The sequence below is a fragment of the Danio aesculapii genome, chromosome 20 (genome assembly GCF_903798145.1).
Source record: "Danio aesculapii chromosome 20, fDanAes4.1, whole genome shotgun sequence".
Taxonomy (NCBI): domain Eukaryota; kingdom Metazoa; phylum Chordata; class Actinopteri; order Cypriniformes; family Danionidae; genus Danio; species Danio aesculapii.
The window spans coordinates 43,202,999-43,275,087 of record NC_079454.1 but is presented as its reverse complement, the minus strand read 5'-3'; the positions used below and the strand labels follow the sequence as shown (position 1 = coordinate 43,275,087).

At 34.7% G+C, this 72,089-nt stretch overlaps 2 protein-coding genes across 2 annotated transcripts in view; one reads left to right on the top strand and one right to left on the bottom strand.

The window, feature by feature from the left end:
• The window catches only part of tdrd15 (tudor domain containing 15), a 14,961-nt gene extending 7,170 nt beyond the window's left edge, over positions 1–7,791 (bottom strand). The window contains exon 1 of the mRNA XM_056480627.1: positions 7,756–7,791. Coding sequence (XP_056336602.1) covers positions 7,756–7,791 — 36 coding nt within the window. The remainder of the gene's footprint in view (positions 1–7,755) is intronic.
• Positions 7,792–15,602: 7,811 nt separating this feature from the next.
• On the top strand, positions 15,603–46,543 carry rfx6 (regulatory factor X, 6). The gene is made up of 19 exons (XM_056481667.1): positions 15,603–15,843; positions 16,013–16,166; positions 16,246–16,369; positions 20,256–20,317; positions 20,430–20,507; positions 20,685–20,712; positions 23,709–23,816; positions 23,913–23,990; positions 24,076–24,189; positions 27,782–27,831; positions 27,936–28,095; positions 29,542–29,680; positions 29,752–29,861; positions 30,812–30,929; positions 34,081–34,203; positions 35,999–36,205; positions 38,702–39,190; positions 42,039–42,248; positions 46,164–46,543. The coding sequence occupies exons 1-19, from the start codon at positions 15,666–15,668 to the stop codon at positions 46,340–46,342; spliced, it is 2,709 nt and encodes a 902-aa protein (XP_056337642.1). The 5' UTR covers positions 15,603–15,665; the 3' UTR covers positions 46,343–46,543.
• Positions 46,544–72,089: the final 25,546 nt, after the last annotated feature.

The window sequence follows — 72,089 nt, the reverse complement described above, 5'->3', positions numbered from 1 at the left end:
TTTCATTAACATTCTTAGTCTACATTTTAATAAAAATCAAAGGCCATAATTGATAAAAACGTAGGCTAATATGATTATAATTTTGATGGATCAAGCAAGAACAAGTGAAATGCATTTTAAAACTAGGTTTACAAATAAATGAAAAATAAAAATATTGTCTGTAGTCTAGACTGATGTAATGAGCCTGTTTCTAAAATTAGGCATTTTGATGGGTTTAGAACAAACGAAAAACATAAAATTGTTGTAGTTTTCAACTAAACCACACATTTAACAATTCACTTGAATTAATCTAAGCAGTATTGTATTTAAATTTAATCTAGCTTATAATATATACTGTAAAAAATAAATAAAATAAAGGCATTTAAATTACCATATTTACCATAAAATAACGGACATTAAATTACAGATATTTCCTTGAATTTAAATTTCTGGTAAATTTTTGTAATTTACCGTCTGTTATTTTACTTTTTTCCGGCACCCCAGCTGCCGAAATAACACATACATATATATGTATGCTCAATAAAAAGTGTATGTATACAATTATACTTTTGACACATTATCTAAAATATGTGGCTAAGAAATAGCTATTAACTTCTTTTTTGGTGGAGCCAGTGAAAATTTTGGCAGGGCAAGTAAAAATCTGAACCAGAATAAATCCTTAGCGTTGAACCCTGAACACACTTGCTTAATTTTTTCAAGTGTGGACAGACTGTGAGTGCTTTTCAATTTTTGTTTATACATACTTGTTTCCTCTCCTCACTTCTTGAATTTTAACTCCACCCCTTCAGGATTCAAGGAAAGGACACAAGGAAAAGATGATGACAGGGGAATTGAATGTAGTGAAATGATATAATCTCACTCCCTCTAACGCAGGGATGTCAAACTCAATTTCCGGAGGGCCGGAGCCCTGCACAGTTTAGTTCCAGCCCTGCTTCAACACACTTACCTGTAGGTTTCAAACAGGACTGAAAGACTTAAATGGTTTGATCAGCTGTGTTTAATTAGGGTTGGAACTACTCTGTGCAGGGCTGCAGCCCTCCAGGAATTGAGTTTGACATCCCTGCTCTTACGTCACTTCAAAGCATCATCATCTTATGAATACTGTACGTCACTGATTTTGCTTGCACGTCCAGATTCTTAAATATTACAGATAATCATTTACATTGTAATAGTTTAAACCTACAGTGGCCGGGAAGTGCAAAACGATATTACAAAGTGTGAAACACTTTTACAAAGCTAGAGACAAATTTACAATTTGAAAAACATTTTTACCTGTCATAACACACAATTACATAGGAAAAACTATTTTACCAAGGACAAAACAAATTTACATTTCAGAAAAGAATTAACAAAACACTTTTACAAGTTCCGAAAATTTACAATTACAGATTCCTTACGGAAAAGGAAATGTACCACACACCGGAAGTGACGTAGTATGTACCACACACCGGAAAATATCATCTCGTGTGTGACTTTGTAGACACAGCTTAACACGTCTAGAACTATAAAAATCATGGTTTTATCAACTGCGATAAAATATCGCTTGTCATTTAGAGCTATTCTGAGAAAATATCAGCGTGAGAGTACGTAAAAACATGTAAACAAAAGAATATAGAAAAACAAAGCATGACATATGTTGACTGATAGATATCGAAACCAACCTCAACATATAGACCTGAATAGCTCAGTTAGATAGGTCGGTTGATACTAGCGCTGAAACGTTTGACGTGGGTTTGAATCCCGTTGATGACATGTCAATTATAATTATTTATTTACATTAATTTTGGTTATATACTGTTCTGCTACACAAATATTAAAATCAATAATGTTTACACGGACACCCAGGATTAAGAATCTTTATTTGGTATGGGCATGTTTTGTTGCTGTGAAAAAGTGACGAATCTGCCAATCTACAAACGTGAATAGTTTACATCTGGAAAGGGGCACTAGTTAACACGGACACCAGTTAAACCGTAACACCAGCTTCATTCAGTTTACTTTTAAGAGTCCTCAAGCAGATGTTTACACCATGTAGATTTGACATCACGTCCACGATTACAGCATACTAGTGGCCCTCATTAAAATATTGAACACATTGATGCAGTATGTCTGGTGATTCCGTCTGGTCCGCGTCCTTTAGAAACTCCAAACACCGACCACACGTAAAGCAAAACCGCGTTAAGCTGCTCATGTGTTTGCCACAAAACGGGCAAAATAACCCTCTACCGCAGTCCACGTTCTGTCACCATAAACTTTATTTACACCATGTTTTCCACAGCACGAATTAACAGTGCTCACCAACAACACTTTTCCCCGCGTCACTCCCGGTGTGTGGTACATTCCACGTCACTTCCGGTGTGTGGTACATTCCCTTTCCTTAAGGAATCTGTAATTGTAAATTTGTTTCGAGACTTGTAAAAGCGTTTTGTTAATTCTTTTCTGAAATGTAAATTTGTTTCGTCCTTGGTAAAATTGTTTTTCCTTTGTAATTGTGTCTTATGACAGGTAAAAACATTCACCAAAACGTAAATTTGTCTCGAGCTTTGTAAAAGCGTTTCACACTTTGTAATATCGTTTTGAACTTCCCGGCCACCGTATAAACCTACTCAAAAAAACAAAAAACATTTGTCTGCATTTTTTACATATGATTAACAATATACCCTGGTTTTTATTTGTGCTGAAACATTGGCTGTTACATGAAAATTAAAGGAACTGTAAAAACAAACAACATTTAAACTGAATGTATGCTTAATATCCACATTCATGCGTTTAGTTTTTCAACCGTATTTAGCGATACCGAATTTGGATATTTCAACTGTATTTGGCGCATATGTGAAATGGGGGGAGAATATAAACATGCATCAGGTTTAGTCAATAAAACACTTCCACAAAGAATCCACCCGTGTATCCTCACTAGTGTTGTCTAGTGTAGTATCGACTTTGGTAGCAATCGGTACTGAAATTGAATAAAAACATCCCTTTCCCGCTAATATTTGAGTATGCTTAACTGAAATGACTGTGATTGGCCGTAAAGGTCATCGGTTCACCACTCTTCACTGTTGAGTGATGAATTGGAAGCACAAATACAGAGACATTAAGCATTTCAAAGCAGTGTAGATCAGTCAATCCAGTGTCAATTCCTACCACTATATTAGGGGGGTGCCCCACCATCCCAACGACTTTCCCTGCCCCCTTTGAAGTCAAGTTAATTGTTTTTTTTATATAGCGCCAGATTTTTTAAATAAACAAACTAAATAGCCGCATGTACTATCTTATTTACACAATGGCATGTAATTTTAGTCTCTAGACCATCTTAATCCAATATTTTGTCTTCATATTGTTTTATTTACTTAGCTTAGCAACATAGACACCTCTACATGGTGTTGAAAGAGTTACAGACTGTATTTATAAGGTATAATTCACCCCAAAATGTCATTTCGGTCTTCATGTAATGATGTATTCGCAGCCACGAAATCACACCTGATGTGAGCTGACCGTGAGCTGTTACCACAGAGAAGGTGGGCACGCGCGCATGTGAATGAAGTCTACTTAAGTGAACAGAACCTGCATAGACTGTGGATAATAGGTACTAAAGTTGTAAATAATATTCAGTTTGTGGCAGAGTGACTGTTTGGGAGCCGTGCGGAAAGTGTGAACCACACTTGGCAGTGAAAATAAAACCAGAAGCATGCATGCCATTTAAATGATCATACCACATTTTAGAGTAATGATTACAACAAGCATTTAATATGTTTTTCTTTCATGGCAAACACAAATTGTTGTGCATGAAAAAAAATGTTTAACAGTGTCAGTATAACTATTCTAGCCTATGTAATGTTGAATATGATGCAAGCGAGAATCTGAATCCCTTTTCAAAATGGGAGGGATTTGGATCCTATTGTCAGGAAATTTAAAAGAGACTTTTTGTCTATCACCCCAATATGACTGTGGACACACATTCCTACACACAGTTCTGTCCAGACAGCTTACAATAGTTGATTTTCATCTTAGGTACCCTTTAAAATAAGTTAAAAATAAGAATTTATGGGGAAAAAAAAAGTCTCCTTTTTTATTGTGTTTATGTGACTGCCCCACTAAAACTAAAGAGGTTGAATGTGCATCAGCCTTGTAATATTAAATATTAAAACTGTACAATTATTATATCTTCTATGCAACAAAAACTACCAGCACTGTGCATCACCGAGCATCGGGACTCATCTTTTGCACTTAATTCATTATTAATGTGTTGTATTAAAGGGCACCTATGGTGAAAAATCTATTTTTCAAGCTGTTTGCACAGACATGTGTGTAGATATAGTGTATAGACCGTCATATTGGGGTGATATAAACTCACCCAGTCCTTTTTTTTTTTAAATTTAACAACATAAAAACGCTGGACCAATTGGAGCGGTTTTCAGACCGACCACAACTTTACGTAGGAGTGCGGTCACCCCACCAACCGAATTGATTGACAGCGGTGCGCATTAACATGTCCCGGTAGTCACGTGTATAATCATATCAACAAGACCAGATGTGCGCAAAGCAACCGGGAATAAAAGGTCTGTTCAGTTCGCTAGGATCATCATCAAATGTGATCAAGAGTGAGTTTCACATGTTTAAAATGTTTTTAAAACAGTGCACGTGTGTAATGAAGTACAGCGATTTAGCTTAGCTTTACTTCATCAGCACAGCCGCTGCACAAAAAATACAATCTCCAACCACAGCTATGCTGATGACACTCAGATCTACCTAGCCTTACTGCCAATTGACACAGCCCCATTGACACCCTCTGCCAATGCAGTGATGAAATTAACAAGTGGATGTGCCAAAACTTTCTTCAGTTAAACAAAGAGAAAACTGAAGTGATTGCATTTGGGAACAGAGATGAGGTTCTCAAGGTAAATGCGTACCTTGGCACTAAAGGTCAAACAACAAAAAATAATGTCAAGAATCTTGGTGTGACTCTGTCAGATCTGAGTTTCAATAGTCATATCAAAGCAGTTATTAAATCAGCATATTATCATCTCAAAAGTATTGCAAGAATTAGATCCTTTGTTTCCAGTGAAGACTTAGAGAAACTTGTTCATGCTTTTATCAGCAGCAGGGTGGATTACTGTAACGGCCTCCTCACTGGCCTTCACAAAAAGACAGTCAGACAGTTGCAGCTCATCCAGAACGCTGCGGCCAGAATTCTGACCAGAACCAGGAAATCAGAGCACATCACACCTGTCCTCAGGTCTTTACCCTGGCTCCCAGTTACATTCAGAATAGATTTTAAAGTATTATTACTGGTCTAGAAATCACTAAATGGCCTAGGACCTCAATACATTACAGATATGCTCACTAAATACAAACCTAACAGATCACTCAGATCTTTAGGATCATATAAACTAGAAATTCCAAGGGTTCAGTCAAAGCAGGGTGAATCGGCTTTCAGCTACTACGCCCCTCACTGCTAGAATCAGCTTCCAGAATGATCAGATGTGCTGCAACATTAGGCACATTCAAATCAAGACTGAAAACACATCTGTTTAGCTGTGCCTTTACTGAATGAGCACTGTGCTACGCCCGACAGATCGCACTATTATGTTTTTCTCTTCTTTTTCATTCTTTTATAACACATTTTATCTGTTTTTATGCTTATTTATTTTATTTTTTTAACCATTTTTATTATTTGTTTTTATTTTTCTTATACTTGTTTCTTTTATTCCTGTTTATTTAAAGCACTTTGAATTGCCACTGTGTATGAAATGTGCTATATAAATAAACTTGCCTTGCCTTACTTGTGAGAAAGCTTAAATGCATAGGCTACTTCATTCTTAAATGTGGTAGATATGCCCATTTAATTTGGGCGTTTATCTACTTGGTTATATGCATATATCTGTTAATATGGTACAACATTTTGTCTTAATATACTGTAATCTGAATCCATTATGCACATTATTCATTTAATGGCAGGAATTGGATTAAAACCTTGGTTTCATGCATGATTGAACATACAAACGAGCTTTATTTTTAATTCTTTCCCCATGAATAATGAGTTTTTACAGCAATAATTTTTTTTTAGGTATAATGCAGTAGGTGAAGTTGAAGTGAGCTGCAGGACGTCTGGGTCTCCTGAGAGCGAAATATAAGCCAATCAAAATAAGTTAAAATAAGTTATGAAGGCTTCTCACAATGAAACGATCCACCCCCTGTCGATCTGCATGAGGTTACACACACACACAAAGTTTGCTCGCACATGGACACACACTCACACAAACATGTGTTTTTATGTGTGAATTATATAACGTAGACTAACTATGTTCCGTATATTTTCCGCTCTTCTGCACCCTCAAACGACCACTCTTCCGTCATTGAAAGCCAGAGAAGCATATTTGTGTGTTCATACTATGGGTGAATACCTACTGCATAATCCAAACTTTGATTGATGTCTTTTGGACTAATGGTTTTTTAGAAAAGATGGGAAGTACTGCCTCCGCATGTGTACAGAAGATGATAGGTATTAACGGTGTTACAAACACGATTAAAATAGTGTTCCGTACAGAGCGCATAACTACAATTCACCACCAGAAATGGTCATTGTTTGAAGTCTTATTAAAAACTTAGCTCAGAATATACTATTGTTGTGTTTAACTTTAAGTTAATGTGATATTTAATATCTTTTTATGAAAGTTTGCGATGAAAGAACCTTACAATTATTTAAGTTTTAGATCATGCTTATTTCATTACAGCGTGACAATTAGGGATGCTCAAAATAATCGATTAACCGTTAACCGAAAGGGTGCGTTTGTAACCGATTAATGCTATCAGTTAAACGATTAAAATCATTATTTTATATATTTTTAGTTTGGCTGCATAAGGGGCCGATTGAATGCGCCTTTGCGTTAAGAGGGGCATCTTTTGCACGAGGCTCATCCCAGAGCAGCAGTTTGTGTTTTCAAGACAACTACAGAGAACTTTTAAAGAGCATGGTTTCCGCTACATTCATTCTTCCATTGCAGGGACCAAAATGATTCTCGCCACGGCTACATTACCCATTCAAAACATTCAGTTATTGTTGTTGTTTTTAATAGCGGATTATAATCGCACCAAAACGTATTAAAAGGTAAGTGAATTATAACAGCGCAAACTTTTCTGTAACCGTATAGTGCTGTGCGCTATCTGTTTAATTTTTTGGCGTTACGTGCTGACTGACTGACTGACGGACAGGTGCGCGATGCATGAGGCCAGCAAACACAACGAAGCGTTTAGTTTAGATGAACACAGTTTCTATAGTTATACTTTATTTATAGATAAAGTATGAGTCTGCATATAATCACTCTATCTTGCTGGAGTTTATAGCTGTTTCGCTTTACTCCAGGACGCATTAACACCGCTCTGGAGGTCTAATCGCTGTTTTAAGTTATCCAGAGCTGTATGAATTTACAAATCTTGAATATCACAATAGTATTAAATATTACAACTGTAACAACACAGACAGCAACACTTATGCACAATCGATACCCAGCTGATTCAGTCGTTGCATAAGAGGACCGCGCTTCTTCTCTTCTTTTTTCCTTGTCAACATATAAAGGCAGGTGCGCCTCGCGTTTTTGGAATGAAAAAAGCTTGTTAGCTGTGTCGGCCACTTGTTCAACTGCAAGACATACTTAACTAGCGGGACGATAACTTATAACCCGTGGCTACAGACACATTTGCCAAAGAAGCAAAATGGAAGAAGAATATTGCTGTTTGAAACAGACGTGTTGATACCAAACCAGCGCTGATGTTGACCTGGATCTGCGTCATAAACGCAACAAATAGGCTTTACCTTTTATTTTACAGCTTATAAAGCATGTATGCACATTAATGCAATATCATATTTAAACAACAAAACTGTTTACAAAAAGTCAACATATGCGCGCGTTGTTGTCTTTTCATCACGCAGCGCGCGCACTTGAACCGCGAGGGAGAGAGAGGAAACCAAGACATAATCTTTAAAATAATGATTTCTATTAAAAATGTAAAAAGGTTTTGTGATTATAATAATAACAGCGGGGCATTAAATAAATGCATATTTTCCATGGAGCGAGCGATTTGAGGAAGTCTGCTATTTTTATTTGACGGAAGACAAAAATATGATTGGAAAAAACAGCCTATGCCGGTTATTAAAAATAATCAGTCAGTGTTTTCGATTTGTAATATAAATTAATTATTTAAGTGGAAAATAATTTAGGGCAGTCCTATTTATTTTATTCATTTTATTTAGTTTATTCTGCTCTTCTGTGCTAAACACTGCAGGTGCGTGAAAATGCTCTGTTGTCTTGTTCTATTATTAATATGCTAGCATATAAAAATTAAATCAGTATTTTAAAATGCAATATTTAATGTGTCAGACACAAAATAGACACATCAATTTGTTTAATATAAAATTAATAGTAATCTGACCAGTTAACCGTTAATAACCGATTAATGAGCGGCGGTTGTCGGTTAGCAAAATTAACCGAAATGAGCATCCCTAGTGACAATTTAAAATATTAAAACATTAAATTCCTGCAACTGACCTTATGAATATGGTGATGTTATGAATAGAAACATCATCAATGCACAAAGATCATGGGCAAATAGCATTTGAAGCCCGTCTTTCAGGCTCTCTCTCTGGCGGAGTTGCGCCGTGGTTATCATCACTCACAAATTAAGTTTAAATATCCCCATTTCAAAACATTTATTCAAGAAAAGGTAATTTATTTAACAATATGTGATAACATGCTATTCAATTCAAAAACACTGTAACACTGTGTGATGCATAAATTAATTGCAAATTCATATTTTCCTTGCTTTAAATGTCTCTCCTCCCAAGCGACACTCCCACCTTAAGCTTGCCCACTGTTCATTTTCAAGCGCATTGGGTGGACGTAGCAAACTTACAGATTTTTTTTGGAAACATTTGGTAGGAGAGTCTGATGAGATAGGGGGTGAAAAAGTAAAAGACAAAGATTACACAGATATATAGCTTGTCTACGACCCATAAGTATTTAATCAGTGATAGGTGTTAAAAGGTCATCTGTTCACACATCGTTGTGTACAGAATATGATTTGTCTACATTTACTATTTATTTTAAAATTGCACTACTGCTAGAAAAATGCAATTTTCTAATTTCGTTTTGTAAAAAGGGTAGTATTTGTTATGAAACCTACCTGCATAAAAGTGTGGATGTAACATGATGCTATAATAAAACGCTTTTGTTTATTTGAAAGCAGATGGTTGTTTTTCTGGTCATATATTCCTAGCCAAAAATATTCTAAAGGTCAGAGCCGGGCCAAGGCATAAGCGAACTAAGCGGCTGCTTAGGGCCCCATGGCCACCAGGGGCCCCCCAAGAGTGCACGAAATGAATGAGTGACTTTCGTTTTATGTTTGTTTGTTGGGTTATGGAAAAGGGGTGGGACAAAACATATGCCCATTTATCATGTTATTTCCGGCCGCGATACATACTCTGGCGCCACTTATCGATACTTATCTAAATTTACAACATATATGAATTAATTAATCAGTCTTTCACACTGACTGCAACAGATTACCGCTTTAGATACAGTACACCCAGCCACCACCAGGTGCTTCCCATAACAGCAGACATCATCAGAGATACACCAGCGTCATGTAAACCGCTAACAGGTGAGCCATTGCAATGGTGGAAATCTCAGGCATACGGACATTCTTCTGTCCAAGCTGGACCAAGATATTTGTGTTTCAGACATCCAGCTCCCCCGAATTTTCCGCTAGTTTCTTCCTCACAGATGCGCTTTCACTTCGCTATATCGCTCGCGCATGCCTGCGGGCAATGCTGTGACTTAAATGTGCTCAAACTTTTTAATTCCGCCAAAATATGTATTAGATAAAGATATCAATAGGGGGTGAACATATAATTTAAAAGGCCTTGCGTTTATTTAACCCTTACAGATTTTGGCAAAGTCTTGTAGATGGTATTTTGGCTAAAAATATTAGGGTAATTAAAAAATCTTTTTAAATAGATGAGTAAATAATTGATGTTCTCCACTGCTGAAAACTTCATACGCGAACAGAGGAGTCTGTTCTCACCTCTCAGAGCATTCTGATCCGTTAGAGAAAAAATATTAATGCATTAAAAATATTACAAATATTTAATGCATGATTGTTAATTTAAAATAAACCAGGGCTAAGCATAATATGTTTCCATGTTTTCATAAAATAAGTTGATCAAGTTGTAATAAGTGTTTTAAGTTTACAGAAAACTAGAAAGCAATAATTGACTATTTTGACAGTGTTTTCTTAAATGCATATTCCACAAAATTGAGATTCTGCTGCTATGATAGAGATGATTGTGATTTTCAATCACAAACTGCTCTTTGCACATCAGCATTGTTAAGTTGTTTGACAGCTGTGCGCTTGTTTTACATTGTTGCAATTTTATAAACATGCTGTCATTAAAAGAAATGCATCAACCTTTAGATGCATTTTTTCCTTTTTGCATTTTTTAATTTATTTTTATTGCATTTTTTCATGATATATTTGTGATTTATCATGATTGGTTTTCTTGTGATCTGTTGATTTATCGCAGAATCACTGATATCGTGATTGAAGCAACAGTGCACGGCACAGCAGCAAAACGCTTCATAAACTTGGTGATAAAAAATAAGCTTCTGATTTATACATTTGTTTCAAATTTCTTATTACACAGCCATTAACTATGAATGGTAAATACACTGCAAAAATTATTTTCTTTCTTCTTTTTTTGTCTAGTCCAAATATCTAAAAAAAAAAAATTAACCAATAAACATTTTCTAGACAGATTTTTAGTCAAAATTATGTGCATGTTTTTTTTTTCATAAAAAAAGCTCAATAATCTGCCAATTAGGTTAAATAAAAGAATATTGTTTTTGGTTTAAAAATAAGATTATTTTACTTATCTCATTGGCAGATTAATTTGTTCACTTTACAGAAAAAAAATTCACTTAATTTAGAATTATTTCTGAAAACTGAAATTTTTTTTCTAGATATTTAGTAATATGCTATATGCGAATACGTCTACAAAATGCTTCCTGATTTAATTAGAATTTGATGTAAATAGTTTTAAGCTATATGAACTACAAAATGCATTTTTTTCAGTGTTAACATTTATCCATTTTTAAAAAATGATCTTTATTGTCACTATTTTTTAATGTTTGGCAGCGTTTTGTGACTGAATAATAATAATAATAATAATAATAATAATAATAAGTATGCTATTGGCTACTTCCAGCTGTTTTTGTTTCTGTCAACATTAATTACAGCTTAGATTTATGTTTTGTGTCTAATTGTTTAGTTTTGTGGCAAGTAGTCATATAAAAAGTGGGATCAATAGGCAGTTGTTTCTGCAGTATAATATTTGGAATTGTCTTTAAACATATTTTATGATTTAAGTAACACAACTACAGCAAATAAAATCGATAATGCATGTTTTAAATTTACAGTGTGCGAATAATCAAGGATCAACGATAATTTGTCACATTGTTTGCACCAAGGGGGCCCCAAATAAAATCCTGCTTAAGGCCCCCTGAAGGCTTGGGCCGGCCCTGCTAAAGGTAGTAGAATTTAGGTGAAAATTATGAAATATGATGGTAAAACCTGGCAAAAAACGCTGGTGGGTAAAAAGTTAATATCAAAATTTGCCTTTTTAATAGGTCAAACCTCTATGAAATCCTCAATAGTCAACGAAAGGAGATCTAAAACTGCAAAACAAGGTGAACAGGAAGTGTTTGCGGAACTCATATTTTGCGTGCGATCGCAGTTTCTCGAGGTAATGCACAAAAATAATGATCATTTAAAAAAAAATACCCCCCCCCCCTTTTTTTTATGCTTACCGAAACATGATAGGAATTATGGTGAGTCATGATGAGCCTTACCTCTCCATTTCCCTCCAAAGAATATGAATCCAATCTAACGATGCAGTCCTGAGACAAGCCCATGCACTAACTCAAGCACTTCTGCCACATTTTTGGATGATGGAGGTCAACACACTAATGAAACAGCATTACAACACGCATACAAAAACACAGCGTTAATATGTACTGATCGAATAACCTGCAATAGCAACTTATACTAAGTGAACGTGCTGCAGGCTGATTATATCTGCATAATCAACAAACAATAGTGTAATAATGCACCTGTATATATTTTTGTAACAAATAAGAGAATATCGAAGTAAAAATCTGTACACAACTTTCCGCTTTTCATGATTTGTTACGTTAATCGTTTAACTTTATTTCTGAATGACAACAGGTACATCGACGTCCGACATGTCGAGCTCACAGCATGTTTAAAACAGTTTTTAACAAGTGTTAACGAAATTGGTAATTCTCTACAGACAATGTTGTTGTAATTCATGTAAAAACAAAACTGAACTGTTGTTTTTATTTTTACCTTAAAGTCCGAATAATTTCCCCCGTGCTCCCACCGTGTTGTCCGTATATCGCCCGGCCTCGACACGTGCTGTAAAATGAACGCTGCGCTCTTTGACCAATCCGGAGCCTGCCTTTTTTAACCAATGACATTCAGAGAAGACCGGAGATGCTGTCACTCAGGTAAGATGTCAGTTAATGGCTTGAATCGTATTTTTATAATGTACATGCTTGTTGTAGGTTACATGTTTGTTTTGCATAGTTTTTAACTCTCGTGATGCATTTAGAATCGGTAAACTGTAGAAATTCGATACTTTTAAATTAAATCTAGATTAGGCCTATATTTGATTAGGATCAAGTAAATGAGGGAAAGTTTGGATGTTATTACGTTTTTACCATACCAATCAGACCTCTTTTAATGAATTAAATAATTATAAATAAACCACACACAGATAGACATAAAAATAGATGAAATCTGATAAAATATTAAATCCATTGTGGAATTATTAATTACAATCATAAACCTAGCTGTATTTCTCAAATAGGCCTACTGTCCAAATGTATTTTTCATTTATATATTTGTTTCTGTCTGTCAGTAGGGCTTGTACATCTGAAAACGAAATAGGCCTACATTTAATTTACCCGCTGCATTAAAAAAATAACCTTTTGGTGAAAAAAAGTTGATCAGTGATTCATACTTCATTAAGCAGACATACATTTTCATTCATTCATTTTCTTTTCGGCTTAGCCCCTTTATTCATCAGGGGTCGCCACAGTGGAATGAACCGCCAAATTATCCAGTATGTTTTATACAGCGGGTGCCCTTCCAGCTGTAACCCAGTACTGGGAAACATCCATGCACTCTCATTTACACACACACAGACACACACACACACACACACACACACACACACACACACACTGGGAGAACATGCAAACTCCACACAGAAATGTGTGAAATGCAAACCAGCGACCTTCTTGCTGTGTGGCAACAGTGCATACTGAGCCACCGTGTCGCCAAACATTAAATTTATTATCAAATAATAACACTTTCACCCTTAATTTTTCAGGTATTTCTGACACCTGAAGATACACTATATACTGGAGTACAGTTATCTATGTTTATATTTTAAAAATGTATATGAGTGTATTCTGATGGTTGCAAAGCCTATGCAGAGAGAGGTACATTGCGTTTTTAGTGCATCTCTCCTGGGTCCATACATTTTAAATTTTAAATTAAAATTTATTTATTTTTTGTTTAATACAACACACTTAAATAAGCTAACTAGAATGATTATATAAATACATTGATAGAAATAAAAAAAAATGAACGAAAGATTATTTAAACTAGCTAAAATTATTTTGCAATTGAAAAATGAGTTGAAACAACACAATTCTTACGGTTTTTTGGGGGACAACTTAATTTTTGACCCCTGATCAATAAAGGGATTAAGCTAAAAATAAAATGAATGTATGTGCATTTTTATTTAAATAATAATACACTTAAATAAGCTAACTAAAATGATTAAAGAAATACACTGATAAAAATAAAAAACAGAAAAATTATTTTTACTAGCTAAAAGTATTTTGCAATAGAAAAACTCAAATTTTTCTAAATATTAAAAACAACAATGGAAGAACTATAAAGCTTAAATGAATGCTATTTTCTATATTTTATGTAGTTTCATAAGATCTTTTTCATTAATTTGATCACTTCTGCTGCTTGTTTAAACTACTTATTTAAAATGACAATTATTTTATATATATTTCAAAAATATTTAAAACTCATTTCTTAGGGGTTTTCTTGGGGGGAGGGGTAACTTAATTGTTTTATGTTCAATCCATTTAAATTTGTAAATAACTTTTAAGTTTTGAACGTGCAGTGCATAAATAACGTGCATTGCGCTGGACTTTAGACCTGCTTTTACTTGGTCATTGTTACAGTCTACTTCAGTTTCTCAGAATAGCAACGCACCAACAATGCACCTTAACAAATCTCCTTTATAGACCGGCACACCCATGAGTCCACAAAGTAGCGCAAATGGATTTGCTATTTAAACAACGTGTGGCAAAACGTGAAAATTAGGGTTGCGCTGGTCTGAAAATAGCAAGAAATCGCGCCAAACACATCTTGCGCCTTATTGCGCCGAGTGTATGATAGGGCCCATACTGTTTACTCAAAGGTTGCAATAATGGGAACATCATCACAAATGATCAACATGTACACAGTAAAACCTTTAGATTAACAAAAGTCAGTATTACCTTAATAATGTCGAGCTTAGTGTAATTTGACAACTGTCATCTTAAATTATGTACTTTTTAAAAGCACTGCCATATAGTGAGATTTATAGTGGTCATAATAGACCATCATCTCAGTATCTTCTCTTCACCATTCATCACCAAAAATGATTTGCTGCTTGTTTACTTACCTAAAATGAGCTGAATCAACACAATTCCTGGGTTTTTTTGTGACAACTGTTTTATGTTCAATCAACTTAAAATATTCAATTCACCTTTATTTGTATAGCGCTTTTACAATGTAGACTGTGTCAAAGCAGCTTTACAAGCAGTGTTTAAAATAGTAAAAACCATTAAGTTAACTCAATCGATTTGCATTGGAAGGACATGAAGGGATTGTGTGGAGCCCAGCATTTATTACAGTGTTGTAGACAAAGCCAAAAAATCCAAATATAGTGTTTTAAAGGAAATAAATAAAAGACAAAAACATCACAGAGGAGGCCGGTCTATAACCGAGCTTTCCAGATTTGAAGGAGATGATGATATCCTTCTTGGTTAATCATTAAATCCCAGAATCCATTGCCAGTCTTCTGTAAATAAGATAAATGGCCTTAAGGCACTCACCTCAGTGACGCACCATTTCAGAGAAAGCAGAGCTTTAATTAAGACCGGAAGGTGTTATCTTTACCCATTCTCGGATTAATGAACTTTTTACAGGATTAATCTTGTGTTTTTTTTCTTTAAAGAGTTCCTGTCATGCTCCGGGTTAATTGTTATAGTTAGGAAAACGAGGATTAGCAAAACACACATAGTTGATACATTGTTTAGATGTTTTTTAGCCTTTTTTTAAAGATGCGTATCATTTCAGGAATGGGCATCACATTGCCAAACCTTAAAATGGGCCGTGTTGATTTTGGAATGTTTTAACAAATTTTTTAGCACTTTTTTATTGTTGTTATTGTTGTCCTCTTGGTGGTTTTAATTTAGCATTCCAGATTTTTTATTTATTTTTTTAATTTCTCCTTGAACATGCCACTGAAAAGAAACATAGGGAGTCCACTGAAGAATGATGCTTTTTATCAGGCGTCGCAGACAAAGAGAGCTTGCAAAAACGCAGATGACCTCCACGCGACAATTCTTGTTAACCAAGACAACATGTTTTTCAAAGCCAGGCTTGACGAGGAGGAGGATTCTGGCATTAAATCAGGTAGAGAAAGTCATCTTTTGTTGTTTGTAGCTTTGCTTTAATCAAAACTACTGCATTGCTTTCTTTCAAAAAGTGCTGTTACAAATTCTCGTTCTGCTGCCGGTGGGTTATGAATAGTTTTAACACACGTCACGCAATTGGAAAGCTATGTATGTTATTCGTTTGGCAGAAGCGGATGAAAGCAATGCAAGCATCTCCTCTGAAGAAGACCTGGGCCATCTGGATTATTCCAAGTCTTTTGCTGCGAAACAAACGCTGCCAAAGAAAAGCATCAGTCAGATCATCAAGGACAAGAAGAAGCAGACTCAACTTACTTTACAATGGTACTCTCTCTGTGTACTTTTTTAAAACTAAGCAATGCTATTACTGTATGCTTGGGTTTCAATTGTTTTGTTCCATTAGGCTTGAGGACAATTACATAGTTTGTGAAGGTGTTTGTCTGCCACGGTGCATCCTCTACGCTCATTATTTAGACTTTTGTCGGAAGGAGAAATTAGATCCTGCTTGTGCTGCCACTTTCGGGAAGGTAAGAGTCGTTTTTTATTTTTATTTTATATATCTCTTGAATTACGCTCACTGTGAAAAATCATATGATCGTTTAGTCATGACAGCATATGTTTGTAGTTAATTGTAACTTATTGAACTAAGTTAATCACATACTAACTTAATCCTATAAGTTATTCAAGCTGTTTTAAGTCAGTTTAATGTGATGTTCAAATGACTCATAAGGTTAATTTAATTCAGCTTAAAAGTTTAAGGCAACCAGTATTTTTACAGTGCTCTTTCGGTCACCAAAGCTGCATTAATTTGATCAGAAATAGTATTTAAAAATTGTGAAATATTTACTTTTAGAATATATGTTTGTTATGTGAATATATTGTAAAATGTAATTTATTTTTGAGATTCGTAGCTGAATTTTAAGCTTTCACTAAGCTACTTTTAAGCTATTACTCCTGTCTTCAGTGTCACATGATCCTTCAGTAATAATTTGATGCTCAAGAAGTATGTCCAATTAGAAATTAATTTAGAAAATAGTTGTGCTGCTTTTTGTTTTCACAAAACTTATAGAAATATGATACAATATAAGAATATGCAAATGACATACACTGTAAAAGAAATCCGTAATTTTAAGTTTTTTTACGGCAGCTGGGGTGCCAGAAAAAACATAAAATAATGTCTGCTAAATTACAGAAATTTACAGTAAAATAACAGATGTTAAATTACGAAAATTTACCAGAAATTTACATTTAAGGAAATTTCTGTAATTTAACATCCGTTATTTTACAGTAAACTTCTGTAATTTAACAGCTGTTAAAGTTAAACATTTAAGTTCTTATTTGAATTTTTGCAACATTCTCTATATTTCAAAATATTGGAAAAATATACATATACATTTACATAAACAGTTGAAGTCAGAAGTATTAGCCCACCTGAATTATTAGCCCCTCTGTTTATTTTTTCCTCAATTTCAGTTTAACGGAGGGATTTTTTTCAACACATTTCTAAACATAATAGTTTTAAAAACTCATTTCTAATAACTGATTTATTTTATCTTTGCCATGACAGTAAATAATATTTGACTAGATATTTTTCAAGACACTTCTATACAGCTTAAAGTGACATTTAAAGGCTTAACTAGGTTAATTAGGTAACTAGGCAGGTTAGGGTAATTAGGCAAGTTATTGTATAACGATTGTTTGCTCTGTAGACTATCGAAAAAATATATAGCTTAAAGGGGCTGATAATATTGACCTTAATATATAAAAAAACTGAAAACTGCTTTTATTCTAGCTGAAATAAAACAATTAAGACTTTCTCCAAAAGAAAAAATATTATCAGACATACTGTGAAAATGTCCTTGCTCTGTTAAACATCATTACTTAAATATTTAAATACTTAAAAGAAGAAAAAAAAATTTCAAAGGGGCTAATATAATCCTGACTTAACTCTATATTAGTCATGTGGCCATAAATGAACACGCATATAAAAATTTACAGCATAGTTGAACATATATGTACATATTTGTAATTCAAATGGTTGAAACAAAAAACATAAAAGCAGACATTTTGCAATATTTAAAAATTTTTGTTGCATATATGACATATGTTATATATGTGAAATCTAAATTGGACTTGTCATATACACAAAAAAATGCAACACAAATTTATTAAGTTTACTTAATAAATTTAAGTGGATTGAACATAAAAAGATTAAGTTGCCCAAAAAAAAAATCAAGAATTGTGTTGTTTCCGCTCATTTTAAATAAGTTTGAACAAGCAGCAAAAATAATTTTTTGAGTGTATCAGCTTTCTGTACGGGAATGGAGATGTATCTGTATGTTTAAATATATTTTATTCATTGAAGACTATGGGTGTGACAAGATCTCGTATGAGATCTCATGAAATTAAATCACGACGAGGTGAAAAGTTGTCTCTCGTGAGTTATGATGTTATGATGGAGCGAATGGATAAAATTTGCATTGAAGACTGGAGACAGGATTGCAATTGAACATTTGAACCGCAAATCAAGTGCTTCGCACAAACCTGGCAACCCAGGGTGGCCTTGGAGTTGCATGTTGGGCGGGCAGGTGTGACGTAACCACTTTTTTCAGGTACTGTTGCGTCTAACAGAGGCTACAACTGCAGCCACACACATTAACCATGGTTCATAACCATGCAATGGAATAGCACTTTAGATATTCTGAAAGTCATAATCGTCATAACCACAAATCGAATTAATACAAATAAAATGACCTTCATAACAATGTTTTAAAACACCTTAATTGTTTTGCATTTTGTGATTTTTTTTTCAGTTGATAAAAATTAATTTTCCATTCATATATCAGCAAATATTTAGCTACTATTTAAAATTTTATACAGTTGAAGTAAGTTTTATTAGCCCCCCATTGATTTTTTTTTCATTTTTAAATATTTCCCAAATTATGTTTAACAGAGCAAGAAAATTTTCACAGTATGTCTGATAATATTTTTTCTTCTGGAGAAAGTCTTATTTGCTTTATTATGGCTAGAATAAAAGCAGTTATTAATTTTTTAAACCCAAATTTTAAGGACAAAATTAGTAGCCCCTTTAAGCTATATATTTTTTCAACAGTCTACAGAACAAACTATCGTAATACAATAACTTTTCTAATTGCACTAACCTGCCTAGTTAACCTAATTAACCTAATTAAGCCTTTAAATGTCACTTTAAGCTGTATAGAAGTGTCTTGAAAAATATCTAGTCAAATATTATTTGTCATCATGGCAAAGATAAAATAAATCAGTTATTAGAAATGAGTTATTAAAACTATTATGTTTAGAAATGTGTTGAAAAAACCTGCTCTCTGTTCAACAGAAATTGGGGAAAAAAATAAACAGGGGGGCTAATAATTCAGAGGGGCTAATAATTCTGACTTCAACTGTGTATATACAAATATATACAAATATTTAGCAGTGTTTGCATGTCCTTTACTGCATAGAATCTATTTTTAAAAATAGAAGTAAAATGACATTTATTCCAAGTTGATTTAAAAAAGCACTTAAATAGTTTTGCAATTTGTGATTTTTTTTCTTCAGTTAAATAAAAGACAAATTTCCATTCATATATTTCATCATTTAAGATTACTTAAAAATAGTGTAAAAATCTTGTGTTTTGTCTCATCTCATGGAGTAAGTGTCTCGTCACACCCTTATTAAAGACACATTAAATTGATCAAAAGTAGCAGCAAAGGTATTTTGTTTTAAATAAATGCTGCTATCCTGAACATTGTATTCATCAAAGAATCTTGAATTGTATCAGTTTCCATAATAATATGAAGGAGAAGGAGTTTTCAGTGTTGATAATAATGAGAATCGTTATTTTTATTTAGCACCCACATTATGATAGCTTCATGTGACACTAAAGACTGAAGTAATAATGCTGAAAAAACTGCTTTGAATCAGAGGAATAAATAAAATTAAATAACATAAATAATATTAACAATATTCCTGCTTTTGTATTTTTAATCTTAGAAATGCATCATTAATGTGGATAAGAGACTTGTTTCAAAAACATTAAAAGTCACAGGAAGGGCTTTGAAATGTGCATTTATTCAGTGTTTAACATAATTTCAAGAAAAGAATCTTCAAGGGGGCGGGGCGTGTCAAATACAAGAGAGCACTTGATTGGTCAAGATTTTATGTGAAACTGAATGAGATGTAACTGATCACTGTATGAGATGACATGAAAAAAATACAAGCTTTTGATGTTCATGTCTTCTAAATGCTAATTTTGTCACTGTTTTGTATCACACTAGTTTATAGATATATAATGTAATATGTACATTAGCAGAAACAAATTGCCATTGACTTTGCATTTGCGGTGCACGGCAATTGATTGTACAACATGTTAGAGCTTTATTCCTGTCTTTTTAGACCATACGGCAGAAATTTCCTCTTCTTACAACACGAAGGCTTGGAACCAGAGGCCATTCAAAGTAAGATAGGCCTGGTTTCTCACTCAAAAACATCATTTAGTGCTTTTTTTTAACTCGACTATCTAAATGCCTGCATCTAAAGCCCAGTGTTTGACATCTGAATGTCTTTCAGGTATCATTATTATGGTATTGGAATCAAGGAGAGCAGTGCATATTATCACTCTGTTTACTCCGGGAAAGGTTTGACACGGTTAGTCTTTCTTCCCTTCAATTCAGAGCCCAATCGCAAGTCCTTGAATTTTTTTTAAATATGTTTGTGAATTGGAAAGGATTTTTTTTCAAGACCTCTTGAAACTAATATTCATATTTCATATTTGGTTTGAAATGTTTTATCATATCTATAAAGTCTCTTATGTGTTCTGCACAGATTCTCTGGAAGCAAGCTGAAAAATGAGGTTGGTACTTAATTTAGTGAATAAAGTTGGAGTGCTACACTTCATACACTTAATATTACAATTGTCACAGGAAACTGCAGTATGCTGAATATACTGTATATATACAGTAGAAGTCAGAATTATTAGCCTATTAGTATATTTTCCCCCAATATGTGTTTAATGGAAAGAAGATTTTTCCAAGACATTTCTTTACATAATAGTTGTAATAACTAATTTGATATCTGATTTATTTGATCTTTGCCATGATGACAGTACATAATATTTCACTAGATATCTTTAAATATACTAGTATTCAACTTAAAGTGTAATATAACGGCTTAACTAAGTTAATTAGGTTAATTAGGCAAATCACTGTAAATCGATGGTTTGTTCTGTAGACAATCGAAAAAAAATTTGTTTAAAGGGCACCTATTTTACCCCTTCAAGATTTAAGAATGTGTCTCCAGAACGTGTCTGTAAAGTTTCAGCTCAAAATACCCATCAGATTATTTATACTTTTTAAATCTGGGAAATTTGAGCTGTTAAGACTTTGAAGCTGGTTTTGTTGCTTGTGCCTTTAATGCAACTGAGCTAGTTCTCCCCGCCCACCATTCCCATGTGCGTGTTAGAGCCGTAGCCTTTATGTAGATAAGCAGCACAATGACAGACAAGAATGAAGCAGATCTCCCTTACTACAGTAAGAACTTTCCCAACTGTTATTTGCTTTATTTGTTGTGGAGTTAATTCAAGCTTTTCTGCAACAATAAGTTACACACTATGACGTTATAAAGATTGCGCACGCACACACACATTTAGCTTTGCACTGTTTTTGCATGGTAAATGTGACAGGATACACGTTAATATCCACTGCTGAATGGACATCTGATATGCTAATGTACAAAATAAACCTAAATTAAGTCCACGAATCAGGATTGAAGCGTCTTCTTTTATAACTGTACTGACACTATGCGGCTGTGGTATTGAATTACGAAGCGATTTTCTGTATTTATCACAAACATGCACTGATTTAAAAAGGTTTTAAACTTGTAAAACTCATTTTTGATCACATTTGATGATAACTGATGATCACATTTTAATGGCAGGAAATAAAAAAAGAGGCTTATTGTCTTTATATCACTCCAATATGACTGTGGACACATTATACCTACACACAGTTCTGTCCAAACAGCTAACAGCTAGGTGCCCTTTAAGGAGGCTAATAATTTTGACTTTAAAATAAAACAAATAAAAACTGCTTTTATTCTAGCCGAAATAAAACAAATAAGACTTTCTCCTGAAGAAAGAATATTATCAGACATACTGTGAAAAATACCTTGCGCTGTTAAATATCATATGGGAAATATTTGAAAAGGGGAAGAAAAAAAAATCTAATAATTCATATTATTATTATTATTCATATTAAATATTCATTTATTCAGGGAGACTATTCAAATTTTTTTCAAGTTACCTTTATTTGTATAGCGCTTTTACAATGTAGATTGTGTCAAAGCAGCTTCACATAGAAGATCATAGTAAATTGGAACAGTGTAGTTCAGTTTTCAGTGTTTAAGATAAATTCAGTTTAGCTCAGTTCAGTGTGGTTTAATAATCAATAATGAGTCCAAACACTGAAGAGCAACGATGCGCAGCTCTACAGATCCTGAATCATGCAAGCTAGTGGCCACAGAGGCGAGGAAAAAACTTCACCAATTGGCAAAAGTGAATAATTAAAAAAACCTTAAGAGAAACCAGACTAAGTTGGGCACGACCATTTCTCCTCTGGCCAAACGTCTTGTGCAGAGCTGCAGTCTAGGCGCCGGAGACTGAAAGCTGGACCTCAGCAAAGACTCATACGTCCCTGAAGCGTCACAGGAATCAGTCTCATGCTCTCCACTCCTCCATGACCACCACAGCAGCTGCTCAGGATACGGCCTGGTCCAGGATATGGAAACCTTGGAATCATCTCGTCGCTGGTCTTGGATCGAATCAGTGGCGCTGCATAGTCTGAGGGTCTCGGGATGAGTATCCCCAGGTGGAAATAGAGAATAAAGAGAATAATTAGCGTAGCTGCTGTTCATAGTGTATATAAACGACATACAAAAATCTGCGTGGAGCACATTTATGTATCATGCCGCTAAGTGATGCACTGAGTGTATGCTTTACTAAACAGATAGGTCTTTAATCTAGTTTTGAATTGGGAGAGTGTGTCTGAGCCTCAGACGTCATCAGGAAGGCTATTCCAGAGAAAAGGAGCCAAAAATGAGAAGGCTCAACCTCCTTTACTCGACTTTGCTATTCTAGGTGCTACCAGAAGCCCTGAGTTTTGAGATCTTAGAGCGAGTTGGATTGTAGCGAGACAGAAGGTTGGTTAGATAAACAGGAGCTAAATTATTTAAAGCTTTATAGGTAAGAAGCAATATTTTAAATTCAAAACTAAACAGGCAGCCAGTGTAAGAAGGATAATATTGGGCTGATATGATCATATTTTCTAGACCTGAACTCTGGCAACTGCATTTTGTATGTATAATTTCATCTCTCTCTCTGTCTCGCTTTCTCTCTCTCTCTCTCTCTCTATATATATATATATACACATACACACACAAACACACATTTTTTTCGACTAAAATCAGTAAAACAGTAATAAAATACAACATAAAATAACTTTTCAATTTTATAATATTATAATTTTATAATATATAAAATGACATTATTTATTGCATTCTTGCTGAAAAGACTATTCTATATACTGTATACTAATAAGTACAGACTGGAATAAGCATGTTGTTTAAATCTTACATTATTTTATCCAAAGTTGAATATTTTAATTCAATTAAAGAAAATTTGAATTGATATTTTACTTGCTTGATATTTACTTGATATTTTAATGTTTTCTATGTATAAACTCCCTTTTAAAAATGTATATGCACACATATATTTATAAAATATTGTAATGTTTTGCTATTAACATCATTACACTGTAGAAATATTACTGATATAAAGGTTTTTATTTTTCACAGGGAGGATTCACCAGGAAATACTCGCTTAGTTCAAAGACAGGAACACTTTTACCTGAATTCCCAAGTGCACAACACTTAGTGCTTCAGGAGTCTGTGTCAAAAGAAAAGGTCTGTTTATTTCCATTACAAAACACTGTATACATACATAAAGTGCATTGACTTGATTTACTTACCTCAGATTCTGCTCCTCTTCTCTTCTGTCAGGTTGACACGTTGATTATGATGTACAAAACTCACTGTCAGTGCATTCTGGATAACGCCATTAACGTCAACTTCGAGGAGGTGCTATTTTAAGCTCTTGAAGAATCTGTAACGGCATGTAGATAGCATGTAGGAAAAGTACACTAATCATGGGATTTTCTTCCAGATTCAGAACTTTCTGCTTCACTTCTGGCAGGGCATGCCTGAACATCTCCTTCCACTGCTGGAGAATCTGGTTATTGTGGACATTTTCTGTGTGTGTGACTCCATACTCTACAAAGTGAGTGCTTGGGTGTTTCTTCAATTATGTTACATTTACATGAATCAACCCAAAGTTAGAAATCATATACAGTATTTGAAACAAAAATCTTTTGTGTATTAAAGGCAGGGTTCATACACATTTTTACTACTAAAATTCCATGACTTTTCCAAGACTTTTCCAGAACTTTCAAGTACATTTTCATGACCTAATGTTCCATCTAATGTCTACATACACATGGTAAATAATAAGAAAAACAATGACGTTCATATTTCATAGAACACGCAACAATCTATTTAGTTTAAATTTGTTTTTATGTCTATGTAAAATTGATTTCGATAATGCTTACACAGCACTAACAATGTGAGAGCAAGTTTTTGGCCAAGGACAGAAAAGAAGTAGACAACTAACCTATATTGAAGTTAGGGCTGAACAAAATCATTTCAGCATCGATATCGCAATGTGTGCATCCGCAATAGTCACATCGCAGGATATGCAATGTTGGGATTGTAGTTTAATATAGAGTTTAATCATAATGGAGTAAAAGTTTATAACCTGCATGCAATTTTAAAGAGAAAAATTACTTACCATTTTCATTACACTCTTCACTTGTTTCAAACATTAATGAGTTTTCTTTTTTAAATAAACACAAAAAGAATATAATCTAATTGTGAGTAAATAGAGAGTACATTTTAATCTTTGAGTAAACTGTCCCTTTAAGGACTGTGACTGTGTGAATATTTCAATATTTCAAATTTTAAAACATCCGGCTTCAAGAAATTAAGAAAACTATAATTCACTTTTATCTTTACTATATTTTATTTATTTATGCTTGTAATGTATTTAATAATATTGGGGGTGATTGGGGGTAATATCCCCCAATCAGTCTAAATAAACCTTAAATCATTTGGTGAAATTGTATTGACATCGCAATATACTATATATCACATAAAAACAAAATATCGTAATGTCAGAGTTTGCCAATATCGCGCAGCCCTAACTCAAGTATACAGATATTTGTTAAACTAATTTCCATGACTTTGCCAAAACTTTGTGTTTTTTTTCTGTTTTTCTAAAACTTTTCCAGGCCTGGAAAATGCCAAGTCAAAATTCCATGACTTTTCCAGGTTTTCCATGACCATATGAACCCTGTAAAGCAGGGGTCACCAATCACGGTCCTGGAGGGCCGGTGTCCCTGCAGGGTTTAGCTCCAACTTGCCTCAACACACCTGCTTGATTGTTTCAAGAATACCTGGTAAGACCTTGATTAGCTTGTTCAGGTGTGTTTGATTAGAGTTGGAGCTAAAATCTGCAGGACACCGGCCCTCCAGGAACAAGTTTGGTGACCCCTGCTGTAAAGGTCTTTATTTTCACTAGCTGGGTATCTATCAGCCTGTTTGAATGCACATTTTGAAATATTTCATGAGAAACCAGCAATGCAAATGCCAGATTTTTAATAAAAATCCCTTAATTTATTCTCACTTGAGGTGATTTTGGTGGAAAAGGGTTAGTGTCAAATGACGAATGGAAAACAATATGTGAAAAAACTCAGCCTTTTTCGATCAATAGCCATCATAAACTCATCCAATTTAATGCGATATAAAGTGTTTACTATACTTAGTTAGATTGCACTCTTTTAAAAGCTCCTACCCAGAGCTTTGTCCTAGATGTAAAGCAGATAGAAGGACTCTCCTAAATATACTGTGGTCTTGCCCCGACTTAAAAGAATATTGGAAAGAGGTCTTAGAGGTTATTGCCAAAGTTGTAGGTACTAATGCGCCTACGATGTGAGAGCCTAGACTTACCCTCTTAGATACTACACTACTTGATCAACAAAGAATTCATCTGAGACTTGACTAGCCCTATAGCAGCCATAAAATGTATAACTTTGAGATCGAAGGGTTCTAAATCACCTTCTACTTCCATGTGGATTAAAGAAGTGTCATCTTATATGCCTTTGGAGAAAAATAATTTTCGTTTGAAAAGGAGGCAAGATTTGTTTGTAAAATACTGGGGCAGCTTCATTTCTTACTTGGGTATAACAGGACAGAATGCTTAGATAGAACCTGACTTTATGTTTTCTTGTTTAATTTTATTCATGGTTATTGTGGCACTATGCGTTGGAGGTTTCGGGGCATGTATCGGGCAGTATGTGTGGGGATAAATTATTATTATTTATGTTATTCTGTACTTTGTGTTTAACTTGTCTTTAACTAAAAACCCAATAAACATAATATTCAAAAAAGAAAAGGGTTAATATGAATAATTTGCATTTACATTTGCAGACTAAACTCTGACCTAGCAAATGTTATGCCCATATGGCCAATCAGCTGTCTCCATTATGCGTGCTTTGTTTACCGTTGGTTACTAGGTTACCAATACTGGTAATATACAGCTAGTGCTGAACTTCATTTTCCATCGGCTTAGTCCCTAATTTATCAGGGGTTACCACAGCGGAATGAATCGCTAACTACTCCAGCATATGTTTTTACGTAGCGGATGCCCTTCCAGCTGCAACCCAGCACTGGGAAACACACATACACTCTCATATTCACACACACTCATACATTACCAATTTTGTACAACCAATTAATCTATAGCACATGTCTTTGTACTGTGGGGGAAACCGGAGAACCCGGAGGAAACCCACAACAACATGGGGAAAACATGCAAACTCCACACAGAAATGCCTCCTGGCTCAGCCTGGACTCGAACTAGCGACCTTCTTGCTGTGAGGCGAAAGTGCTAACTGCTGAAAGATTTACATAAGATTTAAATGAGTGAATTAGAGCTTATAAGCACCAGTGGCCTTGTAAATGTTTTGCAAAAGATCTACAGACAATGCAAAATAAAAAAATAAAAACTAATGACTTTCATAATGTCTAACACAGTACATAAATTCTAATGAACTATGAACAACACAGGAGCAAAATGTGCTAATGCTGGGTTCACAGTAATGCGAATGTAAGTATCTGCGCTAGTATGTTACAAAGAAAGTCAATGCAAATGCACAAATTGAGGCACATTTTTATGAATAATGGTGTCATGAATAATGCGGAATCAGTGATGAGTTTGCAATCAACTTGAACGAAAAACTCACAAGAGACGAAAAACATCCCGTGAGTGATCGAGAGAGAGTGACACAATGCTTCATGTTTGATGTGAACCCACAATGTAAAAAGTCTTTGCTTCCTAAATTATTTTTGTTGTTGAATCAAAGAAACATTCATAGTCAACTCAACTTACATCAGTCAAACGGACTAAAAAAATTAAGGTAAACTTTGTTTAACTTTAGATGAAACCCGATTGATTGATTAATAGTTAAATTATCTTAAAAACATTTTTTTGGGTGTTAAATAATGACAATACTGACAACCTTATAGTAAACTGCAGTTAATGATTATTTTAAATACTCTACTTCCATAAATTTTGTATCTGAAATGAAAACTCATACAAATGCATGCATAACAGCATATACGCCCTAATGTTTTTCCTTTTGGACTGGTGCAAGCTGTTAAAAAATCTGCTATTTCCATCAGAACCAATCATTGTTTTCATTATGGATCCTAATCACAATTCACTTATCGAATTGTATCTGTATTGTTTTTCACAGGTTCTGACGGATGTTCTCATTCCCGCTACTATGCAGGACATGCCGGAGAGGTTTGTCTAATAAACCGCTGCATTATTTAGCATTTGGTTTTTATGCAGGTGTTGAATTTGATATCGTTAAACATTTTTGAGTGAGTTTAGGAAAATATCTCCAGTCTTTTGGCAGATATTCGAAATTTTGCCAAGCACTGGGAACACTGGATGGTGTCTTCTTTGGAGAATCTCCCAGAAATCCTCTCAGAGAAGAAAGTGCCGATAGCAAGACGATTTGTGTCGTCTTTAAAGAGACAGACCTCGTTTTTACATCTCGCACAGGTACGCACACTCTATAATTCTTGGTTTGGTTAAATAATTAATAATTATTTATATTATACTTATGCAATTTTATTTTATCATACAATAAAATGTTCAATGTTGTTGTTTTTTCTGAGAAAAAAATAAATATAATTTTTTAAAACTATAATAAAAATTCTGCAAATCTGTTTATGTAATGGAGGCCAGCTAGCGAAGTGCTATGCAGGTAAACCTTACTCCTCTGACCTCTAAAAGGGTTCAAGCGACAAACGCTAGAGGCCATGGTCTTTAGCCTCCTTGTTAGAGCAACCGACTCCCATACAAAGAATCGCCGGTTCTATCCCAGCTCAGAACGGGATGGGTGCAGTCGGACCAGTGGATTTACATATATATTTTCATTAACTAACATTATCAAAGATGAATAAATACTGTAATAAATGTTCATTGTTTGTTCATATTAGTAAACACATTTACTAACATTAACTAATGGAACCTTATTGCAAACTCTTTCATGTCTCTAAATACTAATTATTTGTCGTTTTACATTTTTATATTTTGTTGCTATTCTTCAATCCACTAGGTTTTACCCCTTTTAAAATTAATAAATAAATGAATAAATAAACTAATTTAAAGGTATTTTGAAGTATAACAACTTTTAGCAAGACTTTTTAACATTTATATACTACTTTGGGTTTAAGTTGAGATATGTCTCATTTTTTTACATAAATTTGTTGCATTAATTAGAGATAATTAGATTTTTACAAAACTTTTTCAATCTGAGACTAAGCCAAATAAAAATGAATAATTAATTTTTGAATCTTTAAAGTAGAAGCGCGATTTTAATATGCTTTATGTACAGTTGAAGTCAGAATGATTAGCCCCCCCTGAATTATTAGCCCCCTGTATATTTTTTCCCCCAATTTCTTCTTAACGGAGAGCAGATTTTGTTTAACACATTTCTAAATATAATAGTTTTAATAACTCATCTCTAATAACTGATTTATTTTATCTTTGCCATGATGACAGTATATAATAACTGACTAGATATTTTTCAAGATACTTCTATACAGCTTAAAGTGACGTTTAAAGGCTTAACTAGGTTAGTTAGGTTAACTAGGCAGGTTAGGGTAATTTATTGAAAAAAGTTATTGTATAATGATGGTTTTTTTCTGTAGGGGGCTAATCATTTTGACCTTAAAATGTTTTAAAAAATAAAATAAAAACTGCTTTCATTTTAGCCGAAATAAAACAAATAAGACTTTATACAGACGAAAAAAAATATTATAGGAAATACTGTGAAAAATTCCTGAATCTGTTAAACATCATTTAGGTAACATTTAATAAGAAACAAAAATTCCAAGGGGGGCTAATAATTCTGACTTCAACTGTATATACTGTAAAATCAATAGTATTAATTGAAATAAATGTGGGAATGACCTTTCTTATGAATTTAATATATCATTTCAGATCGCAAGACCTGCCCTTTTTGATCAGATTGTAGTGACATCTATGGTGAATGATATCGATAAAGTGGATCTGAACAGCATCGGGTCTCAAGCGCTCCTTTCGGTTACTAATGACCAAGATTCAGACTTCTACTCTGAATGTAAGTAACTGGCAATTCAGTAGTCAAAATTGTGCACTCAAATGCTAAGACTCGTAATATTTTTGTCCTAGATGACTCCATTTCGGTGTTTCAAGAGTTGAAAGACCTCCTGAGGAAAAATGCTACAGTAGAGTCTTTCATTGAGTGGCTGGACTCAGTGGTGGAGCAGAAAGTAATCAAGGTTTGTTCCGTTACAAACTCTTATTAGTCAGGCTAATATTAAATGAATAGTTCACCCTTATATGAAAATTGACTCACTTTTTACTCATCCTCAGGTGCTTCCATACTCTATGAGTTTCCTTCTTTAGTTGAAGATATTTGAAGAATGCTGAAAACCTGTAACCATTAATGTCCATAGTAGGAAAAACAAGTACTTAGTTACAGATTTCCAACTTTCTTGAAAATATCTCCTTCTGTGTTTAAAGGAAGACTCCACTTTTTTGAAAACAGGCCAAAACAAGTCCCAAAGAGTTTACATAGATTAGTTTTACCATTTTGGAATCCATTCAGCTGTTTATCTCTATATCTGGCAGGAGCACTTTTAGCTTAGCTTAGCATAAATCATAGAATCAGATTAGACCATTAGCATCTCACTCAAATGATCAAAGAGTTTTGATAATTGTCCTATTTAAAAGCTTGACTCTTCCGTAGATACATCATGTACTAAACCCTACATTCAATGATCTATGCTAAGCTAAGCTAAAAGTGCCTCTGTCAGATCTGAAGATTGGCTGAATGGATTAAAAAATGGTAAAACTCAACTGTTTACCTCTAGGAGAGTAGTAAAATGAGCATATAATTTTTTTTTATGTAGACACAAATTTATTGACACTTATTTGTACATTTTTGAGCAAGATGCAAATGGTCTAATCTGATTCAATGATTTATGCTAAGCTAAGCTAAAAGTGCTCCTGCCAGACCCAAAGATTGGCTGTATGGACTTAAAAATGGTAAAACTCAACTGTTTACCTTTGAGGAGCTGTAAAATAAGCCTATATATTGCTTTAAAAAATAAAGTGTTCTTTTAACAGAAGAAAGAAACACATGAAGGTTTAAAACAAGTAAATAGAATTTTGGGTGAACTATTCCTTTAAATATGAATAATCAATTGCATATTATCTGTATCTTCAGCCCAGCAAGCAAAATGGTCGATCGGTAAAGAAGCGAGCTCAAGATTTCCTTCTGAAGTGGAGTTTTTTTGGCGCTCGTGTGATGCACAACCTCACACTAAACAACGCGACCAGCTTTGGTAAACCTTCATTCATAAAAACTGATTTGCTAACTTTTCATTTTGAATTCTCTATAGTTACAATTAGACCGTAATTTATTCAGCCTCTCTAGTTGTGGATCCTATGCGGAGAATGAGCCATAAAAGCCAATGCAAACAAAGCTTTATCTGGCGTGTCGTGTGTGTGCCCTGATTAGGGAGCGACCTTTCTCTGTGCTCCCAATATTTGATGACCCCACAGGTGTTCACAAAGCCAAACAACATCCGCGTTTGACCTCAGCACTAGTTTGAGAAAACCTGTGGGAAAATCAAGTCAGGGGCATTGCACTGTTGTGTATTGCACATTTCCTCACCTTAGAATTATAAGGTTCTATCTGACATTTTTCTCAAAATTGAGTTATTGACATATTCTTATTAAATGACAACTTATTTACATCATGGGATTTTTTTTAATAAGTTGTTTACATTTTAAGACTTTTTATTTAAAAAACAAATGTTACACACATACTGTTTGCTATATGGAATGCAAAAACTTTGAAGCTCAATATCTCAAAATCATTCAGAACGTGGATAGAAGAATATAATTCCAAGGTGACGATTTGTCTTAATGAAAGGGGAGCTATTATGCCCTGCTTTACAAGATGAAAAATAAGTCTCTGATGTCCCTAGTGTGTGTATGTGAAGTTTCAGCTCAAAGTACCCTACAAATCATATTTTATAACTCTTTGAAACTGTCCCTTTTAGTTTTTTATCCTAATTGTGCTGTTTTGTTGACTGTCGCTTTAAATTTAAATGAGATCGTGCTCTTTTCAAAAGAGGCTGGAGCTAAAAAAATCTACGTGTCACCTTAGCGGCAGTTTCAAAACTTATGGCAGACGGCTGCTTCTCACTCAGGGCTGTCTATGCTATTGAGGGAGAAACTGTCACTAATGGGCGGGGCTTTTTCCCCTCTGATGACACGTACAAAGGGAAAATGTCAATCAAAGTGTTTCTGCAGACTGTTTTAAGTGTCAATCAATCAAGCGTGATTATAAAAAATAAAATTGATAATTTTTACTATCAGAAGCTAGTCATATACACAGACTGTTGCCACACAACTGTGTTGAAATGCCTTATAACAGTGATTGTTTTCATAACAGGTGCCCTTTAAAGGTGCAATAAGTAACTTTTCAGAAACCATTTTGTTATGTTGGTTGAAAGTCTCCAAACATCCTGATAGCAATAATTAAATTAAGTTGGCCAAATGTATTTATATGTATTTTAATATGGGTTCTGTGGAAGGTGTAGGACAAAGGTCTCAAACTGGATTTCTGGAGGGCTGCAGTTCTGCACAGTTTTGCTCAAACCCTAGTCAAACACAGCTGGTCCAACTAATCATGGTGTTCAAGACTACTAGAGACTATTAAGCAGGTGTAAGTTGGAGGTGGTTGGAGCTAAACTACGCAGAGCTGTGGCCCTCCAGAAACTGAGTTTAAGACCATTGGTGTGGGACCAAGAAAAGTTTGTCCAGTAAAACATTCGGTCCGAACATAACGATGGGCTAATGGACCCTTTTCACAAGCCTGTTATGATGAGTTTAACAGTCATAATACTCTTAAATCCTTGAAACTTTTTAATATTTTGATTTTTTTAAAAACGTATGAATTAACATTTATATGCGTTTATGAATGTAGTATATCATCTTTGCATCAAATTACAAAAAACTAAGTACCGCTTATGCGAGGTGTTTCTAATGCAGCATCTATGCTGGGGCCGGAGAGCATCTATGGGGCTATTCTCTCCTCTAGCTGCGGTTATCAGTCTCACACTATTTTTTTCTTTTTCCGAATGTCTTGATTACACCATTGTGGTTTTCTTTTATTGTTTCAGCAAATAGGATTGTAAAAAAAACTCTCCCATTCACTGCGCTCTAAGTTTACCCAACTATGACATCTTCCGTATTGAAAAACCTGGAAATGTGAAAAGGGTCTATATATAAATATATAATTGCATGCCTCTGCACACATGGTTCGCGCAGAAAGAGGCACATTCACAGTCATGCCAGCAGGCAAATATCAATGGCTAATGATGTTACAGCTTGAAGTTGTGTGGACATTACCACTGACGACTACAGATGTCATACCTGATGAATAAATGTCAGTATTTGACGTCAATATGATGCGGGTTTAAGATGATGGTTTGACGTTGAATTTTGGTCACCTGACATCACAACCTAAATCTAACCTAATATTAACGTCTTATGATGTTGTGTACCTGCTGGGATGGTTCAGACAAAGAAATGGTAAGCAAACATCCTTGTTTGGTTTTACAATAACTAACTGTACTATAAAGTTTTCTCTCCGGTGAATGTTATGTGATATATAGTAGTGTTTTCTAGTGCGTGTTTGTGTGTTCAGGAGGCATGGCTTTGGATTGTGATATGCAGGGTGAGAAGTAGGCTTTCAATGCTATAAAGCTAATGCTAGCCTCTTTAAATGGATCATAAAGTGGAATTTTGAGGCAAAAAGAAACCGAATCACCGTAACCAATGCAGTGATTACAAATATTAATGGTCTGGGTACACTGTAAAAAATACTTAGAGTTTGTGATTCATTATTTTAATTCCATTCAAAGTGTTTGTTGTGTAGCATGAGTGGTTTTCACTTAAAGCAATGGTCTCAGACTCAACTCAGACTCAGACTGCATAGTTTAGCTCCAACCAGCTCCAACTCAGACCTGCTGAAAAGTCTCTAGTAGTCTTGAACACCTTGATTATTTGGGTCAGCTGTGTTTGATTAGGATTGGAGCAAAACTGCAGAGCTGCGGCCCTCCAGGAATCAAGTTTGAGACCTATGCCTTAAAGTCACCCTAAATTGGTTCCAAACCTTTATGAGTTTCTTTACACTGTTGAACACAAAAGAAAATACTTTGAAAAAGCTGAAAACCTGTAACCATTGACATGCTATGTAGGAAAAGCAAATTCTATGTAAGTCAATGGTTACAGGTTTCCAGCTTTCTTCAAAATATCTTTCTTCCTGTTGAACAGAAGAAAGAAACTTAAACAGGTTTGGAACAAGTAAAGGGTGAGTAAATGATGACAATGTTCATTTTGGAGCGAACTATCCCCATAAGACTCAAGAAGTGATGTTTGCAATATATGAAACAATTTATTCTAGCTTATTATTACTTACAGGCTCATTTCACCTCATTCGGATGCTTTTGGATGAGTATATCCTACTGGCCATTGAAACACAATTCAACAATGACAAAGAGCAAGACCTTCAGAATCTACTGGAAAAATATATGAGGAGTGCAGGTATTCCATAATTTTTTTTCAATTATTAAAAGTAGTGCTGTTAAATGATTAAATTGACTAACTGCATGCAAGTAAGAAGTTTGTATTTACATAATTTTGGGTTTAATGTGTATATTTATTACTGTGTATACAGCCATGTATGCGTATATATGCATGTACAGTTGAAGTCAGAATTATTAGCCCCCCAGTGAATGCTTTTTTCTTTTTTAAATATTTCCCAAATGATGTTTAACAGAGCAAGGAAATTTTCACAGTATGTCTGATAATATTTTTTCTTCTGGAGAAAGTCTCATTTGTTTTATTTCAGCTAGAAAAAAAGCGGTTTTAAATTTTTTATGAGCCATTTTAAGGAAAATATTATTAGCCCCTTTAAGCTATATATATATTTTTTTTCTTTGATAGTCTACAGCACAAACCATCATTATACAATAACTTGCCTAATTACCCTAATCTGCCTAGTTAACCTAATTAACCTAGTTAATCCTATAAATGTCACTTTAAGCTGTATAGAAGTGTCTTAAAATATCTAGTCAAATATTATTTACTGTCATCATGGCAAAGATGAAATAAATCAGTTATTAGAAATGAGTTATTAAAACTATTATGTTTAGAAATGTGTTGAAAACATCTTTCCGTTAAACAGAAATTGGGGAAAAAAATAAACAGGGGAGCTAAAAATTCTGGGGGCTAATAACTCTGACTTCAACTGTAGGTGTATATATTAACAGTTGCCATTTTCTGTGATTCACAAACGTTTTCTGTTTCTTTATGGTTGTGAATTGCATTATGGGACCTTGATTTCTGCTTTGTCAACTTTTGATGTTGAAAATTCAACTGTTTTATTGACTTTTATTGACCTTTTAGTCGTTTTAAATAATACATGTACAGAAATAAGTCTGTAAAATAATATTATAAAATAATATATATTTAAAATGTTAATAAAAGACCTTTTCAAGGTCAAAAGTTGTTGGAAAAAAGATCAAGGTTCCATAATGCAATTCAAAAGCATAAATAAATGGGGAAAAATAAAAACATGCATCACAGAACCACAAAGTACTACAAAACAGTGTATATGAAAAATTATTATATTATATTATTACTACTACTACTACTACTACTACTACTACTACTAATAATAATAATAATAATAATAAACTGCTTTATTTATATATAAAATAACATTATATAAAATATATGTAAATATTTTAAAAATATATATACACGTATGTGTTTATAAATATACATAATTGATATATTCAGTACACACATATATTGTGTAAATATAAACCCATTTTGTACCCTATTAGTGATGATTAATCCTTAAACAGCTCTAATTTTTAGTCTGTTTTGAAAACTTCTTATGTTCAGCATGGCTGCATTGATTTACATACAGTAAAACAGTGATACTGTTAAATATAATTACAATTTTAAATCACTTTGCAAGATATTTTAAAGTATAATTTATTTATTTTATGCAAAGTTGAATTTTCAGCATCATCAGTGTCACAATCCTCCGGACATCATTCTAATACAATAATTTGCAGCTCGAGTAAACATATACTATCTTCATTAAAAACATTTGCGCTGCCTTATACTGTAGTGAAAATCATGTACAATGTTTAAGGATTCTTAAATGAATATAAAGTTCAACAGCATTTATTTGAAACAGATATCTGTTCTAACACTGTAAATCTCTTTGTTATTGTTATTCTTGGAATCATTTAATGCATCCTTGCTAAATAAAAGTAAGAATTACTTACAAACCCAATTAACTGTGATGTTTCCATTGTCACAGATGCTAGTAAGGCCACATTCACCGCCTCCCCGAGTTCTTGTTTCTTGGCCAATCGGAATAAACCTGGTGTGTCGTCCAGTGATTCGGCTGTGAAAGATGAAAATCCTCCAGAAGATGATTTTCTGTCACTCGCAGCGGCACAGCAGGGGCTCGGTGCCGGCACTGTCGTCTACCATAGTGCAGATCCGGACAACTTTACTATATCTGGTACTGAAAAACAGTAGCTCACATCAATCACAGACATTTCATTGTTAGGGTGTAGCATTGTTGTTTGCTAAATACATTATAAAAAAAAAGTTATAAAATAATTTACAGTGTGGCAGCATGGTGGCTTAGTGGTTGGCACAGTTGCCTAAAAACAAGAAGGTCGCTTGTTGAGCCCCGGCTGGGCCAGTTGGCATTTCTGTGTGGAGTTTGCATGTTCTCCCCGAGTTGGTGTGGCTTTCCTCTGGGTGCTCCGGTTTACCCCACAGTCCAAAGAAAGACATGTGCTATGGGTGAATGGGGTAAACAAAATTGCCGAAGTGTCTGAGTGTGTTTGTGTGTGTGTGTGTGTGTGTGTGTGTGTGTGTGTGTGTGTGTGTGTGTGTGAATGTACTGTAAGTGTGTATGGGTGTTTCCCAGCATCCGCTGCATAAAACATATGCCAAAATAGTTGGCAGTCCGCTGTGGCAACCTCTGATAAATAAGGGACTAAGCCGAAGGATTAAATGAATTTACATTGTTCAATGTTTTTGAAAGACATTTCTTGTCCCCACAAATGCTGCATTAATTTAATTTAATTTAATTTAAATGCAATACTGTAATATATTATTACGATTTAAAATAACAGTTTTCTATTGTATTTCTAATATACTCTATTTTATTTATATGTACTTTATTTAAAGTCGACACATTATTGATGTCTTCAGCGCTGCATGATCCTTCAGAAATCATTCTCATATGCAGATGTTCTTCTTAAAATGCTGGAATTAATTCTAGATTTTTTTTTCTATGAACGTTACAAAAGAACACCATTTTATAATAAATAAAATATTCAGAAATATTTAAAATATCTATATTAGAAGACAAATATATTAGAACTTCTGTGAAAAATATTTTCTTTTCCCCAAATTTCCCAAATGATGTTTAACAGAGCAAGGACTTTTTTCTCAGTATTTCCTATTATTTTTTTTCTCTGGAGAAAGTCTTATTTCTTTTATTTTGACTGGAATAAAAAATACTCCCTGACCACTTTATTAGGTACACCTTACTAGTACTGAGTTGGAACCTTTTTTTGCATTTAGAACTGCCTTAATTAATCGTAGCATAGATTCAACAAGCAACTGGAAATATTCCCTAGAGATTTTGGTCCATATTGACATGATAGCATCACACAGTTGCTGCAGATTTGTCTGCATGATGCGATCCATGATGCGAATCTCCTGTTCCACCACATCCCAAATGTGCTCTATTTGATTGAGGTCTGGTGACTGTGGGGGCCATTTGAGTACAGTGAACTCATTGTCATGTTCAAGAAACCAGTCTGAGATGATTTGCACTGAGATGACATGGTGCGTTATACTGCTGGAAGTAGAAAAATGGGTACACTGTGATCATAAAGGGAAGGACATGGTAAGCAATAATACTCAGGAAGGCTGTGGTGTTGACACGATGCTCAATTGGTACTAATAGGCCTAAAGTGTGCCAAGATTAAATTAAATCACACTTTTAGATGAATACTAGTACCTTGTAAAATAACTAGTAAAAAATGTGCTGTCATCATGGCAAAAACAAAATAAATTAGTTAATAAAAGTTTATATTTTGATATTTACCATGATGCCAGTACATAATATTTGACTAGATATTTTTCAAGATACTAGTATTCAGCTTAAAGTGACATTTAAAGGCTTAACTTGGTTAATTAGGTTAACTAGGCGAGTTAGAGTAATTAGGCAAGTCCTTGTATAACAGTGGTTTGTTCTGTAGACTATAAAAATATATATTTCTTAAGGGGGCTGTGAAGTGTGAAGTGAACTTTATTTATAAACTAATTTGGAGAGGATCATGTGCTTATAATTGCTTGTGGCTGTCCCACATTATCCAATTTATGATTCACCAATCATACCATTCCTAAGCCACTATAAATACCCTAAGTTCCATATTAGTTTTGAACAGTCATCTTCGTTTTGAAGAATCCCCCCTTCCACCCCTACTCCCGCTCCTTTCCTAGATGGGTGGCACGGTGGCCCAGTGGTTAGCACTGTTGCCTCACAGCAAGAACGTCACTGGTTCTAGTCCTTACCAAGCCAGCCGATATTTCTGTGTGAAGTTTACACACTTTCTCCGTGCTCACATCGGTTTTCCCCCGGGTTGCCCGGTTTTCTTCCACCGTCCAAAAACATGCAACTTAAGTTAATTGACTAATCCAAATCAGCACCATAGACATGCTCCTAGTAAGTAATTATCTCTTAAGAGCAATCACTATCTGTTCATTAGTTACTACAGCAGGGGAGTTCTCAAGATCTGCCTGAGCTCAAACTCCCCTCTCACCTTGCAAACGGGAGGGAGCCCCGGGCTCGAGGATCTGATGAGCTCAGGGCTGTCTCCTGGCACAGCACGCCAAACAAGCTTTATAATCAATCATCAGCTAGGTGTGAACTCTTGAAACATTGATTGGGAAATACTTGAAAAAGAAAAAAATTTTGACTGTATTTTTGCAGGTCAGCTGGATTTCTCTCAGAATAGCGCTCCTCTGATGACCCCTCCGATCTCTCCCGCCATGATGAACCGCAGCAGTGTGATTAACCAGGGTCCGATGGCGGTGCGTCCACAAACCAGCTGCCCCATCCAGTCCCAGCTGCCCTGCCAAACCTTCCCCGAGCCCCTGTACCAGAACCTCCACAATCCTCCATCTGGCTCCTACCCAAACGCCTCGTACTACCAGCCCGTGTTCAGAGCGCAGACACACACTGAAAGTGGACGCTATGCTGCCTTCTCTGGACATCACCTGAGCAAAGACTGCTTCAGTAACAGCTGCACTGCTTCTCCATATGGAACCAGGGGCTCGTCAGGTGGATACGCAGCTGCGGGTGATGCTGGGATAGAGACTGAAGCCATTCAGATGCTGGAGTCCTCCGGGTTTGGCTTTGGAGGAACGGCTGGAGCTGCTGATGGATGTTCGGGTCCGGTTTGCACCTCTGGACACAGTGGTGAGAAAATCTGAAATTATTTTTTTCGAATGCATATTTTTTTATTGTAAGCTGCAAGGTTTGGAGATGTACTACCATTTCATAAAAGAGCTTTAGGTTTGATGTGGGGGTTTTAACAGCACCAAAAAAAGACCAAGCATAATCACAAAGTACACTACACTATGCTTCTGTTTATTAAAAAACCCTTAAACATTGTTGCTATACAATTATATTATATATATATATATATATATATATATATATATATATATATATATATATATATATATATATATATATATAAAGATATGAACCAGCAACTTTATTAGGTACACCTGTCCAACTGCTTAACGGAAATTTCTAATCTGCCAATCACATGGCAGCAACTCAATGCATTTAGGCATGTAGACATGATCAAGACGATCTGCTGCAGTTCAAACCGAGCATCAGAATGGGGAAGTAAGGTGATTTAAGTGACTTTGAACATGGTATGGTTGTTGGTGCCAGACAGGCTGGTCTGAGTATTTCAGAAACTGCTTTTCTACTGGGATTTTCACGCTCAGCCATCTCTAGGGTTTACAGAGAATAGTAAAAAAAAAAAAAGAAAATATCCAGTGAGCAGCAGCTTTGTGAGCACAAATGCCTTGTTAATGCCAGAGGTAAGAGGAGAATGGCCAGACTGGTTCAAGCTGATAGAAAGGCAATAACCACTCGTTACAACCGAGGTATGCAGAAGAGCATCTGAATAAACCTTGAGCAGTAGAAGACCACACTGTGTGCCACTCCTGTCAGCTAAGAACAGGAAACTGAGGCTACAATTTGCACAGGCTCACCAAAATTGGACAAAAGAAGATTGGAAAAATGTTGCCTGGTCTTACAAGTCTCAATTTCTGCTGCGACATTCGTATGGTAGAGTCAGAATTTGGAAAGCATGGATCCATCTTGACTTGTATCAATGGTTCAGGCTGGTGGTGGTGGTGTAATGGTGTGGGGGATATTTTCTTGCCACACTTTGGGCCCATTAGTATCAATTGAGCATCGTGTCAACGCCACAGCCTACCAGAATATTGATGCTGACCATGTCCATTATGACCACAGTGTATCCATCTTCTGATGTCTACTTCCAGCAGGATAACACATAAAGCGTGAATCATCTCAAACTGTGTTCTTGAGCATGACAATGAGTTCACTGTGCTCAAATGGCCTCCACAGTCACCAGATCGCAATCCAATAAAGCACCTTTGGGATGTGGTGGAACAGGCGATTCACATCATGGAGGTGCAGATGATAAATCTGCAGCAACTGTGTGATGCTATCATGTCAATAAGCACCTAAATCTCTAGGGAATATTTCCAGTACCTTGCTGAATCTATACCACAAAGGATTAAGGCAGTTCGGAGGCAAAAGGGGGTCCAAACTAGTACTAGTAATGTGTACCTAATAAAGTGGCAGGTGAGTGTATAAAACCTTCAAAACATTTACATTTAGATTGTGTTACATTTTTCAAGATAATGTGCTTACAAACTGTCAAAACTTAAAAAACGATATGCTTTTGACCTTACTTGATAATCGAAATAATCGCAATTTCAGTTTAAAAACGATTAATCGTGCAGGCCTTCATAATAGTCTTAATTACTTATTTTTAATAAGTTATTTATTTTGTCTTTGCTATGACGACAGTACATAATATTTTACTACACTGTGAAAAAAAATTCTTGCTGCCTTAAATTATTTAGTTGAATCAATTGAACTTTTCTAGTCATCTCAACTTACATCAATCAAACTGACTAGAACTATAAAGTGAAACTTCATCGAAACTTAACCATAGGGGACTTGCAAAATTATTATTTTTTTTTTAAATGTCGATTGTTCCTTTAAACACAAAAAAGCTTGCAAATGATCTTTCTTCCCCACTCAGTTTGAACTTCAGCAGATCATCTACAAGCCTAAATACACTACTGCTGTCATGTGATTCATTCATTTTCTTTTCAGTTTAGTCCCTTTATTAATCCGGGGTCGCCACAGCGGAATGAACCGCCAACTTATCCAGCATATGTTTTACGCAGTGGATGCCCTTCCAGCCACAACCCATCTTTGGGAAACATCCATACACACTCACTCACACTCATAGACTACGGACAATTTAGCCTTCCCAATTCACCTGTACCGCATGTCTTTGGACTGTGGGGGAAACCGGAGCACCCGGAGAAAACCCATGCGAACGCAGGGAGAACATGCAAACTTCACACAGAAACGCCAACTGAACCAGCGACCTTCTTGCTGTGAGGCGAGAGCACTACCTACTGCGCCACTGCGTCGCCATCATGTGATTGGCTGATTAGATATTTGCATCAAAGCTATGAAACGAAAGTTTAGATTGTCCTTTGTCCTTTGTTTATATTACTGTGACGTACATCCGATTGAAACCATCCTAAAATTAGAAAAAAAAGAAAGGCGGTGCATCATTTTGTCCTTTGAGAACCAATTGGGATGTTGGAAGATTAACAAAATGGAGGGAGATTGACGAATGGTCAAATTCTAAGCAGAAATGAGACAACCACTGATATTCTCTCCCGAAAGGCATTACATGTGACCAGAAGTGAAGAAAAGTTAAGCAAAGTTATGATGTTTGATTAAAGATTTGAGGGCAAAACTATTTTCATAAAATAATGAAGTGCGCAGATGCATCATTTATAACAAGCACTACTATATACTTATAACTATACTAAGAAGAGTAAATGTTGATTTCATTTAAACTTCAACTTTGTTTATTATCTATTTTAATTATATCCATATGCTGCACAGAAGTTAAAAATTTCTTTGCAGATGCTCCTATTGAAACACTAACATTCATCTTTCTCCTGTTCAGGATATTACGGCAGCAGCAGTGGTTATGTGGATGCTCCGAGGATGGGCACATTTATCGATCAGCATGTGTCGGTTATCAGCAGCGTGAGCAGCATTCGCTCCGTTTCAGCGTATGCTGAAGCACACGACCCTCTAAACATCCTGGATGACACCAGCAGGAAGACAAGACCTTACTACACTGAACTATCCGCAATGGGCACACACACGGCAGGTCAGGACAAATCAATGCTTCTAGGGGAGCCCGGGGCTAGTTACACTGTCAACTATGTCAGTGTTTCTCAACCACATTCCTGGAGGACCACCAGCTCTGCACATTTACAATGTCTCCTCAACCAAACACACCTGATTCAGATCATCAGCTCATTAGCAGAGACTAAAAGAACTGTAATGGGTGGGACAGACAAAGGTGACATCCAAAACATGCAGTGTTGGTGGTCCTTCATGAACGTGGTTGAGAAACACTGAACTATGCAATGAAGAGGGGTGTTTTATATTTCTTTAAGGGGTGTTTGTAGTAATCAGGCTAACACATGTTGACATTTTTTTAACAAAACACTCTTCTTTTTTTGTCTTGTTTCTAGTCTAAATATCTAAAATTCTTTAATTAAGAAGCATTTTCTAGACAAGTAAAAATATTTATTGTTAATATTAAGTACAGTTTTTCCTTTAAATTAGCTAAATAATATGCCAGAGGACTTAGTAAAATAATCTTTTTATTTTCAGTTTGAAATAACCTCACTGGCAGACAATAGGGTATATGCACAGTATATTCCATACTGATAAACTTCCGGTGAACAGTTAATGTGACTTTTTTCAATTTTATATGTTTCCTTTTACGGCGAATAAAGCCCGCCTACTATTACAAGAGCCAATCATCGATCGGTATAGACTGACAATACTCCGGGGAAGGTGCTCAGACCAGACATGAGTTTCTGCAGATTTTGTGTGATTCGAACATTTAGAAATTAAACTTATGAGACAGTTATTGTTTAGTTTTATTAGTGATTCCTAATATGAAATTTAATCATAAGCTTGGCTAACAGTTTTGGAGAATTTGACGCTTCCCCATTCAGACAGAATGCCCGAGTAAACTGCCAAAGAGGCGTTTCGAAGATGGCCGCTGAGTGAAATGACTTGTCTTAAAGGGAATTTAGTTAAATAGACTTCGGCATTCATTTAGTTGTTCAAACGTAAATGAGATAAATACTGTTTACACACACAGACACACACACACCCGTCAGGATCAGCAGGCTAGCGCAGAAACTCCATTGAAAATACTGGGGTAAAATAAATATTCATATTTTAAAGACACGGCAGAGGAAAAATTTAAGTTTAATGCAGTGCTTCTTGTACATTCTGAGACCCACTTTATATCGTGTATCAATCAGGCAGTTGAGATGATTGATTTTTCTAGAAAACAGACCTTAAACGCGCTGATTTTGTAACGCTGAGTTGCACAAACTGTTGCCAAAGTTGGCCCATGGTAACATTTGATTTGGCCCACCGTCCCATCTGAGAAGAGAAGGAGAATGACAGGCATTTATTTTTATATTTAACAGATATTGTCATTTCTGATTTAACTTAACATTTTGTTTGTTTTATTGTTAATCTACAAAAAGGCTAACTGAAATTAAATCTTTCAATTAAATGATGTAAATGAATCAGATTTTTTCGTTTTTTATGTAAATACTGTCACTTGACAGATAGAGGACAATGCACAAGACCTCGGCAACATGACTAGTGTACACAGCATTGAACTCCATTGTGTTATAACATGAATTATTAGTTTTTATTGTAGTAAATACATTATAAGATGTAAAAATATATAATATGATTAAAGTAATTTATGTTAAATGTTTAAATATTATGAAATAAATTAGGATATTACTCATGGCAACTTTAATAAATACAGTTTGCTATATTTATCTTCCACCCACAACCCTCAATCTAATTTTGTTTTTTGGCCCTTCCAAAGAAAATGTTTGGGCACCTCTGTTGTAACGGCATACAGTTTACTGGAAGCATTTGGTTAGGTTACTGAAAAATTAAAAAAGTCCTTCCGCATACTTCTGCATATACTCTATATAGCTTGTTTTAAGAAATCACTTATTTAATTATGACTTATTATTTCTGAAAACAAAACATTTCTTGATTTGTCTAGAAAATGTTTTTTGATTTAAGAATTTAGCTATTTGGACTTATTTAGGTATTATTTATTGAAACTCTAAAGTAAAGCATTTTTTTTTTGTTAAAATAATGATTATATTAAACATATTGTTACCATGATTTACACAAGACACCCAGTAAAATGTCATTCAGTGTAACAATAATTGATATACCTCATCTTGTCAGGCATATTTAGAACAAAGTAATTTTTTAAAGTGGAAATATTATATCACTGGTGGCGCAGTGGGTAGCACAATTGCCTCACAGTAAAAAGGTCGCTGGTTCAAGCCCCGGCTGGGTCAGTTGGCATCTGTGTGTGTGGAGTTTGCATGTTCTCCCTGTGTTTATGTGAGTTTCCTCCTGGTGCTCCGGTTTCCCCCACAGTCCAAAGACATGCACTATAGGTGAATTGAATAAACTAAATTGGCCAAAGTGTATGTGTGTGAAAGAGTGTGTATGGGTGTTTCCCATTGTTGGTTTGCGGCTGGAAGGGCATTCACTGCGTAAAACATATGCTGGATAAGTACGCGGTGCATTCAACCACTGATTAATAAAGGGACTAAGCCGAAAAGAAAATAAATGAATTCCTTTACCGCAAAGCAGAATTTTTAACAGCCACAAAATCTTATTTTTCCCAAAGAATATTTTGTTGTACAGACCAAAAAGTCTTATTGTGAAGAAAATTTCTAAAAAACTAAATCTTATGAACATTTTTTTGCTCTATAAAGAAACTTTAGTGGGTTCCAAGTTCTTTATGAAACCAAATACGTCAATAAAGAACTTTTATGTTTAAAGTCCAAATGAACCCGAAGTTCCGATCATAATTTTTTTTTCGTATTGTGACGCAGCTCTTAGAGAAATAGAATATTAATTTTAAAAAAGTGGGCATGGTTTGTTTTTTCTACTGCGAGATGATTGGATGTAGTAAAGTAGGCACTTCATTGAAAAAGATTGGGAAAAGGGATTTAGAAGAGTTATAACAACCTACCAGACACCTCCTCCTCACTAATTCTGTGTGTTGTCAAAACTGACCGTTGGAGGGGCGTGGTTAAATATGTTGGCCACGCCCAATATCTCAGACAGACATTATCTGACAATTTAATTGAAAACAAACAGAAAGTGCATTTTCAGATTTTCTATTAAAGATTAGAAGGGCACAAAACTAGCAATGTGTCAGTGCCAAAAGCCTAGTGGTTAAGTGCGCCAATATATAGCACCATAGTGCTCATGGCGACCTGAGTTCGATTCCCGGTTCGAGGTCCTATGCCGATCTTCATAGTCCTTCAGACATAATTCTAATAATGCTGATTTGCTCAAAAATGCCCTATTGTTAATGTTAAATAAGTTTAGTAACACTTTTGTGAAAAGTTTTGTAGTTCTTTAATACACAGATTTTAAAATGTTATATGACATACTAATGTTTAACAGTGTAATAACTTGCACTCATTGTGTGTAAAATTAACTATGTCTAAGTATGTCCGATAATATTTTTTCTTTTTCTTCTTATTCGTTTTATTTCAGCTAATGAAAGAATTTTCTAATTGTTTAAAAACATTTTAAGGTCAATATTATTAGCCCCCTTAAGCATTATATTTTTTTTGATAGTCTACAGAACAAACCATCGTTATACAATAACTTGCCTAATTACTCTAACTTGCCTAGTTAAGCCTTTAAATGTCACTTTAAGCTAAATACTAGTATCTTGAAAAATATCTTGTAACATATTATTTATTGTCATCATGGCAAAGATAAAAGAAATCAGTTATTAAATATGAGTTATTAAAACTATAATGTTCAGGAATGTGTTAAAAAATAGTCTTTCCGTTAAACAAAAATTAGAAAAAAAATATACAGGGGGCTAATAATTCTGACTTCAACTGTATGTATTTTATCATGCAAGGCCTTTTTATTCTAAAATACCCGCCATTAATGTCTTACTTAGTTTCTTCCTCCTTTTCAGGATCCAGCATTGCTCACTCCTGCTCGGTCTCAGCGCCCTGCATGTATGGAGCCCCTGCCTCTTATCATTCTCAAAACACACTGCTGCCTCTCCAGGGAGCCACAGAGATAAGAGAAATGATGTCGTCGCTTCCCCCCATCAACACTGTGTTCATGGGGTCAACCGGTGGACCACCCTGACCAACACTTTATCTATAAGTCAACATCTGCTCTACTCACTGAAGGTCAGGCATGCTTTAGGCCCTGTTTACACCTGGTGTTAACAAGCATTTTCAGTGGTTTGATCACAAGTGGTAAGCTGAGATGCATTCAAATTTCAAGGAGACATTAATGCAGTCATAAACTCAGAGTTTCCTTGATCGCTTGACATTTACGAGGTAACTGTACTATAAAAATAACTTTTAAAGAATTAGTTCACCCAAAAAAATTACTATTCTGTAATTAATTACTCACCCTCATGTCCTTTCAATCCTCTGAAACCTTCGTTCATCTTCGGAACACAAATGAAGATATTTTAGATGAAATCCTGGAGCTCTCTCATTTTCCAGAGACAGCAACAGTCCCCCTCCAGAGACGTTCAAAGTCCAGAAAAGGAAGCAAAAACATTGTCAACATTTAGTGTGGCTTCAGTGGTTCAACTTTAACCATATGAAGGTCCAAAAACACTATTACAAGCAGCAGGGACATGTATACCACATAGAAATGAATTATTTGAGCATACTTTGGTTTTCCAGTGAGCATGTGCGGTTCATTCCTGTATAAGTGTATGTGTAGATGAGTGGGATATAGAGTTATTTCACGAGTTCACACTTGCAATCGTTTCAGAATAAAGTGTATTTGGCGTGCTGTCCGGGGAGAGGGCTCTGAGCTCGGGGAGACACCCCAACTCGAGTTATTCCCCTTATCAGGAAACAGAGAGGAATTGGGATTCGAGCGAAGTATCTAGCCCGGCCCCAGAATGCTTCCCCCGGGATTGTAATGCTTAAGAGGTGAGGTGTCGGGGTGGTGGAGGGATGCTAAAGTCGTGAGATGCTGCAGGTAAGACAGCTTTGGTATATTTAGGGGTTTGGTCAAGAACTGATTGGATAATAGAATAATTGTCAATGATGATACAATTTGATACTGAAACTTCTGCGCGTGCTCCTCCTGAAATTTGTTTACGAAACATCACTTCGAACTTCCATGGCAGCATATGATGGTCCATTTTTTTTACGTGTTTTTTGCGACTTTTATTTGTTTTTTTTAGGGCAACTGTATGTCCAGCAGAAAAGGACCCTCCACAGCAAAAACTACTGTTCCAAAACATTCCTAAAATAAAATATGTTGTGTTCAATGGGGGAAAAAGTTATTAATCTCAATACCGTGTTACCGTGAAACTATGATATTTTTATCCAAGGTTATCATACCATCACAATCTTATACCAGCCCATGCCTAGTTTAAATACATTTAGATTATAAAAAAAATCGAATGAATGTGTTTTGGACCAGCTCTGGAAGTGAATCAAGGCATTTTATGCTGTATTTTTCCACTTGTGATCAGACTTATGAAAATGCATTGCAGGCAGGCTAATTGTCTTTTTTTAGTTTGATCTGAATTATTACATTTAAAGTTATTATTATTTTGGCCCAATTATCTCTTATGTAAGGTTTTTATAATATTATACTGTATACTGTAATATAATATGCTTGTTGCTCTTATTTTAAAATTGTTGTATATACTAATAAAATATATATATAAATAATTATCATTTTCCTTATTTAATAAACAACAAGCTATAACATCTAAGCTGTGAACATCTGACATTGTTCATTAATGTTTCTACTAACAGATTTGCATTAAAGAAGTTCAGCCTTCAAATGAGTCCTTTCTTGGAAAATGCATTGATTCATAAAGGGCATTTCTAATGCCGTCATTGAAAAGAAGACAAGCAAATGAAGGCAGCTGAAGGACATAAATAGAGCAAACTTTGACGGCAGATGTTCAAATCAGATGGAACAGGTTCAAAGGAGCAGGGTTATTAGCGATAACTAAACCTAATACCATAAATCATTTCATTTACTTGGACTTTTTTTAAATGAAATGAAAAATCTTCATCAACTCTGTTTATTTACTAAAATAAACAATTTACAGATACACACACACACACACACACACACACACACACATACACATACATATATACATATATACATATATACATATATATATATATATATATATATATATATATATATATATATATATATATATATATATTTATGTAATTTATTTTAATATAGAGCTAAATTTGATAAAAAATTACATCAATAAAATCTATAAATAATCTGTTATTTAAAATCTATAAATCTATGACATGGCGCGTTATCCTGTTGGAAGTACATCAGCATCAATAAAAAAAATCGTACTTAAAAACAAAAAATATATAATTAAAAGCTAATTCCAAATATTAATAAAAACTAAAGTAGTATATATATATATATATATATATATATATATATATATATATATATATATATAAACACATACACAGTATATATGTATACAGTACTTTAGTTTATATATATATATATATATATATACAGACTATATATATATATAGTCTGTGTGTGTACAATTTAATGTAATTTTAATATAAATGAAAAAAATATCAAAAATATTGGATAAAAGTTACATAAAATCTATAAAAATTTAGCAACATCAATAAAACAGAAAATATATAATTGAAAGCTAATTCAAAACATTACTAAAAACTATAGAAAAAATAATAAATAAATAATTTTATTTAATTTTGTGGTAATTGTACATGTGAAAATACGCAACAAAATGACTAAACATTCAACCAAATGAAAATTAAAAAACCACATTTCTGATTAGTAGTATTTTAATTTTCTTTTTATATACTATACTGTACCTTTAATGAATATTTTGAATTAGCTTCTTAATTAAATGTTTTCATTTAGGTAAAAATTGTATTGATGTTGCTGAATTTTATTGATTTTATTGGTCTAATGTTTGTCCAATTTGTTTTTTTTAATGAAAATGTAAAGTTAATTATACGTTATACTGTACTTTCAGTCTTAGATATAATTATATTCAATTTGTAATTGTAGTGCTCCAACTTTGAATATTCTCCCTGTGTTCGAGTGAGTTTCCTCCGGGTGCTCTGGTTTCCTCCACAGTTCCAATACATGTGCTGTAGGTGAATTGGGTAAGCTAAATTGTACAAAGTGTGTGTATGTCCTGGTCCTCCAGGTTGGGGGTTGAGCATTGGGCTATAGAATATGGGAGTTGTTATGAAACTGGGAGTAAGTAAGTGCTCTAACTTAAATGTATTTTATTATGCTGCTAGGGCTACATTTAAACATTTTTATTTTTTTATTTATTTGTTATACCAATTACTAAAAATCTTTTTAGTCTTAGTCTACTATAATAACCCCAGTTCACATTTCAAACCACAGATCAAATTTGGTTGTTATCATCAAGGGAAGTGATTAGTTGATTTCTGCATTGTTAACTAGGTTAAGTTGATAAAGATGTTGACTAAAACTAGACAAGCTGTTCATACATTGTGACTCCTATAAGTTTTTTCAATTGAGTTTTTTTGTTAGTCTTCGAGCAGATGGAGGCTAATAAATCCATAATCAGATCGGCCGAAATCATATCATCGCATCTTAATATATTTGTATGCTCGGTTGCTGGTACAAGCGGCTCGGAGGACGATTTCATCATTTGTGTGTGATTGCAAAGACGTGACGGATGAATGATAAAACTGTGGCCACATTGTGCTGGCCTTTATCTACTCAAAGAGAAAATCCATTTCGGGCCTCGGACGGGAACAGATGGCTTGAAATGTAATGATTACAAAATCCTGACGTTAAAATAGTTTAATTACAAAGTCAATAATGCCTCCAACAATTGCCGGGGCTTTAGTGTAAAAACAACAGAAGGCAGAACGCAAACTTTGGGACAATGTTTAACCAGAACTTTGCATTAGGCAGGAAGACTCCATATGCAGCTCTGCAGAGCAAAGATCAACAGATCTGGTGTAATTATCACTATGTGTGTGTGAGAGAGAGTGTGTGTGTGAGAGAGAGATATGTGTTTAGTGCAGTAATGTGTGCTTACCTGACTTCTGTCACATTCATATTTACACCTTACATGTTTATGATCTTTTCTAAAGCTTTTAAATCTTAAAAGTCCCGTGAAAATAAAATAATTGTTTTGTAGATATTAGTTTCAGTCTGTTAGTTTTAAGGACATTTATGAGCTTGTGTGCTCCAAAACAGTGACAAAATTAGATATAAAACAAATATAAACAACACAGCCTCATTCTGAAAATGTAGCCCTATATACATTTCTGGAGATCTCAAATTATGTAGCCAGAAGTACGAATGGCTGCATTTCGTCTTTAAAACGAACACTACGGGGCGGCATGACAGCGTTCCTTTTCACACTTACCAGTTAACCGTTAACCTCTGTCTGGACGGCTTTCCCGCTGTTACCAGTTTGTCCAGTTAGCTCGCCATGTACGTCAGTGAACTTGAGACACAGAGAGGAGTTGACCACGACGACGGGGTTTGAGTTCAGCGAAGAACAGTTCCAGAAAGCAGGTAAGACAAAAACACAAGACAAAAAATAAAATAAACAATTAAATAACAGGGTGAGAATGTGGTCAAATCTGAAAACGTGGTAAAAATCAGGCGAGACCTTTTCTTTTTTGGATTGCTTTTAAAAACTGCTTGGGTTTGTGAAAGTGAGTGGGCAGGTCAATCGGTGCATTTGAAAACACTTTTGGTTGGGTGTAGAGAAAGAGGAAAGTGGGGTCAGTCAGTCGACAGCGGCCTCTGGTGGATTTACGTGAGAACAGCAGGTGTGAATGACACTCGCAAGAAAAATCTGAGATCTTAAAGCATACACAGCGGCCTCTGGTGGATTTGCAAAATAACAAAAACTGCAAAAAAAATGTAGCTACTGGGACGCATTTGCCGCTCTCCAGAAATGTATATAGAGGCACGTTTTCAGAATGAGACTGGGTTGTATATAAACATGTAAAGCTTGCTGTTTGTCACTTCCACCTAAATCATTCATTCATTCATTCATTTTCCTTTGGCTTAGTCCCTTATTCATCAGGGGTCGCCAAAGTGGGATTATAAACCAACAACTTATCCAGCATATGTTTTACACAGCGGATGCCCTTCCAGCTGCAACCCAGTACTGGGAAACACCCATACGCACTAATTCACACACATACACTACAGACAATTTAGTTTATTCAATTCACCTATAGCACGTCTTTGGACTATGGGGGAAACCAGAGCACACGGAGGAAACCCACGCCAACATGGGGAGAACATGCAAACTCCACACAGAAATGCTAACTGATCTAGCCGGGACTCGAACCAGTGACCTTCTTGCTGTGAGGCGACCGTAAATTATTTCAATTTTTTAAAAAATGCATGAAAAATGCTTGAAATGTATCCACAACTCTGGAATGTCGTTTGTAATAGAATATTGAGTATAAATGTAAAGATTTAGCATTATGATTAAAGCTTGTGTAAAATGTACTCACTTTCAAGCAAATAATGATCCAAGAATTACATAAAAAAGATATTATATGTTAGATTCTTTTCATTTTTATGTAAACAGATTTTAGCCCAAGAGATTGGATCAGGGGTGCCCAAACTCGGTCCTGGAGGGCTGGTGACCTTCATAGTTTAGCTCCAACTTTCTTAAATGTACCTGTCTGAAGGTTTCAAGTACAGTATCCCTAGAAAGAGCTTGATTAGCTGGTTCAGGTGTGTTTAATTAGGGTTGGAACTAAACTATGCAGGACCTAAACTACACCGGCCCTCCAGGACCGAGTTTGGGCACCCCTGGGTTAGATCTGGGTCTATTTTGCACATTTCACAGTATTTTAATGCAAGTTTTTGCACAATGTTCTCACTTTTAAGCAAATAATGATCCAAGAAAAATATTTAAACACACACACACACACACGCACACACACACGCACACACACACACACACACACACACACACACGCACACCTACACACACACACACACACACACACACACAGTTAGATGCTTTGATTTACAGAAATCAAATTAACAGAAACAAGTCCAATATATTATATTGTCTATTTTGCAAATTTAATGCAAGAAAAATATATGTACAGTGCATCCGGAAAGTATTCATAGCGCTTTACTTTTTCCACATTTTTATGCTATAGCCTTATTCCAAAATGGATTAAATTCATTAGTTTCCTCAAAATTCTACACACAATACCCCATAATGACAATGTGAAAAAAGATTTTTTTAAATTGTTGCAAATTTATAAAAAATAAAAAACCTGAAAAATCACATGAACATCAGTATTCACAGCTTTTGCTCAATACTTTGTTGATGCACCTTTGGCAGCAATTACAGCCCCGAGTCATATTGAATATGATGCCACAAGCTTGGCACACCTGTTTTTGGGAATTTTTGCCCATTCCTCTTTGCAGTACCTCTCAAGCTCTATTAGGTTGGATGGGAAGCGACAGTGTACAGCCATTTTCAGATCTCTCCAGAGATGTTCAAAAGGATTAACGTCTGGGCTCTGGCTGGGCCGCTCTGGCTGGGCCATTGCTGCATTCATCTTTCCCTCTATCCTGACTAGTCTTCCAGTTCCTGCTGCTGAAAACCATCCCCACAGCATGATGCTGCCACCACCATATTTCACTGTAGGGATGGTATTAGCCTAGTGATGAGCGGTGCCTGGTTTTCTCCAAACGTAACGCCTGGCATTCACTCCAAAGAGTTCAATTTTAGTCTCATCAGACCAGAGAATTTTGTTTCTTATGTTCTGAGAGTCCTTCAGATGCCTTTTGGCAAATTCCAAGCAGGGAGTGGCTTCTGTCTGGCCCCTCTACCATACAGGCCTGATTGGTGGATTGCTTCACAGATGGTTGTCCTTCTGTAAGGTTCTCCTCTCTCCACAGAGGAACACTGGAGCTCAGACAGAGTGACCATCAAGTTATTGATCACCTCCCTGACTAAGGCCCTTCTCCCCCGATCACTCGGCTTAGATGACCGGCCAGCTCTAGGAAGAGTCCTGGTGGTTCCAACATCTTACACTTATTCCACTTATCTTCCACTGTGCTCATTGGAACTTTCAGAGCAGCAGAAATCTTTTGTAACCTTCCCCAGCCTTGTGCCTCGAGACAATCCTGTCTCGGAGGTCTACAGACAATTTCTTTGTCTTCATGCTTGGTTTGTGTTTTGACATGCACTGTCAACCCTGGGACCTTATATAGACAGGTGTATGCCTTTTCAAATCATGTCCAATCAACTGAATTTACCACAGGTGAACTCCAATTACGCTGCTGAAACATCAAGAATAATCAGTGGAAACAGAATGTACCTGAGCTCAATTTAGAGCTTCACGGCAAAGGCTGTGAATACTTATGCACATGTGATTTTTCAGGTTTTTTATTTTTTATAAATTTGCAACAATTTAAAAAAATCTTTTTTCACAGTCACTATGGAGTATTGTGTGTAGAATTTTGAGAAAATAAAGAAATTTAATTCATTTTGGAATGAGGCTGTAACAAAAAATGTGGAAAAAGTGAAGCGTTATGAATACTTTCAGGATGCACTATATATATATATATATATATATATATATATATATATATATATATATATATATATATATATATATATATATATATATATGTATATATATACATGTATATAATTTATGTTAGTTGCTTTAATTGACGTATACAGAATTTAAATCAAGATATTATGTTTTGTCTATTTTGCACATTTCATAGCATTTTAATGCAAGTTTCTGTAAAGTGTACTCACTTTCAAGCAAATAATGATCCAAAAAATATATATAAAAAAATATATTTTATGTTACTTTGATTTGATGTAAACATCTTAAGGCAGGTTTGTACACACTTTCAAGCAAATAATAATTCAAGACAGATATTTTAAAAATCATTTAGGACAACAGAGCCCTGTACTTTTTCTTTCCACAATAACACCATGCTTTTAATAACAAGCAACACACACAGCTATGCAAATTCACAACAAAAGAATCAACTGTGCGGCAGAAGTGTTTCCTCAACACTTGAGATTGCAGGGTTGAGAGGAAAAACACCCACACCATCTCTAGCAACACATGAATGAAAGAACTTTATCAATGTGTACAGTTTGCAGAAGAGGCTTTCGACTGCATTTGCCAACAGGGGTTTGGTAAACTTTCTAGTAAGTGTTCACACTCACAGTTTGGCTCTCTTGGTTAGTTTGGTCCCACCAAAACAAAAGCTGACAATTCTGGTTTACTCACATACACACATTTCAAGGACCTAAAATAAAGAAGGAAAAGACTTTGTCATGACATCTGTACTTTTGCAACAGAACTTATATCATCATACAGAGCATGTTATTTTTTATAAGCCAATGAACAACTTATTAAATGTGTACAGAAGTGAAAATTGTGAATTATTGCACACAAATCTGCTGCAGGAGATGCGTTTCTGAAGTACTGAACTCTATTGTAATTTGTAATGTTATTTTTAAAGGATTTAAAGATAAAATCAGGTCATTTTCTGGTATTTTATGGTTAAATCTTGAGATATCCTGTCCTGTTTTTGTCTGGTAAATGTGTGAGGTTTCTACACCGTGCCCTAACAGGGACATTCTAAAATGCTTCACATGAAAAAAGCTTAACATGGCTTAATGTACCTTAAAAACAAGCGGGGAAAATCACATTTCTATCAAATTTTACTCATGACAAACACTTTCTGATGTCAAAAGAATGAGCTCTTATTTTAGTGAGTGAAAATGTTCACGTTATGCGGTTAACTCATTATAAAAGGAAAAAGCTTAACATACCACAACAAGTGAGGCACACCATTTTTTTATTATTTTTTTTTATTTTACTTGTAATTAACACTAGCAAAGGATCAAGCCCTGATTCGGTGGATGAAGTTAACAACATGACATTAAGCGTTTTAGCCCCATTGAAGTCTATTACAAGAGCTTAATGTGATTTAACTTAACATTCTGAGACAATCAAATTTCTATAAAAATATAACTACTCATAAACACTTTCTGCTGTTAAAAGAACAAGCTTTTATTTTAGTATATCAAGTGAACAGTATCACTGTAAGCATTCTCCCTGTAGAAGTCCATTATAAGGGAAACAGCTTAACGTGGTTTTACATACCTTAACACTGACCAGGAAAACCCAATTTTCTGTCAAACTTTACTTGTGATTAACACTAACTATTGTCAAAAGTACGGGCCCTAATTCCCCCATAGATAAAGCCCCCCATTTAAGTCCACAATAAGGAAAGGCATAACGTAACTTTACAACAATCGAGGGAAACCAAATGTTAAAAAGGCTGTTCATAAGATCAAAGTTTGTGTTAATCACAAGTAAAATTTGATAGAAATGTGATTTTCTCCGCTTGTTGTTAAGGTACATTAAGCCACGTTAAGCTTTTTTCCTTATAGGGAGAAAAGGCTCTTTATCTATGGAACTGGGACTCGTTCTTTTTACAGTCATTAGGGTTGATTACAAGTAAAGTTTGACAGAATTTTGGGTTTCTCTGGTTAATGTTTAGGTAACGTTACATTAAGCCAGGTTAAGCTTTTTTCACGTTAGCGTTTTAGAATGTCCTCACTAACTGTATGTGGAAATGCTAATGCAGATGTGGATGCTAATATGATTACCTTATGCTAACTACAACAGGCTCAGGCTATAACTTACAGTAGTAATATTTTTACAAAAAAAAACTTGAATTTCTAATTTTTTAAGTTTTAATATTAAATACCAAACCAAAACATTTCTGTAGCTTTATTTACCCTACTGAAAATACCAGCTTAAACCAGCCTCGGCTGTTTGGCTGGTTTTAGCTGGTCGACCAGCCTGGTTTTAGAGGGGTTTTGGCCATTTCCAGGCTGGTTTGCAGTCATTACCAGCCTGGTTTTAGCTGGTCAGGCTGGGAGATGACCAGCTAAAACCAGCTTGACCAGCCTAGGCAGGCTGGGTGCCCAGCCAAAACCAGCTATGTCCAGCTTAAACCAGGCTGGTCAGGCTGGTTTTAGCTGGATTTAGCGGGTCATTTTCCAGCCTGACAAGCTAAGACCAGGCTGGAAATAGCTGAAAACCAGCCTGGAAATGGCCAAAACCCCTCTAAAACCAGGCTGGTCAACCAGCTAAAACCAGCCAACCAGCTTAGGCTGGTTTAAGCTGGATTTTTCAGCAGGGTATGCACTCACAAATTGTGCACGCGCAAATTCTGTCTGCAAAAAAACTTTACAACATGTTTCATTGGGTAAATTAAATGATTTATCTTATATATAACTTCGTTGGTGAGACAGTAGTTACTAGGGTAAATTCCAATTTTAGTTTTCTATTTAGCGACTCTCGTCGCCGCACATGTAATGTGTCTCCCCAATGAGGCTATGAGGGGTGCTTTTACGTGTGAAGTGTTTTGTGTCCACATAGAGGCAGTGTTGTGCAGGAGATTAGATCATGAACCTGTTTAGGAGCACTTTGGCTGTATATGCGTAATATTAGTTTATCTTAGTCGCTAATGTTACATTTCTTAGATCAGAATTGAAATTTGCACAACAAAAAGTGCATTTCTCAAAACCCATATAGCAAAACTTCATGGGTTAGCAGCAAAACTCAGTCTCTTGCTCAAAATCCTTAGTTCATCTCTCAAAAATTTCTGTCAATATACATGTCAGTGCCATTAGAATGACAAGTCATTGTGTATGGATAAGACAGTCAAATTAGTCATGTTGTCAATATAACACTGTATTCTTGAGGAGTGTTCTAATGTAAACTATGGCATTTTTATTTATTTTTCGCTGTTTGTACTGTAATTTGTTGCCAGATCATATCATTGGGACACAGAAAGGAAAACACAGCACTGCATAGCACAAAGGAAAAACAAAACAAAAGTAAAAATGTGAACACAGGATAATCTCCTTTGAGATGCACCTTCATTAGAGGAAGTCAAGATTCACCTGGGATAAATTTACCAATTGTAGAAAGATTAAGAAAATTAGTCTGATGGAAATGTATAGAAAAATGCATTATGACACATTATTATGACAATTGTTTAAACATTTTGCTTGTAAAGAGGACATTCCACCAGAAACCTACATTGTCTATCCCTGAAATAAAAACATAAATACACTGAATAAAAAGTTCATCCCAAAACTGTCTAAAATGGACTGATGGTTGATTTCTGTGAGTTGTTCTGTAAAGGAATAGGTCATTCATTTGGTTCTCAGACTTTTGTTCTTTATTAAAAACACTTTATAAATATACAAACTCTGTCATTGTCCTCAGCCCAATTGAACCTACAGCTTTAATAGTTTTGTTTTGCTAAAAACTGTGATTTAGAAAAAAAATATATCTACATCAGAAATAGCAAAGTTTAAGTTGCTATTATTCACAACAATCGATTAAAAACATGATATTATAAATAAATTCTACAAATAAATACTTTAAATATATAATACAAATAAATGTAAAATTGTCTCTGTGTTTCTGTCAGTTCTGTCACATTTGCATTAAATTTAACATAAAATGTGTGCAATACACCTTTAAGGCTATGACTCGGAAGTGACAGTGATCAAGGATGCGTTCTATCATTGAATTGTATGATTTTATGCTTGTTTTTGTATGATTTTTTTTGAGGATGACAAGCTTAAGTCAGGCCCTGTCACATTTTTATAAGTGAAAATGTACGTTTCTGATAGAATGTCTTAAAGACTATTGCTGTAAATGTTGTGGGGGTGAGACAATTCCACTAAGGCCAGCAGTGAATTGTACATAATCATTTGCATGGATGCACCAAAGCATTTGCAACTTGTTCAAAGGAATGAGAAACTGCATTTCTGATGTGCACAAGTGACACAATGATGTGAAGATTGAACAGGTAGTTTTGAGAATTTCAATTCTGATCTGAGAAATGCAACAAAGAGACTGAGAAAAACTGTAATTGTTTTAGAAGATGATAAATATATCCTAGCTTTTAATTCTGGATGCTATAAGACATTAAATGTTAAAACATAATGGTACATTGTAAATTTCTTTGCATTGTCATAGTCTAAATATGTATTTAAAAACCCTCACAAAAAAAAAATAAATTGCTTCAAGAAAATGTCATTTAATTTAATGTTTACTTCACTCCACTGATTGATATTTTAGCATAAGAAGAAATAGAAGAGATGATTAATTACCTGTATTTCCTTTGGTGAGCCTTTTTCGCTGCAATTCTTCAAATGCTGTCTGTCAGCTCATAGGTTTTGACTAACAAGAAGCTCAAGAATTCCTCAACTGTGTGTGTCCAAACCTGGAGCGAGCAGCAGTTCACTGTCACTGCATTTGGAGAGCATTGTGGACATTTCTCTCACTGGTGGTAAATGTGCGGGAGAATCACTCAAACACACTGACAGAGAAACTCAGAGATAGATAGATAGACAGATAGAGTACTCAGCATATACATACGAGTACTCCTCATTTTGAAAATTTATATTTTTATCCATTCCTCAATGAATATGGGTAATATATAGGTGCATTTGAACAAAACAGATTTATTAAAAAGGATAACACTTTTGTCACAAACATCTTTAAGAATGGAAAGATAATACATTTAAATTCATGCAAAATATTGCAAATGAAAATTACTAGTATAGTAAAAATTATATATATTTTTTCTCTTGATTTTTTTATTTTCGAAATTTGTATTTAATATTTTTCTATAACATATAAATTTGGGTTACTAATTTTTGAACCATTATTGTAAGTTATTTGGTTAGATTAGCTCCAGATTTGGCTTCAGTACTGACTAATCTAATGTATATGCACAAATATATTATTGTAAAGCATCCAATAGAAAATATAAATTTAAACTAAAGATTTGGGCGGCGGGGTACTCACATATGCTGAGCACTGTAGACAGACAGACAGACAGACAGAGATAGATAGATAGATAGATAGATAGATAGATAGATAGATAGATAGATAGATAGATAGATAGATAGATAGATAGATAGATAGATAGATAGATAGATAGATAGATAGATAGATAGATAGATAGATAGATAGATAGATAGATAGATAGATAGATAGATAGATAGATAGATAGATAGATAGACAGACAGATGAATAGACTAGAAGAATTATAAAACAATAGATGGATGGATGGATGGATGGATGGACAGACTGACAGACAGATGGATTGATAGAACGATAGATAGATTGACTGATGGATAGAATCATAAAATGATACACAGACAGTTGTGTGTGTGTGTGTGTGTGTGTGCATACATCTGCTTTCATCTTGCCCTCTGACGTCCCCTTTAGACAGTTTTCCAGTGTCTTTATGGATATCAGGCTGGTCAAAACAGCTTAACCTTTTTTGTGTGCGCCTTTTCTTTAACTCTCTTTTAAAGCTAAAATAATTGCAAACACGCTCGTTAGCTTTCTCAATCGTGTCAATGCGAATCCCGACGTGGTTTTATGCAAACGCTGAGCATCCAGCTGGTTCTCCTGGCGCTTTATTGGAGAAAAAGTCTTTACGCGTTTATCTATCAGTGAAAGCGCTCCATTCAAAACAGTATTTTAATTAGAGCCCGAGGTGAGCCGCCCATTGAGGACCACTTGATGCAAATGGATGGAAAGTGTCAAATGGGTAAAATCAAATGAATATGTTTCTCTGCGGCCTCAAGGAGCAAAAGATATGCCAACAAATATCTATAATTGGTGTAAGTCAAAGCCTCATTCATCTCATTTGCAGAGCATCAGAGATTTTGATTTGATTTATGTATTTCTGTGTGGCTTTTTGTTATTGCGTTTTTGACTGTGTGTGTCAGACCAAATGAACACGCTCCCATCCCCCTTGTCTCTTTGTTACGGACCCTTCGCCTCTGGTCTGTGTGAGTGTGTGTGTCTTTTGTGAGGACGTCCCGTGTCTCTATGGCAGCCCAGATGAGGTTCAGTGAAGGCAAGACATGTGCCGTCTGGAGGAGATGGACAGGTGTGACTGGACTCTCTTTTCAATGGGCTTTATATGAGATATATGCTGAGATAAATCTCTATTACAAAAATGAAGACTGTAGTACATACAGTTACTATCCCCCCAGTATATTTTTCCCCTAAAGTCTGTTTAACAGAGAGATTTTTTTCAACACTTCTAAATAATTTCTAAACATAATAGTTTTATTAACTCATTTCTAATAACGGATTTATTTTATCTTTGCCATGATGACAGTAAATAATATTTGACTAGATATTTTCAAGATACTAGTAATCAGCTTAAAGTGCCATTTAAAGGCTTAACTATAGGTAACCTAGGCAAGTAATTTTATAGCGATCGAAAAATATATATTGCTTAAGGGGGCTAATAATATTGACCTTAAAATGGTTTTAAAAAAATTAAAACTGCTTTTATTCTAGCCGAAATAAAACAAATAAGACTTTCTCCAGAAGAAAAAACATTATAGGAAATACTGTGAAAATTTCCTTGCTCTGTTAAACATAATTTGGAAAATATTTGAAAAATAAAAAATAAATAAAAATCACAGGAGGGTAAATAATTTTGACTTCACCTGTATAAGACGAAAATTTTTAGCCCCTACTGTGAAACTGAATTTTTTTCAGGTTTTTCTAGTGATGTATAATGTATGATACATTTTAAAAACAAATGATAGTTTTAGTAACTACTATAACCACTTTGTCTTTGCTGTAATGACAGTACAGCATATTTTTAGTTATTTAATAAGATACTATTCCATTTTCTTTTCGGCTTAATCAATTTATTAATTAGGGGTTGCCACAGCGGAATGAACCGTCAACTAATCCAGCATATGTTTTACGCAGCGGATGCCCTTCCATCTGCAACCTATCACTGGGAAACACCCATACACTTGAATTCAAACACATACATACACTACAGACAATTTAACTTACCCATTTCACCTGTAGCTCTAGCTCGTCTTTGGACTTGTGGGGGAAACCGGAGCACCCGGAGGAAACCCCCACTGGGAGAACATGCAAGCTCCACACAGAAATGCCAACTGACCCAGACGATGCTCGAACCAGTGACCTTCTTGCTGTGAGGCAACAGTGCTACCCTTGTTTCAATTAACTGGGGAAAAAAATGAGAAAATCAAAATATATGAGAAATAGCATCCCATCATCATTCAACGACGTATTTATGTTAAAATAATTATTTATTATAGGTGGGCATAGATACATTTTTTAAATCTAGATTAATCTCACTGTAATCTTGTAATTAATCTAGATTAATCTCACTGTAATCTTGTAATTAATCTAGATTAATCTATATTAAAATGGCTCATTTGAATTCTGCCGAAGGCATTCAGAATATGTGTGCTACCCAAATAATGACTAATATAAGTCTTTGAGAACGGGTTTCTCAAACCAGGTGGTGCATTAGACCAGGTGCTCATCTGCTTGAGAAACTGTTCTACTATGATAATTGGTGATGAAAATAAATTATGTTTAATAAGATGTACTTGTGTTTACTAACTGTTTATTCACTTAAACATGAATTTTGAATTGTAGGCCTATATAAGCTCGAAACAGCAATTTTTGATTACCTTAATGCGACTAAAGTCATAACTGAACTAAACAGAAATGGAATTAAGTCTAATACCCCAGTTTGTAACGGGGGGCATGAATGAAATGTTCACAAGTGAATGTGAAACTGCTGAACTGCAGTTAGTCACCCAAAATTACAGGAAACTCTTACATGAAAGCACTTAACGTAAACACCTTTATTATATTATTGTCTATTAAGGCAAATAACTAGATTACAGATGTCCATGTAAACCATACTTGCCAGCATTGTCTCAGAAAATTTGGGAGACCGGGGGGAACGGGAGGGTGTGTTCGGTGATGAGGTCTCTGAATAACACTGTTGAGAACCGGGAGAGGATAGTAACTGTACTGATGTGTTAGTATTATGCACAGGGTTTTGGGCAGCCGCTGCAATCGGATACTGTACCAAAGTTGGCGACCTGGGGATGTTACAAACTGTAACAAAAAAAAAAAAAAGGGGAGGGGGGGGGGGTTGAAATTACGGAAGTTTTCCGGGAGAAATAACTGTTGGGATTAAGTACAGTTTTCACCCAAAGAATGACCAGTCTGTCAGATGAAGACGAGCCGGAGTCAGAGATTCAAATAAATAAATAAAGTTTACTGAAGATAGTTTGCAGTTTCATCAGCAGAAGCTAGCTTCAACACTCGAAAATGAGTTCCTAGGCTGCTCAATTCCACTCAAGATGGATTGGAAGGTATAAATCCGAATGCTTCAGTCCCCCCTTTATGACCGACGTGGAAAACTCCGCTTCCGGTCAACCAGTGAGGTCACTATAGAGAGTGGAAGTAATGACTCATGCTCCCTTAATAAGGTCACAGAGTTTCTTCGCCCCTTCTTGGACAAGCCGGAGCCTAAAAATTCCGGTCCCCAAGCTAAGGGCTCTTCCACCCTCCACTCACAACAGGAGTCCATGTAGTCATCAAGCCATCCAGCTTTGAAGACGGTTCGTCAGTGTCAGCAAACGTTTCTCATCATTGCTGGGATTAAGGGTCCTGCAAGCAGAAGCCCTAATGGTCCTCCAGAAGCAAACAACGCATACTTCCTAACTTTCATCGATACATCCTCTGATGCATCTACAACTTGCTCCAACTCTAAATCTAAACATCCAGTCTAATTCTAAGACTCAGAGTTCCTCTGATCAGACACAAAAAGTCATCCACTCGACCAAAGCCACAACAGGATTTAAATTCATGACTTCCAAAAACATCTTTATCTTCACCAGTCTCAAAACATTCGTCAGCATGTTCTGTAACTTCAGTTTAGGATAATGAAACATTTTTACACTACCAAAAATTAAACATGACAACAGCACAATAGTCCAAATGAGCACCATTACCATGTTTAATTATCACCTTGCTGAACTCCATGGCAGTCAAGTCCACTTAACAAAATATCTTTTCACTCAAATAATGACTGGATTGTAGTGCAACACATTCCTCTGTATCATTAGTGGGAAGTGTGCAAGCACCCTTGGCTTGGCTACAGTGAGCCAAATTCACCTTCACAGTTAACAAATATCAACTATTATCAACAGTTAACTAATATCAAATCCACTCTCTGGAAGCCGGGCTAAATGAATAAACACTGTTATTGCACTCCTGACAATGAGCCAGACCCTCAGCCACCTCAAAGAGACTAGATAAAGATATAACTTCTTAAAGACCAAGAAAGATGTAATGGTTTTTACAAAACTATTAAACCAATTCATTATCATGCAAGCAGAGGGATTGTGAATCCATTTCTTTTGTTCCCACTTTTTAGGGGTTTAACACAGTTTTAGTCTAATTCAACAAAGATCAAACATAAGTAACTCAATCATCGTTTAACAGAAATGAGACTAAACCTTATAATTATCTTCTCAACTTGTAGTATTGTATCATTTTACTTTACTCTGACTAAACCATTCAACATAATCAGAAAGAGACAATATGATCTGGTATAAAATTCATTTGATTCTTACTGTCTGGTCAATTATAAATGCTCACAGGTTATCTATCTGCTCAAACTTTTGATTATTTGAAAATCTTTCATATTTGACAGTAAAACCTGTTTGAAAGCATTACCAATTGAACAAGAACAGACTGATTTAACACATCCATATGTTCTATTACCACATATAATCAAGACTCTCGCTTGGATATGGATTACTAAATTTTCATTCAAAGACAGTCTAAGTTTCTGGAAAACATAAGTGAGAAACATTTTCAAACAGCACTGTCAGTATTCACAACATTAATATTAACTTGACTGCTTCAAAATTCTTTTAAAGCTCATGGTGCCTTTTTCTAATTTAATGTTCATTTTCACAGCAGCAGAATAAATACTGAATTCTTACATCAGCTATTTAACATTTAGATTCAAACATTTTCATTCAACTTTATATCTCTGCTTTACGCGACATCCAAACAATTATGTTCCTCTGCGATTGAGAACACACACATACACACACAGAGAGTGATTTACTGCTGCATTTGGCTTTAACAAACATTACTTCAACTCAATTCTCTGCTTATTTTTCCTACGCTAGAGTGAGGATGCTTTCTGAACTATTGTGGTTAGTGACTTATAGCCAATGTCACTGTTTAAATACCATCAAGTCTAAAATATTTACCTTTAATATTCAGATAGCAAAGAGTCAACTGTAATTAACCTTTGAACTCTCAGTGAATTTAGACATGTGTTTGTAACCTAATATGGATGGCAGTCTTCAATTTCACAGCTATAAGCTAATAAACCCTTTTTTTAGTTATTATTCCAGAGAGTAATCTAAATCAGGAAAAGAAGTCATCATTAACCATTGCAAACAGAGCCAGATAACCCATCTATTTAAAGCTCATCTCATGGTCTGCATCATCTTTTCATCAGATTCACTCATCATTATTAACTTCTGTAAAGTTTGATATTTCACTTAGACAATCTGTAATGATTTAACACTCGTTCCAGAGGTTAGTGACAATATTCATACGACAGAGACAAATCATTCGCCCAGGACAATAAGCATTATTGTACCATAGATACAGTATGAATATTGTGACAGCTCATAATAAAGCTGCTTTAGGTGTTGAACTCACACAAATTTATTCTTAAATTTCTCTGTCCAGTCTCACCTAGTTTTACATATTCTTTTATAAGTTTTCCTGTTCATAGTGAATGTCTTTTCTAAGACAGTCAGCAGGGTTGTTTTGTTTTCTTAATATCATTGCTTATTTTGGTTACACAATGAGAAACAGGATGATAAGAAAAGGATAAACGTTGATCCATGCTGAGACAGATTGGAAGGTATAAATCCGAATGCTTCATAACAAAATGAGATGGTTGCGGGAGATTTGTCTGAAATACAGGAGACTCCCGGGAAAAATGGGAGTGTTGGGAGGTATGATGTAAACGTAGTCAGTAGTGTCTTCGAAGTAAGTAAAAGATCCAGAAGGGCATCCTGCTGATTTGATTCAGAAGGGCCCTTTTTTGTCAGACAGCTCACTGGTCAGGTATACATCCGCGCCAAAATATCAAGGTCAAAGTCATCACAGCTTGCGTAGAATAGACCCAGCTCTTTGAAACTAGATTAACGGCGATATTTTTTTTAAGAGTCTCCCTTTAATGCAGCACGTTAACGCCAATAACGGCCCACCACTAGTATTTATTAAAACACACAACAGAATGAAAAAAATATACTAAACTGTATATAATACTTAAATAATTTATAAATTCTTAAAGGATAACGGCAAGAGTAAAACGATTTAAAATAGCAATTAATACATATTTTGGGGCCTTTTAATACGTTGTCAAATCATTCTCAAGATCTCAAAACTCAGGTCTACTAAAGGACGTTGAGCCTTCTCATTTATGGCTCCTAAACTCTGGAATAGCCTTCCTGATAATGTCCGAGGCTCAGAAACACTCTCACAGTTCAAAACTAGATTAAAGACCTATCTTTTTAGTAAAGCATACATGCAACGCATCACATAATTGTATTATGCATGAGTGTGCTCCACGTAGGTGAGCGGGCTTGACAACCTCCTGTTGGACACATTTTTCCGATCTTAAGGCACCAGATATTTTGTTAGAAATACTTATAGGCTTTATACGTTTGTTTTTATGTTTGGCTATACATCTCCTATTTTCATTTATAGTGCTTCATTTTCACATTGACATTTAATATCTCTTGCTCAAATATGATTAAACAGCAGCTATGCTTATTGTTTTCGTTGTTTTCTATTTCCCCCTGGGGATGCCCATCCCGAGGCCTACAGATATTGTGCAGCACCATTGAAGAGATGTGAAGAGATGAATGCCAACCATCGAGGACTTCGAGGACAACACATACGCTTAATACATGACTACACTTCATTAAACATGTACACAAAGACATCACCTACAGTTGAAGTCAGGATTATTAACCCCCCAGTTTATTTTTTCCCCAATTTCTGTTTAACAGAGAGCAGATTTTGTTCAACACATTTCTAAACATAATAGTTTTAATAACTCATCTCTAATAACTGATTTATTTTAGCTCTGCCATGATGACAGTAAATAATATTTGACTAGATATTTTTCAAGACACTTCTATACAGCTTAAAGTGACATTTAAAGGCTTAACTAGGTTAATTACATTTACTAGGCAGGTCAGGGTAATTAGGCAAGTTATTGTATAACGATGGTTTGTTCTGTAGACTATCGAAAAAATATACAGCTTAAAGGGGCTAATAATTTTGACCTTAAAATGGTGTTTAAAAAATTCAAAACTGCTTTTATTCTAGCCAAATAAAACAAATAAGATTTTCTCCAGAAGAAAAAATATTATCAGACATACTGTGAAAATTTCCTTGCACTGTTAAACATCATTTGGGAAATATTTAAAAAAGAAAAAAATGCAATGGGGGGCTAATAATTCTGACTTCAACTGTTTATGCTATACAATTACAGGTTAATGATGCCTGTTTATTATAACTTATATTTGATTGTAACTTTAACTTAATTTGATTGTAATGCAATAATGTGCACCTTTAGTGAAGCTGCTTTGAAACAATAATTATTGTAAAAAGCTCTGTACAAAAAAACTTCAGTTGAATTGAATTCATGTTGTGGCAAGACTGTGTGTGAATGATAATCAATACCTTTTTTTTTTATATCAAAAAGAAACTATGAAACATTCTAACATGCCAGCAAAAAAGAAAAATATAAGAATTTTCATCAGCATCTCTACTTTTTGTCTATATTGATTCACACCCATGTAAACAAAGAAATTCTTTTAATGCGGCTGTACATTCACTGCTTTCTAGCACTTTACCCTGACCACTGACGGATCTGCCGGGATCTACATTGATGCCGTTTAACAATATATGCAAGCCCAAAACACTGAGTCTGCTTTTATATATGTCATGTAATTAAACAAAGCATTTGGAGCCTCTCTAAGAGCACCGATTTTCCTTTTTTTCCCCTCTGTTCGGCCTTGATGCAACAGTGTTCAATGCCTGCGTGAAAGCAAAAGCATTCTGAAGAGGAACTTTCTTGTCAAGTTCTTTCAGCTGAGATGAAACATTTCAACATTTTGCGAGGAGAAACAAAAATGTGTGCACCTGCAGAATGTGCCACATACTTCAATGACAATCGTGTAGTCTTATGTGAATGTTCTCCTTCAGTTCTTTAGTCATGCAATAAGAAAGTTTCTTTAAATAAAATATTAATAACTTCACGTTTTCATTCATCTCTCAATTCCCTTGAGTTTCTTGTCTAGTGTCTCCTCTGTCATACGGATTAAAAACTAATGTAGTGTAGCTGCACATTATTAGTTATTTCCACTATGGATGATTACAATTTGAATCCAATTAATTATGAGAGATATTAATTATTATTAGCTTATCATACATTTATTACATTGATTTAAATGAGAATTACTGGAATTTTTTTTTTGTTCACCAATATCTTAAACATACATAGGCTTGATTAAAAAATGTATAGATAAAAAATGTGTTATTTTTATTGTATATTTGTTATTTCATAAATTTATCCATAACTGATGAAATTTTTTAAAACTGATGTAGTGTGTTAGCCACGAACCTTATTTAAGCGATATAACTAAAATCCCATTGAAAAAACCCATTGATTTGGGACAAGGGAACTGGAACTGCTAAAATGCTAACTCGCTTCCGGTTTTTGCATACAAATTGATTTCATAGTCATAGAGTGGAGGATCTATGACGTCAATTTGTATGAAAAAAACCCGGAAGTGAGTTAGCATTTTAGCAGTCCTGGTTCCCTCGTCCTAAAGTCAATAGGGTTTTTTTAAATGGGATTTTAGTTAAATCGCTTAAATAAGGTTTGTGGCTAACACAAACTCAAGATACTTTCACATTTTATTCTACGACATAAAACACATCAATTACATCACACTCTTAATTTCTTAGGACTACAGGCGGTGTCGGAGACATATACAGTTGAAGTCAGAATTATTAGCCCCCTATATTTGTTATTTCATAAATGTATCCATACCTGATTTATCCATAATTAATGAAATGTATCAAAACTAATGTAGTGTAGCTGTAGCTGGTTATTTTTAGTTATTTCAACTATGGATGATTAAAATTTTAATCCAGTTAATTATGGGAGGTATTGATTATTAGTTACTCATAAATTTATTACATTAATTTGAATAAGAATTACTGGAAATTAGATTCTTTTTGCTCCAATATCTTTAACTAACATATATAGGCTTGATTAAATATGTATAGAATTTTTTTAAAAATTTTTATTGTATATTTGTTATTTCATAAATTTGTGCATAACTGATTACATTTTTCCAAACTGATGTAGTGTGTAATGTGAGGGGATGCTGACAACTAAGTTAAGGTACCAAATGCAGATTTATTATGAGAATAGTCAGGCAAGTAATGGTCAACAGGGTCAAACAGGTACATATAGGTAATCCAGAGTTGTGGTCATAAACAGAAGAATGGTCAAAAGGCAGGCAGCAGACAGAATAAACAAAAAAACAAAGCGAGGGTCAAACACGGCAAGAAAACCGTGTTATAAAGTTACAGAAACAGATAACAAAACTTAGAAATGAAGTGTGTGTGTGTGTACTGTTTATAAAGTCCATCTAATCAGTTCACGAGCAGCTCTCAACTGTGTGTGTATAATCAACTGAATGAGGAACATGTCTGTGGTGCATGACTGGATATGTAGTTCTTTAAAGTGGCAGAGTAGTTCTTCAGCGATCTGCACAGGCTGGTCGCTGGTTATCATGACATAGTGTAGCTGTGGCTGGTTATTTTAATTTATTTAATCTATGGATGATTAAGATTTGATTCCAATTCATTATGAAGATGTAATGTAGCTATAGCTGGTCATTTTTATTATTTAATAACTATGCTATAATATTTTTTAACTATTAAACCGCAATATATAGGCTTCATAAAAAATATGTTAGCATTATCTTTATTGCATATTTGTTATTTTGTGTATTTATCCACCACTGATTAATTAAATGAATGTGTTAAATCCACAGCCATAATTTAAATATTTTAAGCTGTGTTCAGACTTGACTTTCATGTATTGTTTTATTTTATGAAATGATATTCCTGCAATATGAAGATGTAATGTAGCTATAGCTGGTCATTTTTATTCATTTAATAACTATACTTTAGCTCTTGATTACAAAAATATAATTAATTATAGGATGTAGTGATTTATTAAATCACATATGATCACAATTAATCACATATGAATTTGAATTCGAATAAAGAAATGACTTAAGAGAAAAAATGACTGGAGTTTTTTTTTGCATTAATATCTTGAACTGCAATATATAGGCTTTAAAAGCGAAAAGCGTTCTGGATTCATAAATTAAAATCACTTACACCAAGAGGAATAATCAAGGAATTGAATCTTTTCGAAACCCTCCTGCTTGTGTGTTTCCCGACTTCCTCCGTGTTTAATGTTCTTCACCAGTCTCCGGTTCCATCCCATCATCTGGTCCACTGCTCATCTACACAAGATAAAGATTATACCTGTTCACTACATTCCTCATAAACTCTAATAAACTGCTATTCATACTCACAGCTCTGGTCTCGTCCCCTTTCTGTGACAACTTTACTGTAGCTCTTGATATTTAAAAAAATCTAATCAATTATGGGATGTATAGTGACTAATAAATGCAATTAATCACTTATTTATTAAAATAAAGAAATTATTAAAGACAAAAATGACTGGAGATTTAAAAAATGGCACTAAATAGGCTTAATTTGTATTGTATATTTGTTATTTATCCATCACTGATTAATTAAATGAATGTTTTAAATCGACAGCTGTAATTTAAACATTTTAATATCTTGTCAGACTTGACTTTCATGTATTGTTTTAACTTATGAAATTATATTACAGCATTATGGAGATGTAACATAGCTATTAGAGGTCATTTTTTATTTATTTAATATCTATACTATTCTAAATTATAGCTCTTGGAATTTAAAATAAAATTGTATTAATTATAGGATGTATACACTCTAAATAAATACCAGGTTATTCCAACTCAGTTCTGGGTGTAATAGGGACTAACCCAACTGCTGGGTTAATTTTCTAATTAAATTAATAGGACCAGATTTAACCCAATGTTTGGGTTAGTCCATATTTTACCCAATTTGAGTTTAAATGACCCTGCATTTTTTATTATGTAGTGATTTATTAATCCAACGAATCACATTAATTCGAATAAATATCGACTAAAGAGAAAAATTACTGGAGATTTTTGTTTGTATATTTGTTATTCTGTATATTTATTTATCCATCACTGATTAATTAAATTAATATGTTAAATCCACAGCCATATTTTAAATATGTTAAGGTCTTGTCAGACTTGACTTTCATATACAATTTTATTTTATGAAATGATATTCCTGCAATATGAAGACGTAATGTAGCTATAGCTGGTCATTTTTATTTATTTAATAATTTATTTAACTAAACTATACTACATTGTAGCTTTTGATATTTAAAAAAAAATCTAATTAATTATAGGATGTATAGTGATTAATGCAATTTATCCCAAATTAATCATAAATTAATTTGACTACACTATTAACAAATAAATGCAATCAAAAATTCTTGTCAAGATATGCTTTTGTGTTACTGTTTGTTTGCTTTTTTAACCAGGTTTCAACTATTTTTTAGGTTATTCAAATTTTATTTTATGTTTTAAACCTAGATCAGTTTAATAGATGTACAGTAAGTTGAAAAGACTTAATTTGATTGAACTTAGAAATTTAAGGCTGCAACAATTCTTACAGTGATAAGAAATTACCACAGAACAATAGAAATCGAATAGAAAGATAGTAAGAGAAATTAAATTACCACAGAAAAACACATGCAAAACAATGCATACAAAAGATATCTCAATTTTAGGGGCATATAACGGCGAAAAATAGGGTTAATTAAAAATGAAGCATTATTTTTTCATTGTATATTTGTTATTTCATAAGTTTTTTTCCATAACAGATCAATTAAATTACATATTTTTTCTAAATATTTCTCAAGCGAGGCTTGAGATGAGATTTTTCAACAAATGATAAAAACCTAAAAGTTTTAATAACTAATTTCTGTCGATTTTGCCATGATGACAGTACATATTATTTTAGCAGTTCTTTTGTAAGATGGTATTCAGCTTGAATTCCCAAATACAGGTGTGCCACGCTTGTGGCATCATATTCCAAAAGACTTGAGGCTGTAATTGCTGCCAAAGGTACAGCAACATAGTATTGAGCAAAAGCTGTGAGTACTTATGTACATGTGATTTTTCAGGGTTTTTGTTTTTTATAAATTTGCAACAATTTAAAAAAATCTTTTTTCACATTGTCATTATGGGGTATTGTGTGTGGAATTTTGAGGAAATAAATGAATTTAATCTATTTTAGAATAAGGCTATAATATAAAAATGTGGAAAAAGTGAAGCGTTATGAATACTTTCCGGATGCACTGTACATTGTCATTCTGGCATTATATAATGAGTGGCATAAAATGGTCTTAAAATGACAATTATATCGTTTATTGCAATAAATTTTGATGCAATATAATAAACCACAAAAAATAGACATCGTGACTGGCTTACTTTTGTCCATCCTTCATTAACGCTTTGTTGCATGAAAACCAGCAGACCTTTAATAGAATATTCTCAGGCTTCATAAGCAGCCACGAGTCTCCTCACTCCATTGTACAAAAAAAAATTCAACTTTCATTCAAAAATACTGAAAGCATGGTTACTCTGATGTACATGCAGACGGCACAGCGG

Bases quoted from the DNA above. Each gene is read 5' to 3' on its own strand.
- rfx6 (XM_056481667.1), top strand. From the start codon at position 15,666: ATGCCACTGAAAAGAAACATAGGGAGTCCACTGAAGAATGATGCTTTT. The intron at 23,817-23,912 runs GTCTGTTTATTT...CTCTTCTGTCAG, and splicing joins AGTCTGTGTCAAAAGAAAAG to GTTGACACGTTGATTATGAT. The intron at 30,930-34,080 runs GTAAACCTTCAT...TATTACTTACAG, and splicing joins AAACAACGCGACCAGCTTTG to GCTCATTTCACCTCATTCGG.